Below are 57950 nucleotides of genomic sequence, written 5' to 3' on the forward strand. Positions count from 1 at the left end.
GTATAATGGACAAAAAAATGAAAGGGAATCTAGGAGGGGCTTTGATAACAGGGTCAGACATGTAATGATGGATGATTGGGAAAGTGGGCAATTTTCACTCAACCTGCAGCAACTTTCGGGTTTTTTTCTTCAAATAGGAGGTTTTGAAATAACATTCAAACTACAGACCTGTTTACTTCAAAAGTAAACAGGTCTGTTTACTGATATTACACTGATGCCCTCTCTAATACTTGATGCACATACAGTACATAAAGAAACTTTATCTTCCTCAGTAAGATGTATATACTGCAGAGTAGGACTATAGGCCAGGCAGTTCTACTCATGTTTCATCTGCTCATCTTTTCAAAGCAGATTGAAATTTATATCTTGCACTTTTAATATATGTGGCTAATCTCTTTCATGTTCTTTCTGTGTATATTCAGAAACAAAGGTGCAAAGCAGCACCACAGCTTCAGAATCATGTTTTCTTCATGACTTTTTTCATGTGGAATTAAACATATTTATGGAGTTCCTCATTTTTCATTTATCTTTAAAACATTACAACCCAAAGACTGTGACATTGGGACACTGATCATCAGTATTTTTCTTACTCAAAATACGGATAATTAGCATACAACTTTTTGAACATTCACAAGTACAGCGCAGAGAAATTAAAACATTATGTGGGAGTACAATATTTTTGTCACTACTTTAGAAACTACTTTATGGAGCTGTACCATTGTGCTCTTTAGCTTTGTGACTGTTGTACCTACAACTTTTAGATTGCAAGAGAATAGTTGAACCAACACACAGAACATAACAGGTTATTAGGAAAAACTTATTTTAGCAAAACTTTGAGTAAGAATAAATGCTTAATCTTCAATGTAAAATAATGTAGACTGGATATTAGATTTTGATCAAGAAATGCTAAAATACACCCTAGATTCCTTAAAAAAATCTAGGTTGCTCTGTTCAAATAAAAACACTTCACTGAAAACTGGTTAAATAAACTTTAATAGACAAAGAATGTTTTAAATTGTTTTATTTTTTGAAATACAGGTACCATCGAATAATAGCACAGCTTCCCCAAAATTGTTATGCAACTGTCTGTAAAGATGACCAGGTCTTTTCAAAACTGGAAACTCTTCTGAACTGAGTTATGAAAGCTTGGACAAATAAAGGTGCATGTGCCCATCATAGTAGTTTGCATTCATGAGGCACAAACATTTAAAAAAAATATTATGATTTGGTCTTAATTTGAGATATGTACATAGAGAAATAAATCTGGGTATGGCTAAAAGGTGCCATTAAAAGCTATTTCACAAGGCTGCAGCTGATTAACTTCAAAGTAAAACCTAAAATGACACAAAGCCTTTCTTAAAAGAAAAACACATAATCTGTAACCGGTTACAGATGATGAATTTCTCAGTTTCTCTTTTTCCCTAGTTCCACCGAAAAATCCATGTTGAAGCTGCAGAAACAGCAACAAAAAAACAAAACAAAAAAAAACTCTGAAAACACAACAGATGCAACTGATTCTTTACATTTCACACATCAAGCGGGTCCGCAGGCGCAGGTACGCTTCATTACAGAACAGCAGATGGAAGAAAATACAGCATATCCACTTGAACTTTATGCAACTTAAAGCAAGCCTTTCACACTGTCACAAATGTTAACTCTTAATAAAAATCACCGTTTTTATAACAACCAGCTATTAAGTATAACTACTGGTAGGTTTCAAATATGTACCAAAGAAGGTGTAGATGTAGTTATAAATAAATAATTCAAGGGGACTAGAAAGAGTACTTTAAGGATGCAAAAATAAAAATAAAAAATAAAATCTACTGTGCGACATAAAAAGCCTAAACATTGAGTTTTGGAACAGTAAATGTTTCATGTCAGTGTTTCTCCTAAAGAACTACTAATTTGAGTCAGACTGTCGAAATGTGAATCCTGTGAGTAGGATTGAGTTGGAAGACACTCCCAGAATCCCCGAGCCGTCAATAAAATTGAGTGAGGAGGACACTACAATCAGTCTGAGCTGTCTCATTAAAGGGGATGAACGAGTCAACTCAACCAAGCCTGGTATCCAGAAAAAAAAAATCCAGAATAATACATTTAATTAGTTCACTCATTTATTTGTCAAAGAAAACATGCTTTTTAGTCCCCTTTAAATTATGACTGCAAGTGAAAAGGTTTTTTTTTTTTTTTTTTTTTTCAGTGCACATATTCATCATCGCTCAAGTCTGAGTCATCGGCCTCCACCTCTCCTTCGATCACAGATTTCTTTCCTCTGCAGCATGACACTACCAGGCCAATAAGGAAAGCCTGAAATAATGAGAAAAACAAACATTATTTTACATCCAGAAGTTAAATCATGCACCTTTCTGCCACAGTTCCCTGAATTATTATTATTTTTTTTTTACCAGAAATGCTTTTGAAATATATGTTTAATCCTTCTGATGTGTTGCGGTAACTAAGCTGCATTTCTGAATGCTCTCTCACAACATTATGACTCCAGGACGTCACATGATGAGATGTTCTGTTCCAGAAAGCCTCATTCCAACTCCCTCCTCCTTCATCTAAAAATGAAGAGATTTTTCAACGTTTTGTAACTTACCCCAATAAAAGCCCAGTTCCCAAAGTAGTAGATGGTGCTAAAGAACCAGAACTTGTGTAGGAAGAGATAGGTTCTCGTCACAGTGCACTCATCTGAAAAGGAGAGGTAAGAACTTTTGTTAGCAGCAGAAGAAAAAGACAACACTCAAGGAATATTTTACAGTTTTAAAATGCTTCTTTTGCCTGAAATGTACTTTGTTATAAGATATAAGTTAGAAGTGTTCTCCAATGCACAAATCAGGACAATACTGTAATTTAATCACTTTTTGCTTGATTAAAACTACCACTCTAAAAGAACCTGTATCTTTCTGTCTATTTCTAATAGTTCTTAGAAAAAATTACCAAAATAAGTATGATTGGTATATTCCTGTATCTAATGGTTCTTAGATACAGGTCCGCCCCCTACATTTTTCCCGCCTGCTAACACAGATAGCTTCTATGTGCTGTTACCGAGAGGAAAAAAAAAACACATCAGGAATCAAATAAAATGTGACACATCCATCGCTACATGGTGTATGATAAGTCTGAGTTATAAAGGTGTCTGAACTCACTTAAGAGCTAAAAACAGGCAGCCATTACAAAATGGAGCAGTGCCTCAGGCAATTTTGTTATTCTAACCATAAAAGACAACCAGCAGATGGAGGAGAGGATAGTTGTGTCACTGTCGATGTGAATCTGGCAGAACCAATGAATAAAACTAGAATGATGTAACACTTAATGGTGCCTCGCCTCAAACATATTGAGTTTCACTTGCGGAAAAGCCAAAAGGTAAAAAGCATGAAGCAGACATCAACAAATCATAAAGACCGTGCACCAGTGTTTACAGGGTGTACATAGAGACAGCCGCAGGACACGTAGATGCTAATGTGTTTCAAATACTTGCAGCCAAAGAGCCGCACAGCTGCAGGTTCAGAAAAATATCTTTAATCTTACACGGTCCTTTTTGAGATTCAGTGAAAACGATGAATGATAATGAACCCATTCTCAATAATGAAAATAACTAAGAGGGTCATCCACATGACCTCAGTCACAAGACTGGAGGGAAATATTGCAATAAATGCACAAACACACATGAGAAACTGTGTCAAGTCCTGCTTTCAACATTCCTGAATGTGCAAGTTATGGCTTCGGTTTTAACCCATGAACAACTACACCTGCAGCTCAGAAAATTAATAAAGACCAATAAATCAAATAAATAATACACTATCAGTTGTAAGTCTAACAGTGCCTGAAAATTTTAAAGCTAACTTAAAGTGTACAAAACTACCAACCACAGACGATCCAAATACCAGGAAAATGTAGAAGACATAAAATCCTACATATTTAGGGGGAAGTGCCCTCTCTCGACTTTCTACATCCCTACTGTTAACTAAAAACTCTGTACTTTTGCCATAGGTATGTTTATAGTTATTTTTTAAATGATTTATATCAAAAAGCATTTCTTTCTTTCCTTTTTTTCTAAATTTGTGCAAGTGGTTGTTATCTATGAGTAGATTTACAAGAAGAAGAGCAGAGAAAAAAGTGAAGAACATGCAGTGAATGAGTGGTTTTACAGGACATTTATTGCATGTCCTTAAATTCTATATTCTGAAAAATATGATTGGGTCATATATGTATAGTTGTGTTGAAACCAAGAAGGCAAACATACTGTAGGAGTTTGAACAATGTTTTTATGTGATACAAAAAGAAAAAAAAAAGTGTTAAAAGATCTCCAGACTAGACGGATACAAAGAGTTGATTATGAATAATTATTTCATCTTAAAATAGCAGCGGATATTTAACAATGTAAAACCTTTTTTTTTTTTTTTTTTTTTTTTACATTAACAATTTAAATCATTCCCTTCTCACTGGTAATCTTTATTTTTAATTCAGAAACTAGCACAGATTGACTTCTGGCCACTGGTCTGGGGAGTCTACTTGTATCCATTTAAAGGCAGGATGAGTTTCACTTGTTTTCATTCTGTCAACAGAACAATGTGATGTCCAAAAACATGTCTGTTTAAAAATCTGTGAAGTGCACAGCTGATTGCTGATAAGAAAAAAACCCAGAAAGAGTGCCAAGTATCGGTCGATTTACCAGGCCACTGATAAAATCGGCCTACCTCTACTTGAAGCATGAATGATTAACCACTTACTCAGCTGCAGCTCATTTACTGAACCAATAAACATTTCTTCTGTATTAGGCTTTTTAATTCCCTATGAGCCCTGGCAGACAAAAGCAAAACTAATATCTTTAGCATTTCTCAAAAGTGATCATGAAAACAAAAATAAATCAGAATCAAAAATAAATTACAGTAATGCTGCTATTCTATGTTATAAATAATTTCTCATTCTGCTGAACAAACCTGGATTTCCTCATGATGACAGTTTTTGAGTCTCCTTAAACTGATACATGTATTGGTCAAATTGATTCAGATAAGAAAGGACAGCCAGCGTTCCAAAGCTGAGTCACTAAGTGAATGTCTATTAGAAGGGGTGATGTCTGAAAAGGTCCAGTGTTTATACTCTGCAGTTTGATTCTTAATATAGAGAAATGATGAAAAATAAAAAATCCCCACCAAGATCTAATTTCGTAATGAGTAGCCATATACAGACACTAGAAAGAACGTTATGTAAATATATTCCTTATTAAAACTTATGTCAACAGGATAAAGGAACAGAAAGTCCAAAAAAGATGAAGTTGCCTAAAATGCTGTCTGGCTTTATTAGAGAGCCATCTGGAGCATTAACACTGACCCTGCTGTGCTGCTCCTGTCACGCTGTTTCTAACAGAACTCTTCACACTGACTTGAACTCCATAAACAGTGCAGACACACTTATATGAAGCTACAGGACATCAAAATCCAAAGCCACAACTGGTCATGGCCGAGGTTGAATACTGATGCATTAAAACCCAATGCAATCAAAGCTTATCAAGACAGAAAGCTGGAATTCAAGCAAAGTATTCACCTCTGCCCTGTTCCACTTATGACAGAGGTGGAAGAAAGGCATTTAAATCCCAGGACCAAGAGATGAGAAGAAGAAGATGATGATGAGGAGGAAGCAGCAGAGTCTTTCCTGATTCCCATGATTCCACTCTTTCTCACAGCCACCTGCAGCTCTACAGCTGCTTCACAGAACCACTGAGGTCTGAGTGGGACCTACAGATGGTTCACAAAAGTGGTCTGCCTAAATATATTATCATGTACAACACCGACCGGCTTCACCTTGAAATCATTACTGGTGTTTCATAAGACCGTGGGGCCGGTGTGTGGGTGCAGGTAATTTCACCTTGACTTGTGATCCTCAGGTGAGTGCTGCCCTGTGTACCATCATGATGAATAATGTATGTCTTTCATCTCCACAGTCAAACGCATGCAGAAAGCCCAGTGCACACATGCAAGCACTCGGTGTTCTTTTGAAGGTTCTCTTATAAGCAAGTACTCTGGAAGCATCACTGTGCACTTATGCTTTTTTTTCTCCCCCTCTCAATCTGAAATGCAATGGAGCATTTTTGTTCAAGTGTCCTCTGAGGACGCTGATGTTCCTTCAGTAAAATAATTTTTAAGACACGGCGCTTCTCAAAGAAACACAGGCCATGAAAATTTGCAGAAAGCCTCTTTCACGGTAGAAAAATTATTTGCGGCATCTACAAGAACTCTTGACGCAGACACACAAAATGTCTAAGACTAAAACGATCCATCATTACTTGACCTCATCAAGTAATCTGGACATAACACAAGTCGAAGGAGAAGAAAAACACAAGTATCTAATATGTAGGTCCTGTTTTTCATTCCTGTGGGTTATACTACATCAGGTAACGCGTTGTCATGGTGCAGGCTTTAAGGAATCTGATGTCTTATGTACAGGTTTAGAGTGAGGGGGAAGCAGTAAAAAAACGCTTTGGTACATTTCTCGGTTTTTGGGTCATGGCTTCACACTGCAAAACAGCAAAAAGCCAAACATACCAAGCGCTTGGTTTCATTAAAAAAATATATATATTTAAACAAAAAGTAACCATCAGATAAACAAGAAAATAAAAAAAATATACATATCAAAATGTTTATTCTGTTTAAGGACAAGTGATAACAATATTTGATTGTGATGACACTACTGGAAATTGCAATGACATCGATGAGAATTCTACCTTTTTTTCTTGATCAACATTTTCTCTGTATTTCAGCCACAAAATATCAACCTCAAGGCGTGGTCAATGAGTAAAGTTAAAACCCATCCAACTGGCCAAATAAATGATCAACAATTATCCACATTATGAAACTGGGCAGTTTAAAGTGCTTAAAATATAAAGGAAACATTCATTATTTTACTTTATTTTAGGTTTAATATTGATAAGAGTTTGAATTCTAAGCATTAAAACATGATAATACCAGCTAAGAAGGGCCTCAAAAGGTAATGGCGGTCTGTTGGCAACAAGATGGAGTTTTTTCTTTCAGGAAGATAGTTTTAGAGTGACACATTCCATTGTAATGCAAATTGATAATGATCCCCCTGCAGCAAAGAAAATTACTATTAATTTGTGTTGGTGCTGTGAAAGGCTGCTGTTGAAAATTGCTTGGGCACCTGAGATCTCAGAGGCAACATAAATTGTGACCATCGTTTTCCTGAAGCTCTTTAAAAACAATGCTATGGAAACTGGCAAGTTGCTAGGAAACAGACAGGAGTCTAGTGTTAAAAAAAAAAAACATTTCTGTGTATTAAAAATTTTTCTCGCTGAGTCAATATGTCTTGTTGGGTGAAAGGCGCCCATATGATTGCGGCTATAATACAACTTACATTGACAACCAAAAAATCTCACATACTGTGAAACTACCTGACAAAAAGACAATGATTAGAGGGAAAATGGGTCAAAGTCCATGAGATTTTGATTGGAAAATTGATCTGCAGGGTCAAAAGCAAAACTTGTGGCTAGACTGGTAAATATAAAGTGTGAAAAAGACTCATCTCCTGCAAAGAGCTATTCTGCAGAGTAATAATTTGAGAAAACAACCTTCTTTGATCCATAGCCTTCTGTGAGTTTCATTCAGGTCGTTGTAATGAAGTAAAACCACTTGAAAATTTTTGTACTGCAAGAATTTAAGTGTGTATAAGTTGCCTGATCAATACCAGGGTTAATAGAATAAAAACATATTAAAATAAATGTGCCATCACTGCTGTGGAGAACCTGTAATTTCTGACCATTTATTTCCACTAAGCTGAGTAAATGAGTAATGATATGGTTGTGACCTTAGGGGAGATAATGGATATTTTTGCACAGAGCACCTGCTTGCCAAGATGTTTGTGTCATTAATACATTGTGTCCAGCTGGTCACTCAGTCACAAGCTTGACTTCTACCCTCTTTTGCCTCAGTGTAAAACCAGCAATTATTACAAAAGAATGCCCCTCAAGTGCATATGTGTGAACTGAGGGAACTTTTTACCAAAGAATGCCCTTCTTTTTTTCCCACCTCATTTGAGATAGGCTTACGAGAAGTAAAAGGTGTTCAGTTCTCCGATAGATGACCAGAGACAGGCAGGCTGAAATCAGACCAAGACAAAAGAATATGGCACATGAGTTGAAAAGTCATGACTGGGGGGCAAAAATGATCTGAAAGCAGGTTTTTCAAAGGTTTTATGGCGTGATGAATATGTGGTTTGATCAGTACCAGCCATAAAGCTCCACTTGACTCAGATGATAGTGAGGTGAAAGAAAGGTACTTGTACAGGCTGGTATTTTACTAAAACATGAGCTAGTTGGACATTTTCAGATTAAAGAAGGATGCAAAATCAACTCTCAAGCTTACCATCGGTCTTTAGAAGTAACCTTCAAGCAGTAGTACAGAAAAAGGTCTGTATCTTTCAAGATGACCATGGTTTTTATGCAGTGCAATGCTTCACCACTTGCATTGAAGTACTGCACTTTAAGGCTTGCAGTAAATGTCTTAAATGTTAAATAATAATGACATGGCTCCCCTTCTTCATCTGATCTAAAGTCTACTGAGAACCTGTGGAGGATTCTTAAACACAATTTTTACGGAAAAAGAGAACAGTCCAGCTCTGTGAACAGCATCTGCTAGGCTGTGGTTGCTGCCACCAAAAAAGTTGATTGTCAAAAGGTCAAGAAGACGTCAAGCTTCAAGAATGGAAGGGTCATGATGAAAAAAATCATTAGAAGTAATGAAGAAAAAGGAGTAGCTAAACTGGTCAGGGTTTTTTTTTTATGTCAGAAGTGTGTTTTGCAAACTTTTAAATATTTTTGTTATTCTATCTTTAGTACATAAGAATAAAGACATGGAATGGGAAAGTCTGCATTTATAATTAAGCTACAAAATAATTATGCACAGTAAAAGCTGTACACAAATATTTTCCTTGGAAAGCTAAAAACCCACTTCTACTTTCTGAAATATTCATGTCTGAAATTTAATGTTTTTACTAGCACAGTAATTGTTCAATAATTAAATGTATCCTCTAAAATACAATTTGCCTAATAAAGTAATACACATTTGGTCCCAAAGTATAACAAACAAGTGTTTCTGTGAATATCATTTCACTCAGCAAGTGACCAGACAAAAGTTTGTTTTCAATTAAAGTAAATGGCAAGAGGTACATTCCTATTTTAACAGCTGCTCTTTTATAAAATAATAATAAAAAAGCAGTATAAAAACCCATGAATTTCCAATGCAGTGTTTTACAAACACCATAAAAAAAAAAACGTTCAACATATTAACCACTTTATGTCTAAGGGGGTTGTGAGAACACATAATAGAAGGTGGATAGAACGAGTAGAAGTAAACATCTTGGATCAATGTCAAAAATCAACTTTAAACAGATTAATAAGTAGATTTCAAAGAATTTAAATCTAATCCGACATACTTTTACAACTTAATTGAAGGAGACAATCAGACAGATGGAGTGTTTCAGCTGAGAAGATCAACCCTATACGTTTCAGCTTAGGTTTGACTGAATCATCATCAGTCCCTGTATCTAAGTGAGGGTTGGAACGTGTGCCCCTTCCACTGGCTCTACTTCTTGCTCTACTCTACCTGGCCTCACTCCACTCTGAAGTAATCATGTTTCCACTGACTTGGCTAGGTCTGTAGCAGGGCAACACCTCCTGGTGGTAGGTGGTATTGAGCCCCGCCTCCAGGCGTCCTACGCCATGTACTGGGCAACTGACCGTGAGTTGCAATTTTTTGGGGACAAAAGAAGAAGAGATAGCAGAGCTATTTTTTTTTCATAGTCTGATTGTGAAATCTGGAACTTTGCGTTTTGCCTCTGCTCTATCTCTACCACAAAAAGACTGGAAAAGTGCCTGCATTACTGAAGGTGAAGCTGCAATCCATCTCTCTGCATGTTCTGCTTCATCCTGCCATCACTCTTGAACAAGACCCCACGTTTCTTAAACTTGTTCACTTGAGGCAGAGACAAACCCCTAACCACTAGGGGACAATTCACCTTTTTCCAGTCCAGAACCATGGGCTCATGCATAAAAGAATTTACTCTCATTTGGGCCACCTCGCACTAAGCAACAGACCTATCCAGAACTGGAGGTCATGGCCTGAAGAAGCCATCAGAGCTACATCATCTGTAATGATTGAAACAAACTTGTTGAAATAACTTGGAATTAGTTTCCTTTATTAAAAATATATCGTTTTCTGACCCACTAATCTTACATCTAGCTTTAGAAGATTGAGCTATAGTTCTCCACTGCTTCATTGTGTTTGACTGTAAATATATGCTCATTATATATGAAGAATTATAGAGGCACAGTATAATGAAGGTGTTGAGAGTCTGAGAAATCAGTTATTTGACCAAAAAATGTGTAGGTTTTTTTGTTTGTTTGTTTTTGGGCTATCTTTGAAACAGCTTCAGTTTTCAGAACCACGGTACCAGCTTCCATGAGTAGGAGGATGTGTCAAGCTGAAAGATGCATGCGACTGAGAAGGAATACATTCACTAATCAGCAGATTCTGTGGATATGTTACAGGTGAAAGTTTTTAAATGATTGGAAAACAAAAAATTAGACCTGAACTTTTTTTTTATCTAACTCCTTTACAAAGAGGGAGGGAGTGTTTACTCTTACTGAACTATGTTTTTCTTTTGTAACTGACATGTTTGCCGAGAAGTTTAGAAGAAATAATGGCTGAATGTTTGACAGGCAAATAGCTAGATGCATGCAGTGTTCAGGTATTAAGAGAACACATTGCATATGTTTTTATTAAGAGCACATTTTTTGACATAAATCAGGGTTTTTATTCTTACTATAAAGCCTTTTTTATCTCTAGTAGAATACTTTGCTCCATTTCATGTGTAACAATAACAGAGTGAAGACAGAAGTGTAAGACACTCCCAGTAAAATGAAAAAATGGAGAAGAAGACAATTTAGTGTTAATGCAGACAAGAGGGTAATGGTTTCTCTGGCTTCAGGAAGTTGGAACGCCATGTCAGGAAGAAGTCACTCTCAGTTGATCAGCTCTCACTCTGTAATTGATTCAGTCTTGTTCAAAAAGAACTGTGCCTTCTTTGTAAAGCTGACGAGAGCAGGAAGGTGGCAACAGGGGCGAGGATTAAAAGCTACCGTCAAGACAGTTTCCAACAGATTTAAGGATCTGCACAGAAAAGTCGCAAAGAACTTCACATTTTCACAGTTGTTATCTGGGTTGAATAAATTAGAGCATATTTTGTTCCAATGGTATTTTATCTACTGACATGGTATAGAGATTTTTATAATGTATATTTTTTTATATATTTTTTTTCCTCTTCTTGCATGGCTTTTCTCTTCCATGCAGATAGCTTGAAACTCTGCCTTTGGTTATAACTCCAGTACTTTGGTTTCTCACTGAATTAATATAATCTTAAACGCAGATAATCATACTCAGGCAGCAAATAATCCACTCCTTTTAAAACAAAATACATCAGTCAACGTTTCTGCTTGTTTTGTATTTTGTTGTAAATTGGTATTTAACTGGATATAATATACCATTACAATAAACCAACTTTAATTGTATTTTGTAGAGCTAAAGCAAAAGTTTGAGAGAATACTGTATAGGTTGTGCGAATAATCAATCTTAACTTATCGCAGTCACTGAAGCAGAGTAATTGTAACCATTCATATGATGGATGGTAACTTACTGTATAGTCATGAGATATGGATCATGAGCAAAAGAATAAGATCCTGGATACAAGAGGCTGAGATGAACTTCCTCCTGAGAGTGGCTAGACTTAGGCTTAGAGACAGGGTGGGGAGCTCTGTCGTCCAGATGGAGCTCAGCTGAGTCTTCTCCATATCAAAAGGAATCAGTTGAGGTGGTTCTGGCATCTGATCTGGATGCCCCTGGGCTTCTCCCTCGGGAGGTTTTCCAGACACGTCCCACTAAGAGAAAACTCTGGGGTAGACCCACAATTACTTGGAGGACTTATGTATCTTGCCTGACCTCGGAACGCATGATTTATGCCTACGTTTTTGACATTGGGATCTTGTTCAAGAGTGATGGCAGATGGAGCAGTGTCCTCCATAATGAGCTGGAGGACACTGCTGGAGACAGAAATGTCTAGTGTTCCCTTCCTGGTCCTGTTGCTCCTGTGACCCGATCCCAGATAAGCAGAAGACAGACAGACAGACGGAAGGATATGCACATGCTACGCATGGTGGAACCCTGGACATCGCTGGTGAATGTCAAACAGTGACATGTTATTTAATTAATACGCTTAATATAATTAAAATAAATATTTATTTATGTGCCACATGACAAAATGTGGGATTGAGGAGGTCTTCGAAGTACTCTGCCCACCGGCCCACAACGTCCCGAGTAGAGGTCAGCAGCACACCATCCCCACTATAAACAGTGTTGGTGCTGCACCGCTTCCCCCCCCTGAGACGCCGGATGGTGGACCAGAATCGCCTCGAAGCCGTGCGGAAGTCTTTCTCCATGGCCTCTCCAAACTCCTCCCACACCCGAGTTTTTGCCTCAGCAACCGCACGAGCCGCATGCCGCTTCGCCCGCCGGTACCCATCAGCTGCTTCCGGAGTCCCACAGGCCAAAAAGGCTCGATAGGACTCCTTCTTCAGCCTGACGGCATCCCTCACCGAAGGTGTCCACCAACGGGTTCGAGGGTTGCCGCCGCGACAGGCACCGACAACCTTGCGGCCACAGCTCCGATCGGCCGCCTCGACAATGGAGGCACGGAACACGGTCCACTCAGACTCCATGTCCCCCACCTCCCCCGGGACGTGTTCGAAGTTTTGCCGGAGATGGGAGTTAAAGCTCCGTCTCACAGGGGATTCCGCCAGACGTTCCCAGCAGACCCTCACAACACGTTTGGGCCTGCCAGGTCTGACCGGCTTTCGCCCCCGCCACCGGAGCCAACTCACCACCAGGTAGTGGTCAGTGGACAGCTCCGCACCTCTCTTCACCCGAGTGTCCAAGACATACGGCCGCAGATCCGATGAAACGATGACAAAGTCGATCATCGAACTGCGGCCTAGGGTGTCCTGGTGCCAAGTGCACATATGGACACCCTTATGCTTGAACATGGTGTTCGTTATGGACAATCCATGGCGAGCACAGAAGTCCAGCAGGGGTCCTGGAGAGGAGGGTCCGTCGGATAGTCGAACCTCGGATTCAGGAAGAGCAGTGTGGTTTTCGTCCTGGTCGTGGAACACTGGACCAGCTCTACACCCTCAGCAGGGTCCTGGAGGGTGCATGGGAGTTCGCCCAACCAGTCTACATGTGTTTTGTGGACTTGGAGAAGGCGTTCGACCGTGTCCCTCGGGGAGCCCTGTGGGGGGTTCTCCGGGAGTATGGGGTACCGGGCCCTTTGATACGGGCTGTCAGGTCCCTGTATGACCGGTGTCAGAGTCTGGTCCGCATTGCCGGCAGTAAGTCGGGCTCGTTTCCGGTGAGAGTTGGACTCCGCCAGGGCTGCCCTTTGTCACCGATTCTGTTCATCACTTTCATGGACAGAATTTCTAGGCGCAGCCAAGGTGTTGAGGGGATCCGATTTGGTGGCCTTGGGATCTCATCTCTGCTTTTCGCAGACGATGTGGTCCTTTTGGCTTCATCAGATCGTGATCTGCAGCTCTCGCTGGATCGGTTCGCAGCCGAGTGTGAAGCGGCCGGGATGGGGATCAGTGCCTCCAAATCCGAGGCCATGGTCTTGAGCCGGAAAAGGGTAGAGTGCCTTCTCCGGGTCAGGGGGGGTGTCCTGCCCCAAGTGGAGGAGTTTAAGTATCTCGGGATCTTGTTCACGAATGGGGGAAGAAGGGAGCGGGAGATCGACAGGCGGATTGGCGCAGCGTCTGCTGTCAAGCGGGCGCTGTACCGGTCCGTCGTGGTGAAGAGAGAGCTGAGCCAAAAAGCGAAGCTCTCGATTTACCGGTCGATCTACGTTCCCACCCTCATCTATGGTCATGAGCTTTGGGTCATGACCGAAAGAACGAGATCGCGGATACAAGCGGCCGAAATGGGTTTTCTCCGTAGGGTGGCTGGGCTCTCCCTTAGAGATAGGGTGAGAAGCTCAGTCATCCGGGAGGGACTCAGAGTAGAGCCGCTGCTCCTTCACATCGAGAGGAGCCAGTTGAGGTGGCTTGGGCATCTGGTCAGGATGCCTCCTGGACGCCTCCCTGGTGAGGTGTTCCGGGCACGTCCCACCGGGAGGAGGCCCCGGGGAAGACCCAGGACACGCTGGAGGGACTATGTCTCTCGGCTGGCCTGGGAACGCCTCGGGATTCCCCCGGAAGAGCTGGAAGAAGTGGCTGGGGAGAGGGAAGTCTGGGCCTCCCTTCTGAAGCTGCTACCCCCGCGACCCGATCTCGGATAAGCGGAAGAAGATGGATGGATGGATGGATGGATGACAAAATGTGAAGTGGTTCAAGGGAAACAATACTTTTGCAAGACAACTGGTTGCACCAATCACAATATTCCTTTTGACTCATTCAGTCATTTTATGTGACAATTCTACGAACCCTTACAAAATCAATATTAATTTCACACTCGGTGAAACAATTTGTTATGCAGCATCCTATTAACTGCATGTTTTTTTTAAAACTTAATTTAATTAGTTTTGACTCCTGCCTCTTATGTTACACCCACATTGTACTTAATACACAGATAGCCAGCACATAAACTATATTGTGTTTAATTAGGGTTTAGCAGAAGCTAAATAAAGTGTAATGCTTCCAACAAGGTAATGAGTAAAGGAAGAAACCCATTAACTTTTGGAGGGGATCAGGACCTCTTTCATTAAAACTGCAAAACAGAGCCCTTTTCTAAATGGAAGTTACACCGAGTATTCTTGTTTTGTTTATGTACTGAGAAGCAGAATAATTTGTAATAGATTAGATAATGTTATACAATCAAAGTTGGCCACTATCTGTCCATTAGTCGTATCTCAAACTATTTCAGTCAATACCTTGTCATCAATCTCTGCAGACTCGCCTGCTGCATTTTAGTATGGTTGAAATAAAATCAAGACATCAATAAATTTGCTTTCACATCCTTGCTATATGTAGCCATACCAATTATTTTTTCTGGCTTGGATTCAGATTTTAATGATTCTCTTAATAATATCTTTAAAAGTAATTCAAAACAAAATTCTATGCACAATATGTAATGACATTACAGCTTTATAAAGAAATTCAAGTTATTTAAAACAATTCACTTTTAATTTTAATTTATTCAAAAACAGGACTTTTTAGTATTCACTTTATCTCTCAGTTTTTTCATCCAAGATATGGTCTATCAATATACATCACATACTTCCTTAGAACAACAGTGAACAGTGTATATGTTTGTTTGCGATATCAACTCCTACACCACTTTTAAGATCTGAACTTCCATTCGAGTTTTATTATACACTTGTCGTTTTAACTCATCATATCTCATTAGCAACTCTGATTGCATTCCAGTTCTGTGAATTGTCATTTGGGAAAGCATTGAGGCACTATTTCAGTCATTAACTTTTCACTGCGCTAATAATCTTCTGAGAACAACAAGCAATAACATGTACAGAAAGCCAATTCTTTAAACAGGTGAAAGACAGACTATTTTGTACAGGTGACTTCCTCCTGTCAGAGGTCTGAGTATTTCAAATGGAAAGGAACACCAATCAGTGACAATGATGTCGCCACTGATAAGTGAAGTGCATTACTGATTATATTAGTAATATGAAATGCCAGGCGAAGAAAGATTGGGATCTGATACTTTAGTAAGATTAGACCTTATATGTCATTTTATATTATTGAACATCACTCGGCCGGTGTGAAACGTTTTCCTTAAGGAAGAAAAACTCCAATCCATTCTACAAATTTCCAATATTAAAATCAAAAAATTGACGGCTCCAACACACATATCACTAGGGCCCAAAGAATCTGCTGCTAACATTCTTTGGCAGATTCTACTAGACCCCACAGAGATTCCTTGTCAATTCCCCAACAAGTCTCAGCAGTTGCGTCAGCAGTAGTGGAAGATATACAATGTTAGCCTGGTGGCTCTAAATCTAGAGTAGGCAGATTTAGAGCAGATTTAGGCAACAAATCCATAATAACCTTTCAGCATGCTGTAATTTAAGTGGTCTGAGAGGAAACCAGGCTTTGGCACCTCCTTTTGGCACTGGTTCAGGCTTTGGAAAATTTAGAACCATGCACGACTGGTCACTGGTCATTTATGCCCACAAGGTGCTACCAAATTACCTGCATGAGTTAGTGCCCACTGTTACGACAGAGCACTCACTCACGCAGACTCGTTTCAGAAAGCACAAATTTCACTCTGCAAAGTAAATGCAGAAAGCTGTGGCTTGAATACCCAACAAAGTTTGGCTTGTTATGATAAATATATGAAAGTTGTAAAGCCGATTGTAAACATTTCATGATGAAATAGTGAAAGGACATGCCCGGAGTGATAATCTTATTGTATTTAACAAAGTTTCTTGTAATCGCTGAGTGAGACACTCATACAGATAATTCAGTAACTTAGCACAAATAACTTGGTAAAAAAAGTGCTGCCGTACCCATATTTGTACTGCAGCACTCCCTTCACTACCTATCACAACTTGGCCATTAGTAAGATGAATAAATTACCATAATAAAGCTCACTGGTGTGATGTAAATTTACAAATTTATGTTTTCATGGCTGGTGTATTGTAATTAGCATTTGGCATGGGCACAAGTACATGCTATATCTTGCATGAGGTAATGGTTGTTCCTTTTTAATTGGCTCTTATTGATAATAATTGATAATCAAAACTAGAAAACAATGTCCCTCATTAAGAAGCTGAATTTGTACCAGTCCTTTATGTTTGCTATGGCAGAATAAACCTGTGAGGAGGACGTCTTTGATGGTGTGAGTGTAGTGACCCTTAACTGTGAAAAGAAGCAGTGAGAAACTTACCCTCAGGTGCGTCTGCATCACATATCTTTGTAGTGCTAACAGTAGCATTCCCAGACACTGGATCAGTTGAGGGTGCCTGACTCGAACAGAAAAAAAAGATGTGTTGGTGATTTGAAAAAACACAGAAACTACTTCATGCAGAATAACAAAAGTCTTTTTAAGTATTTTTGTCCAGACAATTTGACAAGTCTTATAATGGTGAAATAGAAATATTCGGATCACTCTTATCTAAACAGAGAAATACTGATTATGCTGCTTTTTGGGTGTTAAGAAGAAATTTGGATCTTATTTGCATAGTAAATGCAACTTAATACTAGTTTACTTCCAAAAAACAGAGGGATTTACTAAGTGATCAGGCAAACCATAAATTGCAATACATGCTAATAATGACTTCTTCATTTTGATCTTTTGCATAGTTTGCAAAAGGAGCTTGTATAGCAAATACCATTTACTGCAGCTACCAACATGCTCTTCTACTGTATGTCACCATTTTGAATTTCTAGATTAGAGTGGTGAGAAATTATTACTCTTAAACCTAAAAATGTAAACTTTTGAGTGGTCCGAATGGTCTTTAATAATTCATACAGTGCCAATAAATATTTTCTTTCTGCCTCTTTTTGACACAAGAGTCATATTCCAGTTTTAAATCTGCTTGTTGAGGCTACTTTGATTTTACTTTGTCCAAATAAAGTCATGGTAACTCAAGGTAGTATAAATACAACTTAGCCTTGGGAATTGTTGTTTACACTCAGAGTCCTGGCACAGCAAAGAAAGAAATTAATTAGAAGTCCAGCGGTAAAAACAAATGGAACAGGTAGGGATAAAGTATGTTCGACCTGTGAAGCTAGTTTTAAATTCATTCTCGTCTTTCGGTAGGGGAGATAATGCTTTAGCAAAACAATGCCATGGTTTATTTAAATTATGCTCCTTAAAGGATGTTTTTAGAAAGAACACACACATAGCTCTGCATTAAATCCAAATGTAGACACCCACACAAAAAGCGCAGAGCTACGACACACAAAGGGTATACTGTCAAACAACAAATCCGCACAGCAAAAGCTACATTGTCAGACAGATAGAAAGAATTTAAAAAGAACAAGAGTATAAAAGGCTGGCTGTTGGCCTATAGAGACCATATAGCTGCCTACCCAGAGCTGGACCATAGTGGTTTAAACCCACTGGTACTGACACTGTTAGAAACCCACACTAGGAGGTAGATCTCATCAGGGAGACCAAAAAACATAGTAAGACATGGAAAATTACATAAATTGTTTTTCCTCACCTGCGCAAGATATTTCTGGCTCCCATACATGACATACTGTGGGGCCAGACTGTAGATCATGTAGCTGGTGTGGAGAACAATCAACAGCAGAATCATGCAGAGGAAGAGGAGAGCCTGGGGACGTGTTCTCTTTGGTCTTATTTTGTACAGCTACGAAGAAAAACAGGAATGTGCTGTTCACTGTTTATTCTGGCGGAAGCAGCTATATAAGAATTTCTAACTTAGGACTGATGCCTTGGAAAAAACACTATACTCTGTAGAAATAGGATGGAGAAAATTACAATTTATAAGTATCAACATTGTTTTTATTTAAAACTATTTTATGCTATTATTAACAATGTTGAAAACTGAAAATTGAGTACTGATTAAAAGAAGCATCAGCTTCACTAAAACTTTTTTTTTAAACTAGTCTGCAACAGTAATACATTTATTATTTTTGTAAAACAGATATTTTTAATTTACATGGATATGTAAATTAGAGGGAAAAACCTCAGTTGAGTCACTGTTATTAAAAAGGAAAAGCTAAACAAATTAAAGAACTCAAAAAGGATCCTTTTAATATTAATGTATTCTATAAAGCCCAAGTAATTGATTTCTGCTATTAAAATGCCACAGGCAGAGGTGCTGCAGCCCCAGCAGTATAACTGTTCTGGAACAGTTCGTCTCCCATTGTCCTTGCACTCCAATACTTGCAAAGTATTGCAACCTAATATTAAATACAGTTGAAACCTGATATTTACAAAGTATGTCCCAGTGAGTATCATTTGTCAGAATAAAACAAAACTTTTGAAAACAACCTTTTAACATGTATTAAGCATACTTCTCATTGAGATTTCATCCTAATTTTAAATATCATGTTCTCCCTAACTGTAAGTGAAAAATCATCATAATTAACAGAGATAAAGACTTTCAGATATCCATCTGTGTGTATTTATTTATTTTTACACTAGTAGCAAAACCCTTTTTATTGGATCTGCTCACAAAGCCTTGCATCGCCTCTGCTCCTCAAATATGAAATAAGGAATACATACAGTATATGTTAAAAGTTGTGTCTTAGCTCTTATAGAAAAACATGCATCATCATCTAATTAGGCAATGTGAAGCAAGATTGTTAGTGTCAGAGGAGGCTCCTAATGCTTATTTTATTCAGTCTCACACAAGACAAATGAACTCCTTGTGTCTTAGTACACATAGTTGTGAAATGTAGTCTCCAAAAGGAGATGCAAAAAGCCAAAGTTCTTTCTGGAGGTAGTTTTATGCTGATGATAACATCCATTGCAGTTCAGCTGTTAGTGAGGACAGGAAAATCTGGTGTGGCATTCTTAACGAAGCTATGTAGAAATTATGACATGACATAACTGCTGGCAGTGTTGTCACAAGAGGGTATTTATGGAGAAATCTCTTTTGAGATGAGTTTAATACTTATCAGACATCTTTAAAACAACACTAGCATATTTGTTGAGGTAACACAGAAAAGTATCTTTAGCTTACCCTTATCCAGAAGAACCAGATGCCCATGTTACGAATGCCAGCCATGGATGTCAGCACAAAGTACATTGTAATGACTGTAATTAGGATGTAATCCAATGGAAAAACCTGTAATACCAGGGATAGAGATCAGCTACAAGTACAAAAAAAACAATTAACAATATTAATAGAATTCTACCATCAATAATGTTTATGTAATTCTAATACTAAAAAAAACACATCTACGCTGAACATTGTGCTTCACTAAAACCACTGAATAGCAATTACAAAGTTGGGAAATTGTAAATGTTCAGACTTAACCTACAACCTGACCGCTACATATTTAACAACCCACTCTTGTTGTGGAGCACTTAATATCTTAAACACCATAGTCATACTAAGCACTCATCTTAGACATTTAATCAATGCCGCTATCTGTGAAGCGATTCTTTATTGGCCTGAGCTGTCTGTCTTTTTTTTTCTGCAAAACCTGCAGTAGAATACTAATTACAGCAGAGTGTTTTCTATTGCACGCTTATGTCCTCCGACTAAAACCTAGAGGAAAGAGAAGAAGACAGTGATTTGATTTTCTATCAGTCTAACACTTCAACCAAGTATTATTTACTATGCTCGACTTTTGACCTTTACACACAAACACAAACATACACAAACAAAAATAAACAAACAAAATCAGGTGATGATCAAAATATGATGATTTTTAGCTTGGGTGAACAAGATCAATAACTGCCTGATTGGAATCTCCAGAATCCTTTTTTTTCTTTTTTTTCCGTATTAAAGAACAGACCATACTAAGTCTCCCAAACAGCAACCCATCCAAAACTCTTTGGATGGGATGAGACGATACAATGATACCTGTTTTCAATATTATGGAGGAGATGTAAAAAGCTACTTAACAAGAAACTAGTGTCTAAGTCTAGGACATGCTGGGACATGTCTGTCATACTTTCATACTGAAAGAAAGAAAGACAAAGCAAGACTGCGCAGCAAATGTACTTTGTTTTTGCTTTTAAACTGGGATGAAAGATGATGGATTAGGAAATGCTGAAAGGCTTTTGGAAGCTTCTCGTGTTATGTAAGGACATTATCTAGATTATGCAGAGTGTGACCGCTGGTTTTATAATGAGAGCCACCCTAATCAACCATGGATTAAAATGTGAATTTTGTGGTAAGTTTTTCTTTCTTTTAAAAAATTGCTCTAACACACACAGTGAATATAAGGAAAAAATCTGTAATACAGTTTTGTACATCTCCTGATATAAAGAAAAATAGAAATCAATAAAACAGTGTTTTTCAGCTCCAACTTTTGCAAAACAGGAGATCGCAGATCGGCCCCAAAATTCTGATCGATGCACTGATAGTGTATTGTAATACAACGATTTCTTAGTATCCTATTTTCTGTTGTTTTACTGCCCCCTTGTGGCAGGATTTAAGTTAAGTTTTCGTTCAAATTCAGTCTGTCTAGCGTTTTCGGCTTGCAACGTTGTCAGAGCGACAGTTTGCTTCAAGCCTCAAGTATTTTTGTCCGTAAGTAGTGCTATTGTGCTCACATGTTGTTTGACATAAGTTTGTCTGCTATTTAAGTTTTTGTGTAATCTTTAACCTTGTTAAACGCGTCCAACCTTCGTGGCACTACGTGTTAAAATTCTGCCTTTCATATAGCAGTGTCTGTACATGAGACGTGCAAGATGTTCATGTATGTTTTTTATGCTTATTTTAATTAATTTTTAATTAATGCTTATTTTAATTATTTTTTACAAAATTAAAGCTCGGAGAGCTCAACGTTTGGAGTTTTTTGTTCGCTATCTGTCTAACGCAGTCCGGCACACCTGTGTAAGGACAGAATAGATAGCACTGACTTGTTTATCTTTATTTTATCTACTTGTTGCTTTTTACAGTCTCAGTTAGCAGAAAAATAGTCTGACTAAATAGAGTTGCATTAATCTATATAAAAAGCTATATTAGATTAGCTTTTTCAAAAAGGCTGGTCATATTTTAATAACATGCATAGCTATCCTTTATCCTGAACAGCCCATATTTTGCACAATCTAATGACTGAGAGAATAGTAATACAAGAGTCTGTCTCCAGATACATTATCGTAAAATGAGTTTTGTTTTATGTCCACAGCTAAACTGCAGATCAGTCAACAGACTAAAATTTTAATCAATTCACTTTTCATGTGCCCCTCCTGTGCTGCAACATTCTGACATAATTTTAAGAAGTATTACTTACCTATTATAGAATTAACAGTGATAAAGCTTAAATTAGGTTTTATTTGAGATTATTGTGATAAAAACAAGAAATATTGGCTTTAAGCCCATCTTAATTGAGGACAATCATCTGTATGACATAAAACTTGAAAGATTACTTACAGGTTGTAAAGCCAGCAGAAGTTCATTGAGAGGATTGGTTAGGTTGGTGCCAAAGATTATGAACCCATAGCTAATGCCAGCAGAGTGAAGTGCTTTGTCCAGACTGAACACACAGCCAAATACATGATTTCATTTTTTAAACAATGTGTAAAAAATATAAAAAGAATTGTGCAGCATGACTCTTCTTTCTTTTGAAATATAGTTACAATGCAAAGAATCAGATTTTGTAAAACAATTACTTACTTTGAAATAAACAGGGAAATAGTGAAGAGCAGTGCAACCAGGATGAAAAAACCCCCAAGTATTATCTGCAAAGAAATGACAGTCAACATTCATGTTTAATAAATAACCAAGGGAAAAATGAGCACTCATTCAGATCCTTTGTGAACCTTGGTAAAAGAAAAACAACTATTGTGAACACTTGTGCCAGGTCAAAGAGAGACCATATGGCATGTAGAGTCTCAGATTGGCACTGGTGCCCATGGCAACAGAGGGGAAATTTTGGCATAGCTATTTCAAAGGATTGGTCAAGTAGAAAGGTTGCAACCACAGAGGGAAAAGGTTGGTAAAAGCCAAATATATAATACATTCTGAAAACTAACAATTTGAGCTCTTAATGTTATACAATAAGGATATTAATTTTCAATAAATGATAAAATTATACAGAAAAGGCACATATGAAATGTATTACAAGAGATTCATTAACATGTTTACTAATCTGCTACTCATCTATAAATCATCTAAATTACTTAAATTCCTGATACTTCACTCAACATGTCATGGAGAAATTAGTAAGTAGTATTTGTGGCTTAACATATAAAGTTATCTGTTTTCTAACTTAACTATGTCACGTGATTCACAAATGTATCAGCATTACCATTGGTATCGAGTGATGTTATTCACCTGATACGAAAGGGCAGAAAAAATATATACAAATGAAATACAATATAATCATCTTTCTGATGGTTTAACTGTACTGACGTAATGTAGTGGTTAGGTAATTAAAGCACAATATTTGTAAGGATTCACTTCTGTACTCACATGAACAGAAACAAAAGCTGTGTCGGCACTCAACTCTCTAGAAAAACTATAGACTAGAAAAAACAAATACTGCTTGGCTGAATTCAAACTAACATTTTGACTTGTGTTATTGTAGTGAATAAAAAGAGAGGAATATGCATATGACATCTGACAAATTGCAGCGTTTTAGCGGAGAAACTTTTAGGTGAAGCTTTTTTTTCTTGTTTCAGACAAGAAGAACAATGACTAAGTGTTGAAACTAATTACTTTAAGTCAAACTATGGAAAAGTGGCATTATTTATTTAGTCATAATATTCTATTTTAATGCATGATCATCTAATAAATACCTCATAATATATCCCAATACACAAAAGGAGATAAATAAAACCTCAGATAAACAACAGAAGCCATACTACACTATGCAATTATTTATCCAACAGACCACACAAAATGAATTAGTGTAAGAGAAATTAAAAACACACATTAAGTAGCCTGTAGAACCAATGCTACGTTGCTGATTGTCTGATGCAGAACTCCACGCAGTGTCTCTGTTGGAGAACATTGTTTTTCAGAATTTCACTTTAATCCACAATAAGTGAGTTGAAAAACATCTACTGGTTATTGCAGCACTTTTATTACATTTTCATGAATTTTTATATGGGTTTACCACTGGGCTTGGGCTGATAGTGGTATTGGGACAAGCTTCAGCTGTCGCACTAGATAGACTCAGATTTTATTTTAGAAGAGAATGCGAGACTGCAAGTTAACCAGGAGCCCAAAAGGCAAAACAAGCCCAGATCATCATCCTCCCATCAAGGTGTTTGAAGGACAGTATGAAGCAGACAGTGTTTTTTTCTTCAATTATCTTTTTCAGAAAAACAACACACGCAAGCATATAGAAAAACCTTTTGTTTTAATTCAACAATTTTTTAAATGCGTACAAAAAAATGCGACAGGTTTGTATACAGAGATTGGAATTTTGAAGTCTAATCAGAAATAAGGAATGCAGAGACGATCCCTAAAGTTGATCTTTATACAAAACTAAAAGCATAGATGGAAGCAAAAGAGTCTTCTGGTAATTTACAGTTTTGATACATTTAATTAACTGGGGAAAATTACTTTTAAATTTCTGCCTGATTGACTGGCAGGATCTGTAGTCTTCTGGTTTGTTCGCCTTCAGTTTAGTAATCTAGCCTGTGCTGCTGTGTACTTTTTAGAGAAATGAGCCGTCCTCTGGCTACCCTTCCAAAAAAGCTGTACTTATTTTTTTTTTCTAATTATACTGTCATAAAGTTTGACATTTTACTAAATTGGGATATTTGCAGTTGGAGATGTAAATCTTGTAATTGGCAGACCAACCTCCTACAACGTTCGGTGCTGACAAGACGAGCAGCTATCTTGTATTCATTTGAGAATAACCTTTCTAACCACAGGAAGGTGGACTACAATTTGAAAATGCCTAGTAATTCTTTCCAGACTGATGTTGTAGGAACAACCACATCTCTAACAAACATTGTGCCTCATTTGGCATTGTGTATCCAGTAGAAGTGCCCCGAACAGGCAGGATCTTTCTCGCTAACAAAGATTTCTGATTTTTTTCTTTTTTTTGATGACCTGCCAATTATTATTTTAATAATTACGTTTCCCTCAAAAGACTATAATACACTATGATAATTAGATTAAAAAAAATTAAAACTATTAAATTTAATGCATTTGTTCATTAAAAAAAAAAAGAAAAACAGACTTTAGTACATGATCTGCCAATTATCAATCAGTGTTGATAAATATATCAAGTCACAAACCATCAAGCATCAGAGTGCCATTTCATGATGCCACCATGTCACATTCTTAATAAAATAATCAAAAACTGTATGCATGTCAAATGTTTGAAGGTCAAAAATAGCTGCATCAATGACTGGACTAGATTCATTATACCAATACCAACCACTGGGGGCAGTGAGTATATTTTCAGGGTTTGCAACAACTTCTGTCTAAATGCAATCATAAATATGAGATAACCATTTTTTAGAGGCCAAGTCATTGATTGATTGAAAATAACTAGGAACTTTTAGGTCACTAAAACATACTTATTTTCAAATGTGGAGGCTTTTCTTTCTTAATACAAAAGGGCATGACATTTTAATCGGCCATTTGTAACTAAGGGTTGATTTTTTTATTTTACTTCATTCTATGATCACAGCCAAATGCTGACAATTATGTGAGAGGCCTTTTCAGCTGGGAATGTTCAACATGTTCAGTAGCTCAGCTCACCATTGCTGTTATTATAAAAACATGAGTCGGTGCCTGGCAAACACTGGTCCCGCTGAAATCACAATTGTCTTGCTTATCACTCTGCACCAGGATCCTAGCATATAGTGAATTAATCTCCCTAAATACTGCTGCTCAAATTTGAGTCTGGGGATTGTCATTAGCCACAATCCCCTTTGGTCAAAGACAGACTACTACAGACACTGGTTTAAAATATTTGTGCTAGCCTGGAACAAACTCAAATGGTAGCAAATAAACAACAGTGGGGAAAGTACTGTGAACTAACATGAAGATGCAAATAAAAATAGAATGAACTATTCAATCTGTGCACTGTCTTGGATGAGTCATTTATGGTATATCAAGCTTACATGCCACTTTGTATCCATTATCAAGTAAACTGAATATGCAGGTATGCACACCTAAATAGAAGAGCATGAAGGTAGCGTGAAGTGAGACATGAATACCTAGATGTGGAAAACATTGTAATGCCCATCAAACACCTTATTTCAGATGCTTCCCTGTGTAAGCAGAAGGTGGTGAAACTAATGTGGAGTTATTTTAACCACCATAGAGCACAAAGTGTTAAATGGAGTCGGATTGAGACATTATTACTGTGGAAGGTACGCCATTTTTTGTTCGCAGAAGGATATGACATGAGTAATTCTGTCACACCAGTTGAATAATATGTCTGTGGTCTGGTTTGTCTGTTTAACCTCACAGCCGTTTTTCAGGCTTCTAACACTATTGGATCCAAATTGTCAATTCAACAGATTAGAGTTGTGACTTTTGCTAATAAACTGAATATATTGAACCTGTTGTTACAGCAAGTGATGGGACATTCTGTTCTTTTTCCCTGTTGTCATCTAGACCGGGGTCTTAGAAGGGTAAATGACAAGGCAATTTATTTGTGGAGCGCATTTTCAGGAACAGGGCAATACATTTTATAGTTCTTGAAAAACTATAAAACGGTATAAAATGGGAATGGTAAATATACCAGAGAGAATCATCACTAATGAAAAAGAGAACCACATGGCAGAAATAATGTTTGAAGGTGTAATATATTAACCTTTTCTATAAAAATTCTATAGTTTGATGGGAAAAGAAGTTACTGATTTCTTCCACTCAAAAAGACCAAACGACAAGCTTGAGCCTAAAAATCCTAGCACCATGTTCTTGACGCACTCTTTCAATAACAAGAACTAAAGGACAAAAGGTGTAATATTTTCAGGAAAAAAATCTAATTCAAGTATCTGTCCAAAAACAATGTGCATCCTTCCAGTGCTTTCTTCAGGGATAGAATGTTGTAATTCAAGTTAGCTTCTCGAATATACCTTAAAGCACTTTTTTAAAGTAATATTTATATTTTAGATTCATTTTCATTCTTTATGTTTAAAATCATTGTTTGTTATTGTTCTGATAAGTTGAAGAGTTCATCATGCACCAAAAATATCTGATTGAAAATAACAAATGTGTAACCCTCTTAAAAGTATAGTGACAATATTATTACTATGCTTAAAGTTGAGCTCCTGGCTGAGAGGACCAAAAAGGAGTAAAATGACACAGGTTTACAGTTGATTTGGTACACCTCATGGGAACTATGAGATCCTGTCTGAGAAATACAAGTCTCCCTTAGAGACTTCACAGTAAATTAGGTGAAGAGACTACCCGTGGGACTCATGTAAATATGCTGTGCTGTAAAGTAGAACTGAAAGTAAATCTAGAGCAGTTTAAATGAGAGCTACAATATTAGGATTCTCTTTGGTAGACGCAGTCTAAGCTGTTAAAAATAAACAAGTTGAAATTATCTTTTTTATTTTTTAACACACAGCAAGAACCAAACACTTGTGGATTCGTGTATACCAAGTTTACAGTGACTTCCACAAATGTTGATGGCCTCTCAACTTTTGCACAAACTTCACTTTATTTTGTTGGAAATTCATGTCTGTCAAGCATATATGCCACATACCGCGCAATGACCACTGGCTGTCTTGACACCAGAGTCCTCCCACTCAGCCTGTGGACCTTTGCTGCTCCTCTACAGTTAACATGGGCATGTAAGTTTAAGGTGGCTTTTGAAGGCAATTGATTGGTTTGGATTTTATTCAGGGATATCAGATTAAAAGGGGTTAAAAACAAATGGACACCACAATTTTCCTTTTCATATTTGCAAAAACCTTAGAAGACATTAATATCATACTGTACATTTTGTTTTCTCAGAAGAACCCAACATAAATTTAGAAAAGGAACAAAACGGGTATTGAGATCCTCACGTTTTTGCCTTGGTTTAGGCCGCTACCCACAATGCACATAAAATTGACATCTGTGAATGGGAGCCAATTTCACAATGGAGACTCACCTTGACAGGTCTGAGAGCACTGCCAACTTTAGAGCAACAATGGCTCTCTGCAATGTCCAGGTGTCTTCCTCTGCGCTGGAGGACCTGTAGTTTGCCCTCAAGCTCCTGCAGGTTGCGTCTGTCCTTTGAGGATAGAGGACGACCATCCTTACACTGCCAAAGAAACCAACAGAAAGGAGATGCATTGTTAAATATACGTATGCTTTAGATACGTTATGGTTGTTAAAAAAAGTGACAAAGAAACACTACTCAGTTAACACACATTTAAAAAATGGCATATATTTACAAATATTAAGTGATCAATACACTTAAATGTTATAGTTTGTTTTATTACTACCTCACATTTGCAACCATTAAACATTGAAATTAGAAGAGTGACAAATGCATAACTCTTACTTTACTTAATTTAAAAAATGTGTTGACTTGAAATATCCCGTTTGGACAGAAAAAATTTGAGTGGGCGTTTGAAAAGGACATAACTTACACTATGTACGAACTTGCAAAGACAGGGGGCATAAAAATAAAGAAGTGGTTGTGCTTAACCACACAGTGTGTGTGGCTTTTTAGTGAAGCTGTTAGTTAATGCATTTTTTTGTGGACCTTGCATCATCAACATTGATTCAGATGTTTAACATGACAAGAGAAAATAGCAAATAAACATGTATTTCTGTTGGTATAGATATGCTAATATATTAATTTTGATGCAATTCAATGAAATTTCAACATATTCATGTTTATGCCACTTGTATGTGCACTGAAGACAGGTCATACCACTTAAAGACCTACCTTGGATTTCAGATTTTCTATCTGGTGTTCAACCTCGTCAATGTCCTCTGTGTTCTCAAGGCGTTCGTACGCGACACTTCGTGTGCCTTTTATCAGATTCAAAGGCATGACAGACATTCCATATGCCTGCAAGATGCAAAAGTACCATTATAATCACACACTATTGTCAGAGCAAGGGTGGCACATATGCCACGGGTATCCTCCCACACACAGTCACTCCTGCCTGGTGGCAAACCCATCACATTGTGGCACATGACAACAGTCAAATGAGGGTAAGCAAACACATGAACGCACATATGCGCGTGCGTGCACAGCAAAAATCCCACAGATCCTGGCCTCCTAGGCGGTGTCATTTTTGGCACAGGGAAAAAAAAAAGATTAAAATGGTGGAATCTATAATTGTGCTAAGGCTTATTGAAAAATTTGCTGCAACCATTTTGTGTGGATATCACTGCCTTATATCACACTGATGCATTTACAGCTTAACAGTGCCCCCATGTGACAGGAGTGTCCTTTAACTCTGAATTTCAGATTTATTCTTACTTAAAACAACAAATCGGCCTGTAGAGAAAAATCTGGACTCCACATTACATTTTCTTAATTTTTTTATTTCTCTTTTAGTTGGTGTTTTAATTTTTTTTTTATTTGACTGGGAGCAATGATGATAAACAATAGCAGTTAGACAGAAAGAGACATACAGGAGCATCAATGTAAAAAAAACCCCCAAAAAACAGCAATGGGTTATGTAACCAAAAATAAAATGGTAATTCAAATTATGGGGTATTTAGCCACTTGAAAAGATCTTTTATATAAAAAATATGAAGGGAATGTTTAATAAAAAGAAAACAAAGCCATTCATTAGAAATAAAACTAAAGGCACCAGTCAAATGCATTTACTGTGTACCATTGCTTTTACAAACTTTCAGGAGTGCTATTATATTGGGCCAAAATAAAACTGTCATTCTGTGTGAAGATCATTTCAAAACATGCTGCAACCTTTCAAGCCCTGAAACATTTTACTTCATTCTTTTTGTAAAATAACTTATCAGTTTGAGTGTTAAGGCAGCATTAAAAAAGCCACATGGGATACAAAGTCAGGCTACACTATTATTAGTCTCTGCAATGGATCTATGCTATGGGCGAATGTCGCCTCCTGCAATGAATCATGAAGCTCTTAAGGCCAGAGCATGTCCCGAATATCAAATACACTCATAAAAGGAAAACCTGTCCCAGATCCCACGAGAAACATTTCCCTCCCCTTTCAAATGTGCAACTACACCGTAGAAATCTAAAATAACTTCTGCCGTTCTGAGTTCACATTTCCAGTTTAAGTATAATGACGCACGCTGATCAAATTGATTTTAACACCAACCACAGTCAATAATAACCAGAAATGCCTTATTAGAAAAGAGAGGAATGTGCATGTGTGTGGCTCCATGTGAGTGTTGGCTAATAAGAAGACTCGGAGAGAGAGAGTGATCCCTATGCCTGCTGAGAGGAAAGAGGAAGATTTAGTTGGATACAGGTTTCCAACACAAGCCTCCCCTTTGTTGCTTTATATACTTGTGATGGTGAAGCCAAAAGGAAGAGGAAGTGGAGCAGAGTGAGTTAAATAAAACTGTTGAGTTTTTGTGAGCTTAGAATTTACATTCGGGGATGCTCAAGGTCCCTTTCTTATGGAAACAACTACTTAGGTTTCAGATTTTATGCAGATTTATTTTATTGTTATTTGAGTCTTAGTTAAATCCTCCTACAGTCTTGGAAAGGAATCAGCTATTTATTCAGTTAGCATCTGCGACTTGATCATTAGATGGCTCTAAGTTCAACACAAATGACCTTTACCTGTTTAAGAAAAAAAAATCAGGTTGATCTCATTCTGAAAAGTTCATATGCTAAAGAAAATGATCATCACAAAAGGACTGTGGTCTCATAAACAATGATGCTAAAAAATAAATCTGATGCCATTTCATATTTGTTGTAGGTTGTCTATGGTCAAGCAGGGGCTCAATCACAAGTTGATGAGCCTTTCAAACCCAAAATTTTCTTTTTGCTCTTTGTTGACAAAAGATTTTGTGAAGAGAGCGAGTGAGCGAAAGAGAGGTGCCTCTCGCTCTCTCTATATATATATCTTTTTAACTGAGAATAAAAAAATAGTAACCCTATTTTTTTTTTTGTTTTGCAATTTTAATGGCAACATTGTTATTAGACAGGTAGCAAAATTATATGTGCTTTAAGAAAGTCTCATTTGCTTAGTGATTGAGAGTGTAGAGTGAGGTTGTTTTTACCAAAAGGGAGTTTTACCTAAAAGGATGATTGGGGTTTTTAAAAAGGGCTACCATAAATTAGTAATTATAATACCTTATTTCCAGTATACAGAAATTTGATCAAATTAAATTTGCAGCAAGATGGAGAAACTCTCACAGGACAAATGCTAATTATCATTTCAACTTGAAACCCTCAGTAGAGAGAAATGCTGTTTTTAAAGAAATTATTCACTTTTCTGCTTTATAGTGGTGATCATATCAGCAGACTGTATATGTAAAAATGTCTCAGATCAGTGTCGTAGTTTGCTGCTACTTTCTTAGTCAAACACTAAGCTGTTTGACTAAAAACTTAAACAGTTTACTTAATAACACAAGACAAAAACTAAGCATACTAAGGCAGCCTGTTTTATTTTTCTACCTCATCACTTGAGACTTGCTATTCTGTCAATATTATTTCAAAACAGTAACAAGATAATATAAATGAAGGATTAAAACAGTGAAGGTGATTGGAATTTTTTTGGGAAGACATACAGTAAGTACGCGTGTGTTTGAATATGCAGTACGGCAATGTAACTGTTGGTATTATTGGAAAGGACAAACAAAGACAGAGTGAAGGTACATCAATGGGGTCTCAAGGATAACACATATCTATAGCATTTTTTTAACTACTAACTTTGTAGACTTTAATTGTGGCAAATTAAGGTCAAATGATATGATCTGCAACAACATATGATCATGATAGATCAAAGCTGGGTCAAATATTTAAGATGAAAAATAAATGCATTTGGAGTTTCACATCTCTTGCTTTGCTTTGGTGAAACGGCCTAATTAGACCTGTTATTGGAAGCTGGTCTGAGATATGTCAATGAACACAAACTTAGATTTTTAAAGAAGCAAACACATCAGAACTTTGCTTCACTTTGGATTTTTGACAGCATTATGTACACGGCACAAAGTTGTCATGTTTTATACTCTTCACATTACATGGGGATAAAGCTAGATCTCTGCTAAAAACAAGCAGATGAGTTTGTAATACACAATTAAGATTGCTGGGTGCAGTGTAAACATGTTTTAAATATTAAGCTTTAGAGATCATTGCAAATTTGGGTTGAACGCCACTAATGTATATATTTTTTTCTTTTAGAATAACGTTCAAATGAAGACAATGAAATGATACACAGTGGCTTCTGCAACCAGTGACAACCAAAAAAAGAGAAGGCTACTTGCAGCTGCAGCCTGAGGGGCTTATTTTTCTGACTGACTTCAAAAAACAAGATGATCAAAAACAAAGACACTGTGGGAATCTTGATTTCCACAGAGCATTCACCAGGTCCATAGCAAGACTGGTCAGTGCAAATCTGAGCACAGTACCACTGTCCAATTGAACTAGGTAATTATCTACTCTATAGAGAACTGTGAAAGGCATGTGAAAACGGTGAAGAAAATCCCAGCTGAGACTAATTGTATGTCCTAAAGGGAGATTGGTTTTACAATTTACTTGGCTACTTAGTGTTTTATTCATCAACAGTTCCACATTCAGTTGTATGGTTGTATCATTTGTCAAACAGGACTCTTTTAGCTCAACAGAAACTGGATAGATTGGAGTTGACTGTCACTTTTATTCTCAGTCTCAGATCCGATAGCACAGGGAATTTTTTCTGCATGCGTCTCTCTGCAGCAGAAACCATTACACATTATGTGGCTCTAACATCAGTAACATCAGCTTTGGGGAATATTCACATTCCAGTTATAAAGATAATGCTATGAAAAGTGGACACCATTAAAGAGTAAATGATTTCTGATCAAAAATAAAAGAAATCGCAAAATGCCATGGGGATCAAGGCATTTATTAATGTGCACTAAGGGAGATCTATGTATATAAATAGACAGCAAATAAGTGGTTGATAAGCCTATAAGATGCACCAATACATCATGAAGAGTCTCAGGTGTTCAGGTGAAGTGACAGCAGTCTGAGTATTTTGAGTGATTGAATGTCAGAGCTTTAAAATGACAAAGTTCTGCCATTAAAAGCCTCTCAATCACAACTATATCACAAAGACAAAGAACATGAATATCATACGATAAACACAGATATGACTAGTAAATAATGTCTCACAAAGACATTTCCATTTATTTTGAAAAGTCTATTTAAGAAAAATCAAAGTCACAAGACTGTAAAGATTTTGAACTCTTTCTCCATTCTAATTAAAAATTACGAGAAAAAAAAACATTAAAAAAAATATTCTAATAGATCTCGACTCACCGTGTAAGTGATCACTGCCAACATACCAATCAAGGTCAAAGAGCTGATCGAGAAGGATAGAGCAGGAAGACCATCTGTAAGAGAAAAGGAAACCATTGTAGATTCTCCCTAAGCATTGAGGGAAAATCTTAATACATCTCACATTAAAAGGCTACTTTTTGTTGTACATTTTCGTTGTATTTTAAAAAGGTTTTTCTTTACCAAAGTAAATGTTAATCAACAGCCAGTTGCATTTTTAAATAGAAAGTAAAGATGTTGTACTATCTCTGACTAATATGCTTAATTATGTTTTTTTGTACTTTAAAAGATGCTAGTATTTAAACTGAGTATTATGTTTCAGTAGAATAATATTTTAATTGAACTCCGCCACCATTGAAACCACTATGTCTGGTGCAAAATTAAGACATTTTATCGCCCCGAGAGGACCATCTCCACAGTAAATTATGGTGGTGGCACCATTGTTCTGTGGCAATGTTTTTCATCAGATTGGACTGGAAAACTGATTAGATCGAGGGGAAGAAGGATGGTAATAAATACAGGGATATTTTTGAGCAAAACTTGTTTCAGTCTCTCAGTAATTTGGGACTGGGTTGATGGTCTGTCTTCTAACACGACAATGAGCCAAAGCATACTGCTAAAGCAGCACGAGAGTGGTTTAACAGAAAACATCACGCGGATATGTACTGGAATGTCAAAGGCAAAATGTCAATCCTATTGAGAATCTGTGGTCCGACTTAAAAATTGTTGGTCACCAGTGGAAAGCACTTAACTGGAAGGAGCTGGGGCAGTTTTGATTTGAGGAATGGGCAAAAATCCCAATGGTAAGTTGTGGCGAGCTCATAAGGATTTATCCAAAGCAAACTTCAGCTATCACTGCTACAGAAGGCTCTACAAAATGCTGAATTTAGAGGCGTGAACAGTTATACACACATAAGTGGTTTGTTATTTTTGTCCTGTTTGTTGTTTGCTTCACAATAAAAGGAAAATGAAATGTTGAAAGTTATGTTCTGTAAATGAAATGACACAAACCCTAAAAAAAAAAAAAATTTAATTCCATGTTTTGAGGTAACAAAACACAAAACATGGCAATGGGGGTGAATACTTTCACGAGGCATTGTAGACGGAAGCATGCAATTTTGATTTTAGCTCAACTCCTGACCCATGTTATGTGGGGAGCATTAATGTGGAAGACATTGCATGAAGGTGTGTGCATACAATGTGACCAGGACTAGAAAAATAATATATAAATGTAGTTCAGTTAAGCTTTGCTATAGCTATTGAAAAAAAATATTTTATTATAAAGATCATTGGTTTAATAAGTTAAAAATCTACATAATTATGTTTAATAAGCTAGTTTAAAGATTAAGAAACATAAGTATTACAAAGACTTTAGTAAACAAAGTTGATTTATGAAAGCCTAGATCATACTTTCTGCAGAAACTGCTTTTTTTGATGTTTGTTTTTTTGTTAAACTGATCCACAGATGATATAATAGTCACAGCTCTGCTTTTAATAGTAATATTTCACCCAGGATGAAATTTGGAGTGCAACAACATAGGGCGGTACAAGATCTCACAGTATTGCTCACCAAAGTCTCAGGAAGTGTTAGATTTTTATGGCCAGCAGCAGTCATCTTCTGGTGAAGAGACACTTTATGCACCAGACAAGAAGGTGAGTGTGTTATAGTTTCAGGCTTTCTGTATCTGTGTTTGAGAGTCACATTGTGAAATAATAAATGAAGTTGTTCTTGAGTTATCCTTTTGATTGACAGAGTAAACTAATAAGAAGTTTTAGCTGGACTGAACCAGAAAACTGTTATAAAACCATAAGTGAAGCACCCACCACTTTTACATATTTTATCTGGCGGTACTTTGGCTTCCCGGTAGAAAAACAAAAACAGTGACAGACATGATGCAAATGATTTGGAAAACCTTGACTTGTCTTTAGCTCCTAAAAACACAGGTGCTAGAATCTGTGTTGGAGATAGTGCTGAGTTGTGCTGCTTTCTCTATCATTTTAAAGAGTCTCACATTTTTATTTATGTCACAAAGACCCAAAAAAGCAGCCCACCACACTCCCTCATTAAACCCAAACTGGACAGTTCTACACTGATCTGAGAATCTTTAAAACACAGTATGGGATTCAAAAACCTTTATTCTATTTGTAAAAGCACAACACATGACATGAGGGTCACTATGGAATTAGACAAACCACCAGCAAAATAACTGGACTAGCCAAACATAGATTTTGTGAATCACCTCATGGTGTAGTCTGGTTGTATTGTTACAACCTTACTCATCAATGAGGATACGGGATTTGCTAACCGTTACTTCTTTTGGAAACAGAATCTTGGGCCTCCTGACAGGCAGATGAAAGGTGGCCTGCCAGTTGAGATTTTTCAGGCAGGGCATGTCACAGCCAGGTATGGCAGCTGTAATGCTCTGGACAGCAAAGGTTTTACAAAAGGTGATTAGATTGGCACAACGCATTACCAGGACTGAACTGCCAGCCTTCCAGCAACTTCACAGACTGGACTGTAAAAGAAAGGCAGACAAGATCATCTCTGACCTCTGCCATCCCAGCTACACGCTGTTCATGCTTCTCCAGTCAGGCAGTTGGTGCAGAAGCATACCGACATGCACCAGCAAATTTAAGAACAATTTCTATCCACAAGCCATCAGGATATTAAACTGCCTGAAAAACTGAACATCTGAATTTTCCTGCAGCCACTTCAGGCTTTATGTATTCAGAGTAACAAAGTACGAAGACTTTGAAATTTACTATTTCCTACAATATTATTTATAATGTCTTCTTTAATTGTTTTTTTTGGAACGCCAATTGACTATTACTTTTTCTTACAAAATTAACTTTACTCTGCAATAATAATTCAAGAATTTTAGTACACTACTGTAATGATGTTGCAATGTTGCAAATAAGAATGAATTTGAATTGAAATTCATACAACTGAAGTAATCTGAAGTGAATTGAAATATAATCTTGTACAAGTATCCTAGATAAAATTTGGGATATTTTCATTAGGTTAAAATTATATTGTTTTATCTCCAGAATCTCTTTCAAGATGTTAAATTTGCAAATGGAACTTTTGAATTGCTGCAGTACACCATAGCAAATAATTTAGGTCAGAAATATGAAATGAAAGCCCTAAAAACTACAATGGGATTTGAGATAAATATTCTTGTAACTTAGATATTCTGTTCTTTTAGACAAGGACGGAGGATATTAGTAATCACATTCCCCTTAGATTTAAGGCTTTACACAATAGGTGTTCAAACAGCTTGGTTTTTCAGCTTATATAGGTTGAGTTAATGTGTGTAACCCACGAGAGAGAAAGAGGACCACCTATCAGGAAAGCACAACAGTAGGTGTCAGGCCAGCTGCCAGAGATAAAGTTAGAAGACAGGGATTGATGAGAAGAGTGATTGCCTCACTCCCCTGTCAAGATCCCACCTGTCACAGCATTCTAAGTAAAAAGCCACACATTTGTCCTTTTATAAATATCCCTCATCCACTCAACAGCAACTTCATAAAGCCCAGACCACCTGTCACCATGGTCATAGGTGGGTCTCTCCTTGTCTATCTCCTTGACAGCAGCATTTCAATTGCAAAATTAAGTCAGTATTCAGGGCATGTATAATGTGTGCTGTTTACATCATTAATCACATTCTTCTAGAGACAGTTCATATGTGTACAAGGGCGAAAAAGGGTGATATAATATATATGTTGTCCTCATTCTATGCAATAAGGAAACTTTGAAGTCTGACAGCCAGGCTGAACATTAACATTTGAATACCTTTTTCTGATTCCCGGGTGTTTCATTGCAATCTTACTTCCTTTGTTTGGTGGTGTGCTTAGTGAAAAAGACAATAGCCTCCTGTTCTGTAGAGAGAACATTCTGCTCATAGGCTCGACACAAAGCGAAGGATGGATGTTTGCTGCCAGTCTTCTTCGTTTCTCAAGCAGATTTTCCAGGGATTATACGTAGGAAATATTGTCCATTATTGGTTATGCTTCCACATCTGTATAGTGTCAATTCAAAAACCAGTGGAATGAGGAAGGTCTTATCTCTCTCCACATATAGCCCTTCAGGCTTGTGTTCATGTATGAGCCTCATGCACAAAGGTGTTCTTTCAGGAGCTCCTTTAGCTCTGGCGCCCTACATCAGTGGAATTTCGGTGAAATAACAGAATCATCAAAAGCAGCTACAAAGGCAGCCATATGTTGGAACACAGACTATGATAAACCGCAGCACATGTAAAGTCGCAAAAAGCTGGATATGGACATATGGAAAAACTATTCTTAACTGGAAGTTAATGATAAAGATCCATAACATCAATACGTTATTCATTTAAAAAAAATAATAAAACAAAAAAAATAAACATTTTCCCACCTTCTTGCATTGAATTATCTAAACAATATTATGCCATTTTGGTAACTGCTTTGAGACAGTGAAAGCCAATCATCTGCAGTTAAACAACTGTGTAGACATGATTAGTCCGTCTGTCCATCCATCCATTGATCCTCTCTGAACAAGCCACAGAAGGTGACCAAATTCAGCATATAGAGCGATTAGAAGGCAATTAGAGCGATTAGAAGGCGATTAGTACTGGGACATTAATAATATGTTTCATGGGCTCTGAAGATTCTGGGGCAGGGTCTCTGCACTGGGCTTGCCTCCAAAAGATGTGTGATTCAATCTGATTATTATCTGATCAGGTTAGGTTCTCCCAGTAGAATACAAAAAAGTGCTATTCAATGGACAATAATGTTTAAAATCCAACAGTTGATCATAGTGCTGCAAATTTGTCAGTTAGTCAAAAAATTGCAAAAATGCGTTAAGTTAGTTTCATAGATAGATTGTCCCATAGAAATATGGCAACATAATTTTGTGTGTCTCTATGTGCAGTCAAGTGAAGCTGTTCTTCTCTATGCTAATTAAAAGAAAAGTTAAATGTTACAAGCCAGCCTCAGGTACTTCCCTAAGGCAAAGCCAAAAATTAGAAAACTATACTGTCCTGGCCCTGAATAAGAAATCAAGAACTACAGTACTGATCTGTAAAACAATCAAGGAACACTGGTTTAACATGTGTAATGTTATAACTATTAAAAGATGTAGCAGCTTTAATGAACTGTTGTTCCAGAAAAGTCAGGAGAGTTATGTGGCCAAAGGGTTTTTTCTTCACACAATTAACTTCCCATCTGGAAAAAAAAGAATCTGGGAATTAGAAAAAAGGATGATGCTCAAATTTCCTCTGCAGCCCAGCAATTTCCCCCGTTGCACCAATGAGGAAGGTTAGGGACATCGCTTAGGAGATTCCACTTAAGCACAGAGGCAGATGGTTCAACTTTCTCTTTGGTCCCCATATGGCAACATGCCACGCAACTGTTAGTAATCCATACTAGCTAAAGTTCCTGCATTAGCACTGAAACAGTAAAAGGCCTTATTCTAATTTAAAAGTAAAGATGTGTGTATTAGTGTGGTGGGGAAAAGCTATTTCCTAAAGATTTTATGATACAATTTATGCTAGAAAATTTTAAAAAACAAACTGGGGAAAATGCATATGCATTTTATGTTTTTGCATTTGTTCCAGATTCTACTGTATTGCATATGACAATGCATAAAATACTTAATTTAGTATTTATTGAATTACTGAACCATTTTAAAGAATTGTTTTTGTTTAATCAATTTCAGAAAAAATTAAAACATATTGTTGGCACAATCTTTATAAAGCTGTTGATTGCTGAATTAAATGGTCACATTGACCAGAGGTCAAGAGCCTAGAATCTACACCAGATGGCTGTTTTCACTCTGATTTGTGAACACAAGAGAGGAGTTATTTCATTTAAAACATGGCTTTTAGTCAAAGGAAAACAAATGTGACAATAAACAATTATATTGGAACAAACATCAAAACTGAAGATTTTTGCATTAGAGGTAATTGTGATTAAATCTGCTCAAAAAAGCATTGATTGTCAGAAACTCCTACTATAATATTTTTATGCAGATTAAATAAAGGTTAATTCCAGCTCTTAACAGGTGCAAATAAAAAGAAAATAAATGACTTAAATGTGGTAAGATGGCAATTAAGTAGTTATGACTGAACATGAAACATTCCATAGTAATCAATAAAGAACTTAATGATTAATTGATGTTTTTTAGTAAAATCTCTTTCATTAAACTCTTTTTTAAATATTGGCAGACTTTCGGAAGTGTCATCATTAAAGTAATGGCCTACATTTTCTAGGAAACACACAGCTGTGAATGCCAGGAATTCACACAACTAACATGTGGCGGCAGTTTTAAAATAATGAAATATCATTTTAAGACATAACACTGACTCACATGAAATGTAATGTCACCTCTGCTCCTTATATAAATACTTAATAAAGTGCTCACAAGAAGTAAACTAAAACTAAATTAATTACAGTTCATACAGAGAGACTGGAAAAAGTCACAAATGTCTCTCTCTCTCTTTTTTTTTTTATAGAGTCAAACTATTTCTATAAATCCTAAAAATTACATTAACCAATAAGGCTGTGTAGCAGTTGAAGAAAAATATGAGACAGTAAATGATGAATGCATAAAGAAATAAAAGGTGTCAAGTCAAAAAATTAATCTGAATGGACTTCAAGGGTAATTATAACAACCGGAAGATATTTAAAATTCAGGTTTTGCTGAAAATTACAGGAAGTATGTTTCGTAGTGGCTGTACTTACGGCTACTGCCAAGCTCATCAAAAAGGTACTGCACCTTCTCCCACTGAGTGGAATTTTGTCCAGGTGGGGCCTCAAGTGGAACAAATGCTCTGAAAGAATAATAATAAAAACAGACAGCTCCTCTTTGAATATTATTACGCTTTTCATAATCTGAAAATTCAAAGCAAGCCTATCCACCGACAGCTGAAACCCATTAAGGGAGCGACAAGAAAACAAAGCTTTCACACAGAAAATATGCTGTGGATTTTGGAGCATGTAGATAATTGATAAGTAATTTCAATCTGTTTTTCAGTTTTTAGTGCCCATTGAAGTACTTGTATGCAGAATTCAAAACCAGGGGATGGGTGTGCAAATTAGGTCTGTTAGACAGGACAATGGTTTATTTTATTTCTGTGTTTAATACTTATTACTTATGACCTTTCAATTTCTTACAAATAAATGTATGGACTTTTGTGTTTGGATTTTTATTTTATTTTTTACAATGGTGTAAACTTTATGCTCCACTAGAAAAAGTATGGTGTGTTCCACACTTATTTTACCCGGTGTAAAATGTTTGAGCAGAAAAACATCTGACCATTCCAGACCATTGTTTTTTGTTGTTGCAAACTTCTATAAAGTAGATTTACATTTTTAACACCAACATCTCTAGACTTGTATCAAAACAAAACTGGTGTCCAGCTGTCCAACCTTGTAACTTCAACTAAATACCGACTGACTGGACAATGACCTCTTGGTATTTCAGCATCGCAATAAAAATTCAGAGCAATAAACCAACCACTGACAGGATAAAGCGGCAACAGTTAGAGTTTATTTAGTAAAAGAGCATTTATACTACTTTGGTCTACATTGTATCTTCTAAACTTCTATGTGTGAGACAGTATAGCCATGTGCTCTTTATTTCTCAAAGCAAATAAGCTTTCCTTCAAAGTCCCATTTTATGGTTCAGAGAGCACATTCAATCGCACAGGTTGGACTCTAGCTATGTTGCTGTCACAGCTCCCAAAGAAATCCATTAAGTTTCCCTGATGTTACTGAAAGCAACCTGTGTAAAATCTGAAGATAAATAGAACATGACTGAATATGTGCGCCAGTACATACTGCATTTCTTAATTCAATATAGATCAACACAAGGGAAGGTCTGATACTCCCTCTGAAGGTGATTTGGGTATGAGGATTCACATAACTTAGTTTAGACTCCTATCAACAAAATATGTCTTTTTGTAAACAGAGGTGTTTTTTCCCTCTTGATGTTTTATCGTGGGCAGACAAATATTGCTTTAGTTGTTTGAAAGGGTTTTCTTCTCATTATCAACACAATAATGTATTTACACCCCCTTTACCTTTTATGTAGTGAAGCAGAAGAAGCAATTCATGTCTAAAACTCACCCAATTAAAAGGAGCGCCACGCAGACGAGGACAAATCCAACCGTGTACTTCAGAGCATTTTTCACTTGCTGTAATGTAAGAAATAATTAAATTCGTCAATCATGGTCATAAAGTGAAATATTATTATTCACTGTGAATATGATAAGAAGCTCAGACTGCATTTAGATAAGGACTATAGCAAGTGCACGCAAGACAAAGTGGACGTAGATCCAGTGTGACTGCGGAGATAGCATTTCACATCCCGTGCCATTCAAGGTGCTTTTAAAGTTCCTACACAAAAGACCTTCTTATCTTTGTGAGAAAGTGCCTCGCTCAGCTCAAAACTGACACATGGCAAGGAGAGCAGTACATTGCTGTGGCTGATAGATCATACTCACTAATTACTGATTTGTACCATCACTCACTCGAAAAACTTCCAAAGAGAGGAGTTTAAAACAAATGTCATCTGCAAAATTAAAATAAAAGGACCTAAAACAGACGACTGAATGACGTGGCACAAGGTTGAACAACATGTTTTCATCACAGTGAATTTTAGACAAACTACTACCTGGTTTTGATCCATCTGGCTTAAATTTTGCTCCACATGACGGGCAAATTGTTTTCAACTGAGGTATCGAAAACAATGTAGACTGCTGTCATGAAACATTTACTAAATGTCTTAATGTTCTTGGGTCTTTTTCACAGTTCAGTCTTCTCGGTCTTTAGACAGCCCTGTGTTGTTTCTTCCTGTAATCATGTTGCAAATTCTTATTTTCTTTTTGCACTCAAGTGCTTATAAAAACTGCATGACATATTCCATTTCCTGGAATGTATTTACAAGGAGATACTTGAAAATTGTACAAAAAAAAAAAAATCTCAAACTTAAACTGTATTTAGTGAAGTGAACAAAGTCAGTATTAGGCACAGGTAGTCCTGATGACTGTAAATCAGAATTATCTGTAGCTATTAATGTATTTTTTAAACTTTAAACAAAAAGCTATGTAAGTAAACAGTCATCTAGTTTTATACTGTGCAAAATCTAATAATGTCACATTATGTACCAAAAGCAATTCTTCTTAAGCTTGGAATATTTATTCGCATCTATGTATTACGGATGCACGTTGATTTTTGAGTTACCAAAACAAGCAGAAATTCCAGTATTGTTTATAATAATTTTAGTAAGGAGGCTTAAAAAATAAAAATACTCAACATATTTAGTTGTATCTGAATGGGATTAAAAACTAGAAATTATGGCCAAAGGTGAGTTACTACTATTCATAGAAAACAAACTTATCCTTTATTCCACTGTGTAAAAGATTTAGTGAAGCACCCACCTACTGTAACCCCAGCTTCTCCTCTGTAAGAGAGGGGAGTAGAGGCAGATTATGAGGTAAATGAGTGATATAGATGCTCTCATTAAATGTAAAATAAACAAAATAAGTAATCATCCTAAATCACAAAGCAGTGGATATCATTACTTCTTTGTTGAGATAAGTGTGATAAATTACTGCTCTCACCAGTCGGGCTTTTGCTGTGTTCTATTTACCTCGGATGTCGGATCTCAGAGCTGGGATTGATATCTCACTTTAAAAAATGTATGATGTAAGAAACTAATTATTAACAAAAACTATATTTTCTATGACTTGATTAGACTCATCTTTGGTTTATTCAGGCTGACAGAAAGCCTGTTTAAAAGAGATAACAGGAAGGTTGAAATTAGTGTGGCACAGTTGATGTGTTTCATCCTGTTGAGTTCTCACCATTTGTCTGTTTTAAAACATGCTGAATTTGGAAATTCTGACCTTTGAAAAGATTTTAGCTATGCGAGGTATGCTAATGATGAATATAAGATGAAAGAAACAGTTTAAAATATGGAGTCTACTCTCTGAAATACTTGGTGTGGATTTGATCTGGCTTATATAGTAGATGATTAATTAGAACCTAGACCAAAAAAGAAGAAAACTTTTAAATGCTGTTATTTCACGTATCAAAGTAGTAGTTCTTAAAGAAAAGTTGGATTCAGTCAACATGAGTATTGGTTGGCATGAACAGGCATCAGTCGGCCTTTTTCTTTCCACACAGAGAGGTTGTGTGCAACATTCTATAGAAAAGTTGCATAGTATTATTGCAAGAATGCCTCACTTCATTCAGCATAGTCTAAGCAACTTACTGAGGTAGAAAAAAAATACAAAATTTGTTGCCCTCTAAACTTAGGGTGAACTTTTTAAGAGACAAAGGGGTTAAAAATTGCAAACAAGCAGACTGAGAATTGAAGATTATGTCTGCAGGTTGCCAGAAATTTGGGAATGTTAACAATTAACATACTGATCAGATCTGGTAGAATGACAAAAAAAATGTATTCCTCAAAACTACCTATGAGTGAGCTGCAGTGCTGCATGCAGGGAAACAAAGGCGTATTCTTACCGAACATTTGTTTACATTGTTGTCATCCTTTTCTTCATAGTAGAAGTAAACAAATGGGATCCAGAGAAAGACACAGAATAGTATTATGGAGTAGAGAGCTACAGGGATACAAAGAAAGGGCAAAAATTAGTCACAATATATTTTCCTAATAAAATTTACTAAAACTAAAGCCAGTTTCCTTTTCCAATGGTAAATTATGCCATTAAAACAGCCACATACCCATTTTACATACCCTCTGCAGTGTTTAGATCTATTGAAAAACATTTGGCAAATTGCAAAGCTATTTGACAGTCAGATAATTTTAATATACTACAACTTAAAGCAAGAAGTATCAAGATCTTCTAGCACAATCTCTCGTCATTCCTCTATAGGATGTTTGCAATTACATTACATAGGTACACTCCTGTCATTGTGGAAAAAAAAAAATATTAGCTTAACAATGGAGGAAAACTGGATAAAGTATTAAAAACAGTAAGACATTTTTTTTTTTAAATTAAAATTTATTTGATGGCTTTGACAAAAACCAGATGCTATGTATCAAGTGTAGTCTGAAATATGATTGCTTAGGTTGCTGGAAATAATATATATTAATTAGGAGCTGACTTACCATTGCAAACTATTAATCGCAAAAATCCTACAAACAAAAGATTTGTGAGAGAAAACCTGGCTTCACCCATTTACTCAAAATAATGAGAAACAAATTGAGAATCGTACTGAAATAAATTGCCAGCCTAATACAAATTCCCTTCTCTATTATTCAGATTATTCTGTTGGTAAGATAAGTATGTCTGCATCTGTTAACAATTTGAAAAAACAAAACAAAAAAAAACACTATGGTTTGGACCAGAAGACTGTCTAGTCCTAAATAGCATGTGGTAAAGCACCTAGCCTGCCATCGCAAGGATTAATACTGCTTAATCCTATTTGACAAAGCACATAGTATCCATCTCCATGTCAAAGATGACCATCACTATAGCAAAAGAAAAAGTTCTCTGCAGCAGAGGGAAAAAAACAGCTTACCTCCACTGAAATTTGTGACCTGTTATATTAAGTGGATGCAATACACCAGGAGAAAACATTCATAGAAGGATGCCATTTTAAGATGGGGGCGTTTTTGTCTTGCCTCAAACTGATGTCAAGGAAGACAGTCCAGACAATCCAAAAATAACTCTCTGAAAAGCATGTCACAAAGACGTAATCAGCCACTTGGCATGGTTTGCTCAACACCCTGAGGTGATAATGTGAATCATTAGCACGAGAAGCAACAAAAACAAATGCAAATGAATGCAAACAGGTTACAGCACTGCTTTCCCTTTCCTTCAAACTTAAACAGCTTGTATAAGGAGAAGTTTTACAGATATTAATACGATCTCAGCTTTACCATTTGGTCACAAATCTCAAATATGATCAAAACAATGCAACTGTTTATTTTGTAAGGAATAAACAGTTTCAGTTCTGAATATGAGCCCAATACATGAAAAATAAGAACAATGAGAAAAAGAAACAAGTAAAATCATTTTAATGACTGCTTAATATTTTTGATCAGTAGCATACTTCAACAAAGCGGCCACACTAATGACAAAAAAGTGTGCTCCAGGCATGTAGAAACACCTCTCTCTCCAAAATGAACCATTTCAAGAAAAGGTTCTCTCTCTGCTGCAGGAAAATGAATGTTGCCGTTATAGAACGTTTGCCTTTTGCCAGCTGTGATCGTGACAGGGCATTGCTTTCAATATGCACATGCTCATTGCTTCACCAATGTATCCATTAGCACTCATTTTCAGCTAGACAAACTGAGTTGAGGATGATGCCAAAAGCCAATAAAAGCAAACCACGCTCAGTATGCAGCTGCTGATGTATGCCTGGAGGTTAAAGTACTGGGTAAAATTAATCATAACACCATGAATATTAACATACAAAGAGAATAGGTCATATTGAATTATTATGAATCAGTCATTACTCTATATGCAGATCATCTGCCGGAAAAAATGCATTATCACTATTAAAACGTAGCCCATTTATCCCTTTGACAGAATAGGAGTGCTAAATAATTGAATGCCCTTAACCTTTTATTTAGGTTCTGTGTTTGTGTGTTATATACGTAGATTGAAATCTACTGAAATAACAAGCAGACGTTATACACTTCTCTGTGTTTAAATATTTATGAAAAATATGCAATAATATTTATTCATTTCCATCGCTGGTTAAAAAATATTTGTATTTTCTTTGTTACAATTTCTTTCAAAATACAAAATGACACGCAAGATGTTTTACATAATAAATGAATAGTCTTTTACATTAAATACTTTTTTTTTAATTTCACCCTTGCAATTTCTACCTTCTGTCTTTTCTAACCAAGCTGGATGTTTTGCTGCTACTGCTTTGACATGTAAAGAATTTAAAAATCATTTGATATAACCTACTCTTAGTCAACCTCAAGAGATTTGATATTACTCCACTTAATAATATCTAATAGGTGGAGGTCAGTTAAGCAGCACTGGAGTTTGATCTGTAGTCATAATATGGAGCTTTGAGAAGTCACTGAGCCTCAGACAGGTATCAAAACAAACAAACAAAAAAATGGAAGTAGCTTTAAAATAATAATATATAAAAAGCATGTTTATCACAACTTATCTCCCTTATTCAAAACATAATACTTTTCATACAAACCACACACCAGTTTATAAAACAACAAGCAAATGTTTTTTTTCTTTGACAGCTGATGATTTAAAGTTGTTGTTCTGCTTCCAATAAATAGCATCCAACCAAACCGGGATGTGAAGAAAATATATATGTTTTTAATATAATCATCATGATTGGATGTTTTTATGACTACCAATCTTAATAGTTTATGAAAATATTACCTTTCAAAGTACCAAATATATATATATATATATATATATATATATATATATATTTTGCTTAAGGGTAGGAAATGGAAGTAAAAACTGCCAAATTTCCCAAAGAGTATCTATGAAATGGGAGAATAAACTGGTAAAGAAGGTCTTGAGCTTTTTTTAAAAAGTCAGTTAAGCAGCACGTTCTTTAATTAGTTAATTAAAGAAAAGAATTATTTGTGTAATTACAGAAGTTGATTTCATTGTCTGATGACTAGGATCAAGTTGAAAGGAACTTACCTTGAATCTGTTTGTATGACTAGGTTAAACTGACTATTTTGGTAAGAGCCCTAGACATGATGTCTGTTGTGAATTGGTGCAATATAAATAAACTGAATTGAACTGCATTTAATTCTATCATTAAAAAAATAGCCTTTCATTTCTTTTGTGTGCTTGACTACGTTTTATTTTTTGGTTGTTTTTTTTCACTGAAGGTCTCTTTGAATCACCCAAAGCTGCTCTTCAAAGTAAAACAGAAAATTCTCAGTAGTTTTAGGAATTCTTTGAAGACACAAAGCTACCAGCTTTCAGTGAAATCTGTCCACATATGTTGGCAGGCACATTATTATTGACAAAAACAAAGTTATTGTAGTGTGCACAAGGACTGCCTCCTGTCTCGCTACTTTTTTTAAATGGCTTTGAGACAAGGCAAAGAGAAAGCCAATGATTTATTCAGGAGGCCCAGGGTATTTTGCCCTGTTGCTTAAGCGTCTTATGCACCACTGCTTTGAAGTACTGAAAAGTCAGAGGAAATGTAAAAGTGGACAAACCTCAAGCTTGAAAGCTAACCTTTTATGCTAGATCACAAAAGCATGTTGTATAAAAGGATGTGGACATCTCTGTAGCAGACATTCATCCCCAATGTCAGGTTAAATTTAGATACCAGTTCCACTGGCATTTGTTTGATATTCAATTTATTAAATAAAGAAATAGATTTATTATATGGAATTAAGAATTCCTTAGGTTTTTCTCTCAGTTGATCAACATCTTTGATCAATCACATGCTCATAATTTGACCATACATCATGAGATATTCACGATATGTATGCACAATCAACAAATCATCATTAACCGGCTAACAACATATTATAATGTTCTCATTGCGTATTATTCACTTTGAAATCAAATAAGTTCTGCTGTCTCCATATCCTTTAACTCCAACCACATCTTCAGAAAGCAAAATGGAAATCTGCTTTCCAACTCAACAGCTATGCATTCACATTTAAGCCCAAAATACCTCAACATCTATGTAGTGTAATACCAAGTATCAAAACAATGGTCAGTAAAAAAACTAGCAGGGGACAGACAGTTATTGTCATAAAATTATGAGTGCAACCCATAGTTAGTGTGTGTATGGACGGTAAGCTCTACAAGAGCATTGAATGACACATTAGCCAAAAAAAAATTCACCCAACCGCATTTCATAGAGGATCTGAATAACCGCTTTTGAAAGGGTCATTCGCTACAGCATCATTAGACATTATTAGAAATCAAGTTGTTGATTTTCTTTTTGTTTGCCAGAGGTTTTCAGTTTTGTCAGAAATTGAGCTAATTTTTCATAGATTTTTTTTCCCCTTGTAAATACCCTTTAATGAAATGCGCCTCTGCTGAAAATGTTGTAATAGTTTTTTTTTTCCTGAGAAAGCTTAAGTTTGAATAATGTCCCCAGCTGTCATCTCAACTGAGAATAACAACCTGAGATGTCCCTGGTCAAAGGGACTGATGGTAAAAATGAAGAATAGAGTGCTGATGAAAACCAAACCAATAGTAAAACATCTTTAGTCCAACCCCTTGTAGCTAATTATGCAACAGTTAATGTTGCTGAAAAAAATCTATCATTTATATAATTTTGTGCATGCACAGAACATTATTAAATTACAAGACATACTTGAAAGACCACTGTCTGAAACAATATGTGAATTCAAAGAGTAAGTAAATTATGCCAAAAGCTCTTCAAATCACTGAGCATTCACATGCTTATTAACTGTGATCGTCAGTGAATATGAATCAGTTGACTCTGGAGAGAAGCATGTCTCACCAGAGGACGTATAAAACTATATGTCAACCCTGTAATTACACTGTTTGTGAAATACAAATGGACACAGCTGTGTCCTGGAGGAAAACTTAACCTTAAATGCTTGATTGGAAATAAAGCTGCATAGCTTGACATGGAAGTTGGTCTCCACCTACTGGCAAATATCAAAGTGATGCTTCTAAAATAAAGAACAAAACAGGGATGTCAAAATGATGCCAGGTTTTGTATAAAATTTAAAAGGTGTGGGGGAAAAAATAGAATTACAGGGTCATAATGACATTTATTTAATCTTTTCCATTTAGGCAGCACATGAATTCTAACCTTGACATATATTTTCCAAAGTAGAATAAAATCAAAACTTGTAAAAAGAACTTTTTACAAGTTCTTTTTACCGTGAACTTGTAAAAAGATTCAGGCTCTTGGTTTAAAGGCAAATTTCTTATGAAATAATAAATCACACAAATAATCATATATGTATGTCTGTCCCTACATGTTACATGCACATTTCTGTTCTCTTGTTTTGGAAGGGGTGGGGTGGTTAATGTTTTTAATTTTAATTTAGTTAACTTTGGTTTTTTTGTTTTAGTATGAAAGGTGCTGACTGATTGTCAGTCAGCATGTTTAAATTTAACATGCTTTTCTCTGCAGGAAGAGCTTTGTTCTGCTAGGATTTTGTCTTTTAACCACTCCATTTCTCCTACAAGGATAAAGGGATGAGCCTTGTTGGGGGGAAGTAAACTTTGGAGTGGGGGCATGCAGTGCTATGTTCCTAATCGGTATGGCATTTTGAGTGCATTTATGACTTTCGATTCAAGTCATCTCACTTTCAATATTTGGCCATATCTTTTAAAATCTGTTCATCTTATGCTGTATCCCGAGTTTAACCAAAAAAGTCAGTTAAAGTATTTTACTTTCAGCCTTCCATGTTCACTTTAAACAGATGGGAAAAGTCGGCTGGCACCTCAAAGTTGTGTGGATTTAGCAAGCTCACAAATTAATGAGGAAAAAAAACCTCAAATCATATCAGGAGTGAATCTGACAAATTATTTCCCAGGGGCTTTGTTCTAAGCCCAAATAAAAAGCCTAGTAAAAAACACATAATAACAAATAATGCTGAAGTGCACATCATCACTTAAAAACTGTGCTTTTGCTGTGGAGGCAGTTTAATAGTTTTGCTTCACAGCATAGAGCACAAATGTAACTACAATATTTTCGAAATTTAACATGGAAATGTTGCAAAAATTACAGATGTTCAGATAGCTGGAGCAGATTTACTTGTTTGACAAACAAACCAGACCACAAACTATAGCTAGGACAAATGATTAACACTTGTGCAGAAATAATCTAATTTGCAATATACCTTTAACATCAGAAGATATATATAAAATTGAGTGAAATAGCCATTCAGATTAAGGCATGACAGAAAACTAATTTATGAAAAACATAATCCTATATATAATAGTTGAAGACTCAACAAATGTGCCAACAACTGATTCCTCCCTCCACTCAATAAAGGCAAACAATGAGGAGCTACTCCAACTACACCATGTAAGCAAACTTGATGGATAGATGATTAACATGGATTACGGTAAAACTTACAGCAGATTAAGAGAACTTTACCGACTGTATATAAAGCAACCAGAGGATGTATATAGAATAATCAAGTTAACTCACATTTATTTATACCAGCACATTTTAAAATGGAATGTCTACTGAAATGCTGCATACAACATTAAGAAGCAACAATGGCAAATCAAAGCACATGTAGAAAACAATAACATTTGCAATTAAAGAGACAAAAGGCAATGATAGAAACTTAAACCCAAAACAGAGCCATAATAAACAAAAGCTAGTTTAGTTTTATAACCCATTAAGAGACTTATAGTTATGTGTCTACAGAAAAACATGCAAATCGCAGCATCCATGGAGAAAAAAATAGATCTAAAGACTGGAACAATATGCCAATGCTTCGGAGAACTAACCTGCATCAAAGAAAAAATCTGTTTTAACTGCCTTTTAGTTTCAACATAAAAGACTAGCATTCCTTGGGAGTAAGCCTGTAAAAAGCATATAAAAAAATAACATCCTGCATGGTATAAATTTAAAAGGCAATTATGTTTTATGTGAGTTAAAAAAAAGCATTCATCTTTAGATCACTGCTAACTGTAATTTCATTACTAACTAGCAAAAATTCCAATAAGGAGCATGTAATTTTATGTTTTCTATTGAAGGTCGTAAATAAAGGGAAAATCAACAAGTGGGAATGGTAGGAGTTCTAAAATGACACTTCACCTTCACCTATTACAAAAACCATGGTTGTGACTCTGTCAAAACTACACGATCACAATCAACAAATCTTGATTATCAGTTTGTGATTTCAGGATTTCTTTCGTTGTTCTGACTTTCTGCACAAGACTAAGTTTCTAACCAGTCACAATCAACATCAGAAAAGCCTAAGCATCGTTATACTGTACACTTGATGAAACACATGTTGAAGTTACGGCAATGTGAATATTTCGGTGTCCCAAGACAAGCATACATTACAATAATTGGTTATCTATACGAGGCAACAACAAATACACTAAAACGTTTCAGGTTGAATGTAAAAAACTGATTATATTTTATTGAAAATAACCAGCTTTTAAACATTCTACAGAAATCCCTTACAAAACAGGTTTGATCAGACACCCAGCCCTCCCCTAGCCCAGTCTCTCCTGCTGTTATCCCCTCATCTTTGACAACTGGCTGATTTTCTTCTCAAGACTTCACACCGCTCAGCTCTCAGTCATTATCAACCCCTTTCACTTCAGAGGACTCCACCCTCCCGCCTCCATTCCCTACCTTCATCTTATCCCTTTCTACACTTCAGGTGAGGAAGGAGCTATGAAAGATCAAGGTGCAAAAGGCTACAAGTCTGGATGGTGTCAGTTCCAGGCTCCTGATGTGCAGCGATGATCAACTGTGTGGCATCCTGGGTAACATATTCAACCTGAGCTTGAAGAAAAAATTAATATCTGTGCAAAGCCTCCTGGGTGGTACTGGTATCAAAAACCAAACATCCAAAGGAAATCGGAAGCAACAGGCCCATAGAACTAACTTTACATCTGATGAAGACTGTTAAATGACTGCTCCTCAGTCATTTACACCTCCTGGTGCCTACTGAAGTTCATCTAATAGCCTGGCATTGGGATGGATGACATTATCATCTACTTCCTGAACTGAACTCTAGCCCACCTGGAAAGGCCTGAAGAGGTTCACGTTCTTTGATTTCTCCAGCGCTTTCACCATCATCCCACCAGGGCTTCTAAGCGACAAGTTTGAGCTGTCAGTAGTGGACCACTCTCTGTCCCATTGGATACTGGACTACCTCACTAGCCAGCCACAGTATGCAAGGACACTGGGCTTTTTTTCTGACAGAATGGTGGTAAGGAAATGTGCTAGCGTCATTGCTCTTCGCCCACTACACTGCAGACTTTTCTATTAAGCCATGCTGGCATCTACAAAAGTTATCCTATGACGCTGCATTAGTCGCCCTCTTCACAGGTGAGTACAGAACTTTGTGGACTGGTGCCAGTGGAACCACTTCCTGATCAACATGGCTAAAACCAAGCAGCTGGTGGTGGATTTCTGCAGGTGCAGACCCACCACACTGAGACCAATGAGTGAACATTGAGATAATGGACTTTTATAAGTACCTAGGTGTTGACCTGAATGATAATCTGGACTGGACTAACAACACTGATGTTCTTTACATGAAGGGTCCGATCAGACTCTTTTGGAGCTGACATCAGCAAAGCTAGTAAGTTGGCGTAGTACCTTTTAAAACATTTGAGAGGAAGTGTTTAGATGAGTTCATCAGGAAGGACAACTCTGTGCTAGAATCCCGTCTCAACCCAGTGCAGGTGGTGGAAGACAGAAGAACTCTGGCTAAGATAACATCACTGCTGGACAATGTTAACATACATGCTGGTATTTGCAGTTTATCTTATATTAATACATTTCTGCTCTGTTGTGTGCAATATTTATATCGCAAAGGACTGTTTGCTGAGCAATGCTGAGCAATTTCTTATGAACTTATGTTGGTCATAAATGAAATTACCCAAAATGCTAAACGTCACAGAGTGATTGAAGCAGAGATAAGAAAGAGTGGAAAAGTGGAAAATATGGATACATAGCAACTGACATTTACAAGTATTTTCACCAAAGCAACATTTTCTAAATCACAGTTGAAGAAAACTAATGATTAATTTCTGACCTCATCTTTAAATGCACTGAGTTTTATCTAAATTATGGCATCAAATTCACACAGGCAGCCATTCTGGGAATAGCTATAAATGGGTATAATCTCCATGTCCACATAAACCCTTCCTAACCCACCAGCGCCTATTCTAGACAGAGAAGCATAACAAAATCACGAATCCTTCTTAAGAAGTTTTCTTTAAAGCTTCTTAAGTTCTAAGGCAGCACTCACTTTGGAGTTCACGTGGATCAAGTGAAAGGTTTTAATTCAATTTTAGCTACAGCAGGTCGCCTGTAAAGTTACTGCTATGGTACTCTTGCATATAGTTTGTTCATGTTTCTGTCAAAACTGAAGACATCACTTAAAAAGGAAAAAAAGTCGGCGTGCCGTGGTGGCGTAGTGGTTAGCGCGACCCATATTTGGAGGCCTTGAGTCCTCGACGCGGCCGTCGCGGGTTCGACTCCCGGACCCGACAATATTTGCCGCATGTCTTCCCCCCTCTTCTTCCCCGTTTCCTGTCAGCCCACTGTCATATAAGGGACACTAGAGCCCACAAAAGACCCCCTGGAGGGGTAAAAAGGAAAAAAACTCAACTACTACTTTAATTATAAAGATAGTGTTATGGCTCAAATTCTTTCTTATAGCAAGATGAAACATGATACAGATTTTTAGATTAACTACTGGAATTGCAGTGTTTCAAACAAGCTAGACATATTGTATATGTTTTTTTACTTTCATATAGAAAACTTCAGTCAAGACTGATTTTATAATACACTAATAGATTTGTTTTTGCACTACTTCTGCCATTAAGATCTATATAGAAACCCTGAGTGCAAATGAGTCACCACTGTGAAAAATATAATGCCAGCATGAATCCCATATGTTGTATGCTAACCTCGCAAGAAACAATGATTACATGAGACGGGTTCCAAGTATTATTAAAATTGAACCGGCATGGCCATCAATCCGAAAACAGCACAGAGCTGATATCACAAGACATGGGATACCCCACCTATATGTAAAGTAAAATATAATGTCAGCTCTTGTATGGATACATTTCTTTATAGATTCAAAGTAAATATTTATTTATTCTCCAACATGTATTCATTGTGTTTTGTCATTAACGTTCAGTAGAACACACTCACTGTAATAACCATACAGCACAGTGGCTTCAATTTGTCCTCTTGTCTCATTGTTTGCAGCCCATTGCTGGAAAACAAGAAAAAAGTTTTTATAAGCTTCATAGAAAAGGAACATGTTACAACAAACAAGATTTAGTTTTAGGATGTCAGAATGTGATTTAGATAAACATAAGATTACACAAGTTACTGACTAAAGCAATGTGAAAGGAGGCCATTTCTGCCACGCTAATAAGTATAGATGGTAAATTAAGTCAAAAACTTTTCATTTAGTTTCTTCAGACAACAGCATATGTCTTCAGAAATTAGGGCTGTGTGAATTATAGCTTCTTCCTCTCAAATCTATGTCAGTACAGTAGTTTTCCACTGTGAATTGTGACACTCTTAACATCTTCAGCAATCAGCTGATTGTTGTTTTTGTTCTTGGGTTCATAAGCACATTTCACACCAAACTATGTTTATCTATGGGACACAGAATTCATATCCACAATGTTTATTCTTGTGGATAGTTGTTTCAACAGATGAACCACATTAGTGTAGGTCTGCAATGCTCTTTCTGATATCAGAGTTTTTTTTTTCGCGGTATTTGCATGATGCCATACAAAGAGTGTTTGTGTGCTTTTGGGACAACCCCCAGTTAGCTCATATGTTGTGAATTAACCAATCAGAAGGATACAAAACCAACACACAACCTTTCAGGCTTTAGAATAATGTTTAACAGAAATAGTAATGTTGGTACATGTCCATATCTGAATTTGAGGAAAGTAATACAAATTATCTCATTATTCTGGCATTTACCACACACAATAATCCTAACTGACCTAAAACAGGAAAAATTTAGTCCGACATATTTCTCACTTTAGACAGTGACAAATAAATGTATATATTTTTTATACTTTGTATTTAAGCATTTGGTTTCAACTACAAACAGAGACAGAGCTAAAGCACAAACTGCAGTATGAATATATTAAATAATAAATTAAATTTAAGTAAATTTCTGCTAAGTAAAAATGTGAAAATCTTTAAGATCTTCAAAAGCAATTGAAAAAACAATATTTCCTTTATTCTTTATTATTCCCAGTAATTATTTTGAAGAACATATTGGTGTCTTCATAAGTTAGACAAAAATATGAAAACAGATTTTTTTTTTTTGTTCAACCATAAACAAAGCAGCAATCAAAGCAGTTTTTTTGCTTGGTTATTTGTTCAATCTATGGCAAAGATCCTCAAATCCAGGCCTCGAGGGCCGGTGTCCTGCAAGTTTTCAAAGTGTCTCTACTTCAACACACCTAAGTTAAATAGTCATGTCATTAGGAGAGCTCTGGAGAACTTGACTGCGTACATAAGAGCTAATTCAGCCATTTGATTGAGGTGTGTTGAACCAGAGACACATTTAAAACTTGCAGGACACCAGCCCTCAAGGGATTTGAAAACCCCTGTTCTACAGGAAGAAAATAATGGATTAAGAAATACATTTAACTTTTACCTTTTCGAGAAAAAGATAACTAAGAACAATTTTTCATTAAGAACATACTAAATGTCAACAATTTGAAACTGATTTTACAGTGGCTCTTAACAGAACAGATACTGACCTTAAAGGTACCATTGGGATACTTCATGTAGGAAACAAGGAATATGTCCACTGGAAGGAGAGCCGAGGTTATCAAAGCTATGGCCAATGCACATATTGCTGTGATTGTTGAAATAACTTCACTATCTTGTCGACTCTGAAATTTGCGAATGTAGATCCAGCAGAATGCCAGAATTACCTGAAAAAAATTGCAGTGAAGATGATTCAGAAATATTACGGTACATTCATTGAAATCACAGAAAACAAAATAAACAAATATTGGCACAAAATTTTATCTTTAGCTTCCATCATGTGTACATTCAAAAGAGTTAATACAAATCAAACAGGAAAAAATTATGTTAGATAGAAGGATGTATTTACATGACTCAACACAAAAAATGAGAAAATGTGAAAAAACATTGAAATGCAGTGAATAAAGAAGAAATGTCAAGGAACATGTGGGATGTGTATGATTAGGAATAAACCAAAACAACATTGTGTATTTTTATTTTTAAATTAAAACTAAAATAACTGAAAAGACTCAGATTTTCAAGACTGAAGGTCAAATTTTTGAGACAGAGTAAATAACACAGCAAGAGTGGTGATAGTACTGCATCAGCATTTTGAAAAATATACAAATTCCAGATATGATAGTGGACTCAAGCAGCAGATATTTTTATTAGAATCCAGTAAAAAATGTAATGAAACTGGAAGATTCAGTGTAATCATACTTTATTCAGAAGACAGGGGTTTGACCTTTTACCCAGACATGCTTTCCAGTTGCAAAAGTGCATGGATACCAGTGTAGAAATTAGAAAGAAATGTTATCAAAGTGTTGAAACCAGTGGGGAGCCCATATTTCTACACATACAGAGAAGCCTATCTGAAGCTGTTCAGAGCCAACTGATCAGAAAATATTAAACCAATTTTCCAGGATCAGTAACAAAACTGTGGTTTAAAAGAGAACAAAAGAGTGACTGATTAATACAAAGCAGAAATGCTTTTTTTTTCAGAAATTACATTTTAAAAAAACTTTTACGTAGGTTTAAGTAAATTAAACAATCCAGTTACACCATTTTAAACTACTAGGGTAACAACAGACACCCCACAATAAAAAAAAGAGAAAAATTTTGCCAGGCTTTAAATTTAAACCTTCAAAATTGCAAGGTCGTATTCTAGACACAAACTGCTGCAAGTGAGGACGCTGCAAAAAAACAGCTACTTAATATCAAGGTCTGCCATTCACGGGCAAGATCAATCAATTAAAGGCCTGCAGCTTTAAGCCTCTGGCTGCTTGTTTTGCCAGGTAATGACGCAGGCTTTGCATCCAAATAAGAGATGAGAGCGCTCTGAAAAGTGGGCAGAGATACAAAGGTAATTTGTTCACGACAATGCATTCCTTTCTCAGTGGTGTGACTGTGAATGACATCAGACGAAATAACGCCTAAATCTTGACGAAGGTCCTCCACAGGCGCATATTTTGTTATGTGATAAAACAATTAAACATGAATAGTCACAGGTTCGTTCGTGAAACTGCGACGTTTCATCTTGTTGTGTCTTTAACGGTTTAAAGACAAATACCAAGTCCATCAACGGAACATTTAAAGAGCCTGAAAGTGTGTCATGGCTAAAGCCAATCCAAAGCCAGTAGTGACGTTAATACGCTGAAGCTACATTGCGTAGATAGCACAATATAAAACCGAATTAATCGTCGGGAAAACGCGTCTAATTAAAATATGTAACAATTCCGTCATTTACAACGTGGCCAAAAGTGATGTTAATGTGCTTACCAGGAGAACAACTGTGAAAATTGACCATCCGATCACAGACTCTGAGAGTAGGGACTGAGCCGCCATCTTTACTTCCTGTAATAACAAACCCACGTGTTCATGTTACGTCACCTCCCTGCGTGCTGCAGCTTGCGTAAATTCTCCGCACTTAGTATAGAGAGCTGAGACTTGTTTGTACTGAGCCAGGTGTCGAAATAAAAGCAAAGCTGGGGGGGAAACCTATTTAGTCAAGAGCGTAAGCGTAAATGTATGAACATTATTATGTTACGGGAAAGATAATAAATCATTATCTTGATTCAACAAGTTGAAAAGTTGTAAGATTACAAGGAAGACTGTAAGCAAATTGTTGTGAAATCACAGGTGAGCCAAAGTTATTTATTTATTTATTTATTTATTGAGATATGGGAATAGCTAATCTCTACAATTTTAAAGACTACACATTAAAGAAACATATGGTATAGTAAATTATTAAAGCTAGGCAAGGACAATAAATATAGGAAATCAAAGCACTTATTTTGGTTGTCACTTTACAACATAAGTTCTTTCTGTCTACATCTTATGTTTTTAGCATGTAAAATAGAAGGAAATGCATGTTTAAGGTTTGCATTTAAATACAATACTAATCCACAAAGACAGGCAATACTTTCTAAAAGCATTAATGCACCTAGTACATTTTCACATTTTATCTTGTCACAAC

At 36.5% G+C, this 57950-nt stretch overlaps 1 protein-coding gene across 1 annotated transcript; it reads right to left on the reverse strand.

Annotated features, from left to right (window-relative positions):
• Positions 1 to 974: 974 nt before the first annotated feature.
• Positions 975 to 57375, reverse strand: lmbrd1 (LMBR1 domain containing 1). The gene is made up of 16 exons (XM_028007242.1): positions 57254 to 57375; positions 55486 to 55662; positions 53900 to 53963; positions 43583 to 43680; positions 41180 to 41247; positions 39794 to 39882; positions 33059 to 33132; positions 28532 to 28657; positions 27746 to 27898; positions 22345 to 22409; positions 22102 to 22204; positions 19735 to 19839; positions 18244 to 18393; positions 16962 to 17037; positions 2600 to 2691; positions 975 to 2307 (listed from the first exon to the last, which is right to left on the reverse strand). The coding sequence occupies exons 1-16, from the start codon at positions 57317 to 57319 to the stop codon at positions 2197 to 2199; spliced, it is 1617 nt and encodes a 538-aa protein (XP_027863043.1). The 5' UTR covers positions 57320 to 57375; the 3' UTR covers positions 975 to 2196.
• Between the last annotated feature and the right edge of the window lie 575 nt (positions 57376 to 57950).

This window comes from Xiphophorus couchianus, chromosome 22 (assembly GCF_001444195.1).
Source record: "Xiphophorus couchianus chromosome 22, X_couchianus-1.0, whole genome shotgun sequence".
Classification (NCBI taxonomy): domain Eukaryota; kingdom Metazoa; phylum Chordata; class Actinopteri; order Cyprinodontiformes; family Poeciliidae; genus Xiphophorus; species Xiphophorus couchianus.

What these genes read in the sequence shown, in the direction of transcription:
- lmbrd1 (XM_028007242.1), bottom strand. Translation starts at nt 57,319, where the DNA reads ATGGCGGCTCAGTCCCTACTCTCAGAGTCTGTGATCGGATGGTCAATT. An exon ending in TAGAAAATCTGAAATCCAAG is followed by an intron (nt 27,899 to 28,531) that starts GTAGGTCTTTAA and finishes TTTCTTTGGCAG; the next exon opens with TGTAAGGATGGTCGTCCTCT. An exon ending in GTGCTCTCAGACCTGTCAAG is followed by an intron (nt 22,410 to 27,745) that starts GTGAGTCTCCAT and finishes ATTTCTTTGCAG; the next exon opens with ATAATACTTGGGGGTTTTTT.